At 33.5% G+C, this 72,089-nt stretch overlaps 2 protein-coding genes and 1 long non-coding RNA gene across 5 annotated transcripts; 2 read left to right on the top strand and 1 right to left on the bottom strand.

Annotated features, from left to right (window-relative positions):
• The first annotated feature begins 36,166 nt into the window (after window positions 1-36,166).
• Window positions 36,167-51,286, top strand: LOC139854745 (uncharacterized). Its single transcript, XM_071844031.1, has 6 exons — window positions 36,167-36,347; window positions 46,444-47,000; window positions 47,096-48,267; window positions 50,807-50,899; window positions 50,973-51,115; window positions 51,192-51,286. The coding sequence occupies exons 1-6, from the start codon at window positions 36,167-36,169 to the stop codon at window positions 51,284-51,286; spliced, it is 2,241 nt and encodes a 746-aa protein (XP_071700132.1).
• A 6,734-nt stretch (window positions 51,287-58,020) lies between these two features.
• On the bottom strand, window positions 58,021-59,907 carry LOC139853130 (uncharacterized). 3 transcript variants are annotated; one of them, XR_011761292.1, is made up of 3 exons: window positions 59,646-59,907; window positions 58,797-59,578; window positions 58,021-58,671 (listed from the first exon to the last, which is right to left on the bottom strand). It is a non-coding gene; the product is annotated as an uncharacterized lncRNA (long non-coding RNA). The 3 variants fall into 3 exon arrangements; XR_011761291.1 differs by having other exon boundaries at window positions 58,022-58,671; window positions 58,797-59,568; XR_011761293.1 differs by having other exon boundaries at window positions 58,027-58,671; window positions 58,797-59,133; window positions 59,381-59,907.
• Window positions 59,908-60,129: 222 nt separating this feature from the next.
• Window positions 60,130-62,665, top strand: LOC139853348 (cytochrome b-c1 complex subunit 9, mitochondrial-like). Its single transcript, XM_071842730.1, has 3 exons — window positions 60,130-60,380; window positions 61,961-62,008; window positions 62,412-62,665. The coding sequence occupies exons 1-3, from the start codon at window positions 60,264-60,266 to the stop codon at window positions 62,457-62,459; spliced, it is 213 nt and encodes a 70-aa protein (XP_071698831.1). The 5' UTR covers window positions 60,130-60,263; the 3' UTR covers window positions 62,460-62,665.
• The last annotated feature ends 9,424 nt before the right edge of the window (window positions 62,666-72,089 follow it).

The raw sequence follows: 72,089 nt of genomic DNA, 5'->3' as shown, positions 1-72,089 counted from the left end.
TTGAATATTCTTCTATCACATTTTAATATCAAAAGTTTATGGAGTTGATAGTTTGAGCAGAGTGTATATAATACTATTAAATTTTACAAGGAAATACTATTAAATACGATACAATTTTACACAAGATATTTATTTATTTAGAGAATGGATATACTTAAACCTTGCTACAACACTTATAGGCAGTGTACCTAATCGTACAGTAGTGTAGTTTTTAGTAAGTCCGGTTCGTTCCACAGGGAAAATCTTTAAACAAAGCTTAACGCTATATTAGTTTACTTTTATAAAAATACAAATATATATATAAGTAATATTATTATTATAAAGGGGGGTTTTTACCGTTTAATGACCGGTTTGTCGATTTTAAAACTTTAGTCGCAGTTAAAACCAAATGTAAAATAATAAATAAATACAAGACTTAATTTAAAGCGTAAAGTAAATAACGATAATGAAATTGCGAATAATAAAAGTGCGATAAAATAAACTTGCGATAATTAAAAAGCACGATAATTAAAAGTGCAATTAAATACAATAACAATAAAAATGCGATAATTAGAAGTGCAATTAAATATAAAATAAAGGAAATTAAATATGAAATAAAAGAATTATGCTTATTTAAACTTCCGTAATCATGATGTTTGACGTGTTGATTTTAGTTTTATGCCCATGGGTTAATTGTCCTTTGTCCTGGATTATTTAATATGTCCGTCTGGTTTTTGTCCATAACAGTCCATCAGTCATAAATATAAAGTGCGAGTGTCCTCGTCAAATTATCCTTATACCCGAAGTTAAATATTCCAACTAATTGGGAATTCGAATTGTAACAAGGTTTTAATACTTTGTTTAATGAATACACCAGGTTATCGACTGCGTGTAAACCAAGGTTTTACTACTTTGTTAACAATTACACCAATTACCCTTGAATGTAATTCACCCCTGTTTCAACAATTCTAGTGGCTATTAATCCATTCCCGTGTCCGGTTAAATGAACGATTATTCGTACATATAAATACCCCGCCCATCGTGTCCGATTGAGTGTATATGGTTATTTATAGGGACGTCCAATTGTAAATCTTTATATTAAAATTAACAAACTATCATTTAGTTAAACAAATATAAAGCCCATTAATAGCCCATAGTCTAATTTCCACAAGTGTCGTTCTTTTGTCCAAACCCCAATTATGGTACAAAGCCCAATTACCCAGTTTTAGTAATTAGCCCAACATCATGATTACTTCGGATTAAATAAGCATAATAATAACTTAGCTACGAGATATTAAATTAAAAAGTTTGAACATAACTTACAATGATTAAAAATAGCGTAGCGTTACACGGACAGAATTTCGACTTACACCCTTACAACATTCGCTAACATACCATTATTATTAGGATTTAAAATTAAAATTAAAATTAAAATATAATATAAATATAAATATTTACGTATAGATATAGAGAGGATGGATATATGATATATTTTTACGATCAGAATGCGCGAGCTTTATAGGCAGTTTCTAAATTTGGGGCTCCGCGACTCGCGTAATTTTTGCACTGCAAACTCCGCAACTCGCGGAGTTTGCTTTTACAGCTCACACAAGTTTGGAGCCTTTCTTGCCGACGGTTTATAATATATTATATAATATATAAATAATTATAAGAATTATTTAAATATTATATTATATTTATGTGCATAGTTGACTTGTAATTTTTAGTCCGTTACGTCGAGCGTTGAGAGTTGACTCTGGTCCCGGTTCCGGATTTTCGAACGTCCTTGCGTACAATTTAATATCTTGTACTTTGCGTTTTGAATCTTGTACTCTTGTAATTTCGAGACGTTTCTTATCAATAATTGGAACCTCTTTGATTGTATTTTGTACTTTTGAGCTTTTTGGTCGTTTGCGTCTTCAATTCGTCGAATCTGTCTTTTGTCTTCACCTTTTATTATTTAAACGAATATCACTTTTAAATAGAACAATTGCAACTAAAAGCTTGTCTTTCTTGAGGAATAATGCTATGAAATATATGTTCGTTTTTAGCATTATCAAATATTCCCACACTTGAGCGTTGTTTGTCCTCAAGCAATATCGTCTTGAAATACTAGAATCACTTCTTTATTCTTCACACTTTGTACATCAGTGATTTCTATACGGCGGTATAAACAATGGTAGTAACGATATGGTTTACAGTCCCACATGACTATAAAAATTTAGATCCATTAAGGAAATTGGATCTTTATGAAAACATTTGATCTTTTGAAAATTAAATCTAGCTTTTACCCTAGATAAATTTTCCGGAATAACCCTTCACCGGTGTTTGCAAAATATTTTTGTGGGTTTGGTGGGTTTCAGATTTGAAAATTTTAGCTCAAAACTTATGGTTTTGTGTCACCCACTTGCTAACCTTGTATTTGGAAAGCAACACGTCCAGTTTACTTGTCCCGTATATTACCTTTCGGTAAACTACCGTCCGGTTGTAAAGGAAAGCGTTGAACAAGTCAACTGTTAAGGCAATGTCCCCTGACATGCTTTTAATTATGGTCTATAACGTGTCAGACGCAATTACTATCCTTGGTAGGAGCAATAGTAAAGCTCACCTTTATAATTTGTAGGTTTGGCACAAGGTCCTGTCTTTGACCACTATGCAACCACCGTTCTTGCGGTTGACACCCGATTTGGTTCAGGTGACCTAATGAATTTCAGGTGAATTCCTAGGATTTTACGTTCAATGGTAATGAACGCATTGAAAATGGGTTTTCAGAAAATAAATCGGTTTATAATTTGATCAAAATATTTTCTCGTTCAAGCTCGAGTTTAGATATCATTGAATTCCATGAGTTTGAATTCTCAATCTTTAAGGTCAATCTCTAGGATTGAGTAATATCAGGCTTAAAAGCTGATTTTTGATCTTTTAAGGAGATTATCCTTTCTGGGGATCTGATTCATTAGTCTTATCCAGCTAATTTGCATGGTGCCCCCCATTTTACGAGATAAATCCTTCTCATGGTTAGGATAAATCTGACCACTTGGCGACCCTGTTTAATGCCGAGGTCCGTGGATTTCCTGCTGATTTTAGTGATGACTTTTCTAGGTTTTTCGTCAACCTACAGCTGGTCTGGACGACAACTTCATGATCTAAATCAAGAAGCGCGTTTCTTTTTCGGAAGACTTTACTTCCTTTTAATGATGGAATTGATTCATCGTGTAGATCCATCTTTCTTACAGTAAATCAGGTAAAAAAATTTTAGTTTAGTCCAAAGCAAAAGTATTTTCAGTTATTTGTACAAAAATATGTGACATATGTTTTGAATAACTTGGAGAATTTTCCCACACTTGGCTTTTATTTTCCTTTTTATTGTCCTCTATTCCATTTTAAATGAATTTTAACATTTTGGGTTGTTTCTCAATTTATGTCCTTTCCGAGGTAACAATAATTTCGGTGTTAAAACCTAGTTTTATCGTTCATAAATATGTATAAACATGATTTTGATTTCATTTAGTTGAAAATTTTGAAAAATTTTACTAGAATTGGGTAGTTAGTATATAAGACTAGGGCTGTTTTTTATTATCAGAGAGCACTAGATTCTAATACAACTACTACGTTACTAGTATTTTTAATGGTAACCAAGTGTTTAAGATAAAAATTTTAAAATCCGAAAGAATTTAACCCCTTCCCATACTTAAGATCTTGCAATGCCCTCATTTGCAAGAAATCAGTAACAATTTAAATTATTGAGGGTGATTTGTGTGAAAATGATTAAATTTTACCAAAGTTTCCAAACATATTTGTGTTTGCTTGCTGATTGATAAATGGTGCATATCATTTGTTCATTCCGTCTTGTTGTTATTTCACATATATTTTGCATCTTGTCGTCAAAATTAGTTGCTTTTGTTGAACTTAATGCCAGTCTTTGAAAATGCGTTGTTTTACCCTGTTGTGTACATAAGATAAACTGCAAACATATATACATATTTTTGAAGTTCGGTATATTACCCCACATTCAAAAATTATTAAGATCTAAGAATAAAAGTTAGAAATTATAAAAACTATTACAATATTAAATAAGTATTAAACGTATCAACATTACAAATTACAAAATAAATAAAACTAAGTAGACTAGGGATGATACTGATACCAATAGGGGTTCCATGCATAACCATATGTGCTATAAAATGCTTCGGCAGGGTTATACGTAGGATACGGTGGTTGCATCTCTATAGACCAGGGAGGGAATATGGGCTTTGGAGTAGGAATATAGTTTCTACCTATATGTTGGCAATAAGCTATGATTTGGTTTTGATGAACTTGCCAATCTTCAAATGCTCTCTGTCTAGCATTTTCGTACTCCTGTGAAGCTATAAACCTTTGCATTTCTTGCATTTCATTTCCCCCTCCTACATTACCTTGCTGTTGGTTTCTCTCAACCTGTGGATGTCTACCATGGTATTGTACTGCGGCGTTATTTCGCCTCTTCAAAACTTTCGCACCATGGTATACATTTAAACCTATTGTATCGCGGGGTTCTGGTTCCTCGACTAACAATCCCCCCGACTTATATCCACACCGAGATATTCAGCAATCAAAGTAATAGATATACCACCTCCTATTATGCTATGCTGTCTCATCCCCCTAACCATAGCTGATAAATAATAACCCACACAATAAGGTATACTTACAGCGCTTTGTGGGTCTCGAATACTGTGATGACCCAGAAATTTCGACTAAATTTAAACTTAATCTTTGTATGATTAACATTTCCGACACGATAAGCAAAGTCTGTAAAACTGAATCTCAAAATTTTTGAATTACTTTTATATATTTAAATACCCTTCGGTTGTTTTCGACGATTCGCGAACAATTATATGTAAATAGATACATATATACTATAACATGAAAAGGTAACAATGTATTAATTGTTTGATACCGTACATTAAACTTATTGGTTTAAATATCTATTCGAATGTATATGATAAGTTGAAATATTTATTATTAAAATTTATTTATAAATAACTTCCAATGTGTATTTAAAAACTGATTTATGTATATTAAAAAGATATATACATATATATAATAAACGATAGTAACATTCGTTTATTGATTCAATTGATATTTAGTTAAGTTAACTAAGGCGTTTAAGATGAACCAGTTAAACACTAATTTGTTACAGTGTTTTCAAATTGCCACATTACTCAAAATGCTACAGTGTTTTCGAAAATCACTATTTGCTACAGTGAAATTGACTTTGCTACAGTGAATTGCTACAGTAAAATTTGACTTTGCTACAGTAACTTTGCTACAGTAAAACACTATTATAAAAATGTGTTTTAACAAATAGCGAGACGATGATTTATAGAAGTAAATGACCAAAACACTCGAAAGTTTAAGATACACTTTGAGTGATATAATTAAGGGATAATTTAAGGCTATATTTTGACAAAGGTACGTGTCACGAAATGTAAAATGCAAGTTTTCTAAGCGTACGAAAATGCGTTCGAGAAACCGGAACCGGGACATAAGTCGAGTGATGACGTACGACTTATCGGACCAAAAATATCTAGTCTACTATGCACAAGAATAAAATATAATATATAAATAATTATATTAATTATTTATATATTTATATTTATTTTATATTATGTCGACAAGCTAGGAGCCAAAACAATGTGAGCTGTCCCTGGTCCTCATGCGAGTCGCATGGCCAGAAGGCCATTTCCATGCGAGTCGCATGACTCCAGATTCCAGGCCAGGTACTATAAATTCAGGTGTTTTGCTCGAATGAAAAATCAAATATATATTACTCCGTATAATATTTATTATTATTATTATTATTATTATTATTATTATTATTATTATTATTATTATTATTATTATTATTATTATTATTATTATTATTATTATTATTATTATTATTATTATTATTATTAAGATTATTATTAATCTTATTAATCTTATTATTAGTATTATTATTTTTGCGATACAAAAATAATAATGTACATCAAATATTACGACGGAGTGCTGTCCAAGTAATTTTCAAAATGAGTTTTCGAGCAAGCTAGAGCTAAGGAAATTATGGGTTATTGCCAAGGAGGTTATGGGTAATGTTCGGGGGTATTTTTTTCTGAATCAAACCTCGTGTTTATCATCTCCGATGCGTCTACGTGCTTTCCTGCAATATTGTATATCAATATTAAACAGTGAGTTCATTTGATTCCCTTTTACTCTTTATATTTTTGGGACTGAGAATACATGCGCTATTTTTACAACTGCTTTATTAAATGCTTTTGAAATATATTTTTAACTGAGAATACATGCAAATGCTTTATTAACCGATATACAATATTTATATGCGTGAGTTTCATTGATCCCTTTTTAATTGCTTTTGCAATATATTTTTGGGCTGAGAATACATGCACTTTATTTTAAACGCAATGGATACAAGTACATACTAAATTCTACACTGAGTTTGAACCGAAAATCCCTTAACTTTGGTAACTAGTAACTGCCAGTTATAAGAACTGGTGGGCGCGAGTAGTAGTATATGGATCCATAGGGCTTGACATCCCCGCTCGAGCTAGAGCGCTAGCCTTTTAACGGACGTATGCTATTTGAGAAGCGTACACGTTGGTTTGCGTGTATTATTAAGATGATTATACAGAGGGTACAAATTATATAAACGTTAAAGTTTAGTTACCAGGGTGCTCAATTTTGTAGAACCGATTGATAAACGTTTCGGATGAAACAACTGAAATCTTGTGGTCCACCTTTTATTTAAAACATAATGATAAACGTTTTGAATGAAACAACTGAACTTTTGTAATCCACATTGATATACGGATTATGTGTAATATTAAAACTATGAACTCACCAACCTTTGTGTTGACACTTGAAGCATGTTTATTCTCAGGTTTCTAGAAGTCTTCCGCTGTTTGCTCATACGTGATACAAGTTATGTGCTTGGAGTCATACATGCTATATACAAGAAACTTGCATTCATCAAACCATTACCATGTATCTTATTTTGACTGTATTGTCAACAGATGTATTATTGTAAACCATTTAAATGGTGATTGTCTATACGTAGGAATCATCAGATGTAAAAAAAACCTGGAATTTATATATTCATTTATGAAATACCTTTTCAAACGAATGCAATGTTACAAAATGTATCACATAGAGGTCAAATACCTCGCAATGAAATCAATGAATGACGTGTTCGTCCATATGGATTTGGAGCGATCGTCACGAATACACATATGGTAAAACAAATCCTGTTCATTTACCTTTTCCTTGTTCTTACCTCTTTGTGTAATCGAATTAGCTAAAAACCTGTGAATTACTCTTAATTCAGCTCTATCTATATCCAAATAAGAGTAATTTCCCCCTTTGAATCGGTGATGGCTTGTCATTTGACTCCATACACCATGTGTATCAAAATTTTCATCTATTTTTCTACCATTTAGTATCAACCCTCTACAATCGACAGATGCTAACTCCTCAGGCGTATATATACGTAAAGCCTGAGCCATGTCTAGTAAAGACATGTGGCGCATCGAACCTCCTAACAAAAATCTAATAAAAGATCGATCGGTTAAACTAGCTACCCGATCATTTAATTCTATACTACACAACAATTCTTCACACCATACTTTATATACAGGTCTACGCATGGTGAATAAACGTACCCAGTCGTTAAAAGTAGAATTACCATACCTCTGTGCAAGTAATTCCCTAATTGGCCCGACCAATTCTACAGCTTCTAATGGTCCCCATTCTATGACCCTAGGTACCTCAACAACTTTAGAATGAAGAGTATGCAAACCCCTTTGGTATTTTGGATAATCTATCCAAAGTCTGTCAAATCTCAGGTTCGGGTGCAAATCTTCCAAGTGCATATCAGAAAATGTCATGACTGGATGCGGTATATCTTGCTTGTAGTTGTTATCCACATCCTGTTGTTCCGCATTCTCAGCATGAGCATTGCGAGCTTGGGATGAAGATTCACCCCTTTCAGTCTGCAAAACACATCAAACACAATTTTTGTGCATCCAAATATGCATTAGTGTCAGCAAAATCATCAATCAAAATAATTACAATGACATGATCAATTTATATTAAACTTAAGCTCATTTTCATATTTTCATCAAATCTACACTTTTTCAAATAAGCATATACGAAAATGTTCGCCAAGTTCATAAGCATTCAACTCAAATAACATGTCAAAATAATCATCACTAGCAATTAAACAAGTTTCAAATGGCATTATCTCTCAAAAATCAAGTTCATGAATTTTTAGACTTGAAAAAGTCCACTTTAATTCTCAAAATCATGTTTAGGCTCAAAGTTTGGATCATTTAACTACCTAAACAAGTTACACTACTTAATTTAGCAACAATTCATGACAAAAATCGGCCATAACCTGTTTATATCAAAAAGCCCCAAATTTGCTCAAGAACACAAACCCTAGATTACTCAAAATTTGAAGTTTAAGGCTTCTAATCATGTTAAATAGCATCAATCTAGGTTATACAAGCATAATACATAAACAATTTAAGCATAATTACACTAAAAAGCATCAAAATCAAATTGGGGAAAAAATTGCTCAAGAACACTAATTTTTGGATTAAATGGTGTTTAGGTGTAGAAATTTACCGTTTTTCTTGAGTAATTCCTTGATAGCATCCTTCTCAACATGATTTTAGTAAAAGATTTGATGATTAACGGTTAAAAATTGTGATTTTGGGGGTGTTTTTGCGGGTTTATTTTCGCAGTGTTTTCTTTGTGTTGGGTTGGGGACTGATCAGTTCGTCCCTTATATTTTTTTTCTGGATTTTAGGAACTCCGCGAGTCGCGGAATTTAAACCTTCAAACTCCGCGAGTCGCGGAGTTTTTTTTTTTTTTTTTTATATCTTATACTAATTAAAACAATTAAGTAATTAATTTTAAAATTTTGTTTCACTTGTTATTTAGGATGAGGTCGTTCCGGATCGATGTCCTAGTCCGTCCTTTGACAAAATTTTAAAATTTGTCTTTTTGTAGCGATTGTTTTAAAAGCTAAGATTTTTGGGTTTTTTTTAATGTTTTTGGCATGCTTTAATTCAATAAGATTAAAAATAATGATAATAAAAGTTCTCGTCCCTCCCTCGGGTAAATCAATTTCGGTTTAAAGACCTAGTCTTCAACTTACGATGAATTTTAAAAATCATATTTTTAACTTAATGAGATAAAGTAAATTTTTGTTTTTAAATTCACACAATTTAAATATAAAATTCAAAATTAATATTAAAAATTCACACCAAACTTAAAATTTGTAATGCATAAAATTAAAAATTCATATTTTAAAAATTAAAAATTCACACCAAACTTAATTTAAAAATTCATATTATAAATTCACACCAAACTTATATTAATTTTTTAAATATTTACAATTTTAAATATATTGTTTTTACAAAGTTTACAATATTAATTTAAGATTTATATATTAATTTTAAAAACATGGTAAAAATAAAATTAAAAATCTTTTTGGCTTTTTATCCCACTTTAATCAATCAAATATTATCAAAAATATGCGCCCCTCTTTTCGGTAAAGTAATTTCGGTTCCAAGACCTAATTTAACTCATGACGAATTTTTGAAATATTTTGGGTTGATTGATTAAAGATATTTATACCTTAAGAATAAACGTTAAATTTCGCAGTGATGTAATAAATTTTTGTATGATATCAATAATTTCGGTCGCCAAACCTAATTTTATTTAATACCAATTTAATACTTTATAGCGAACAAATTAGCGTTTATTATCAAAAGGTTAAAAATAAAAATAAATAAAAAATAAAAACTGTACAGACTTACCTGTGAGATAGTATTCTTAGTTATATGATCTATCCCATTTATAAGATAGTCGGTTTAATTGGTTTTCCATAGCTACATAGGCGTAACCTCGAGCATTCAGTGTTTTTTCTTCTAAACATATGAACGGTCCGTCTCTGCATAAAGTAACAAATTTGGTGTTTGAATAGGTTTGATTATTTGAACATTTACCTCCATGTGACCATTTTCCGCATTTGTGACATCGTTCTAGGTGTCGTGCTCTTCTTTTCGCTGCGGATTTTGATTTTCCTTTACCAAATTGTAACTTATTATCTTCGCATCTGGATTCTTTTCTAACTCCGTCCAATCTTTCTCTGATTACTGATACTATTTCACTTGGGAGTGTGTCATTATTACGTTTAGTGATCAAAGCGTGTAGCATTAGACCATGGTTTATTTCACAGGCAGTCTTCATTTCCTAAAAAAAAAATAAAAATTCAGAATGGGGGGAGAAGACTAGTTCTTTAGGGTCTGCTAGGGAAAGACCATTCGGGTTTCATTTTCGAGAACTACACGAAAACATACAATCTAACTCTAACAGAAATACATATTATCCTTTAAAGACTTGATTCTCCCCACACTTAGTTAGCTGTGGTGTCGAAATTGTGATTAACTTCGTTATCGACTTCCATCGAACTATCTATATAATGTTTAACTCTGTGACCATTAACTTTAAATTCAATCCTATTTGAATTTATTAATTCTATCGTTCCGTATGGGAAAACTCTTTTGACTATGAATGGTCCAGACCATCTTGATTTCAATTTTCCAGGAAATAGCTTGAATCGTGAATTGAAAAGAAGAACTCTGTCTCCTTCTTTAAATTCTTTTGAACTTCTGATTCTTTTATCATGCCATTTCTTCGTTCTTTGTTTATAGATTAACGAATTTTCGTATGCTTCATGTCTTAATTCTTCTAATTCGTTTAGTTGACTTAATCGTAGACGTCCGGTTTCATGTAAATCAAGATTACATGTCTTCAAAGCCCAAAATGCTTTGTGTTCAATTTCTACTGGAAGATGACATGCTTTTCCATAAACAAGTCTAAAAGGTGTGGTTCCAATTGGAGTTTTGTAGGCTGTTCTAAAAGCCCAGAGTGCATCCTCCAATTTAATGGACCATTCCTTCGGATTTGATCCTACGGTTTTCTCTAGAATAAGTTTTAAAGCTCGGTTGGTATTTTCAACTTGTCCACTTGTTTGTGGATGATATGCGGTGGAGATTTTATGAGTTACTCCATATCTTTTAAGAACTTTCTCAAGTTGATTATTACAGAAATGAGTACCCCGATCACTTATTAAAGCTTTTGGTGTTCCAAACCTTGCAAAAAGACGTTTTAAAAAGTTGACTACAACTCGTGCATCGTTAGTTGGGAGAGCTTGTGCTTCCGCCCATTTAGATACATAATCAATGGCTACGAGTATATATAGATTATTATGAGATTTTGGAAATGGACCCATAAAGTCAATACCCCAAATGTCAAATACTTCACATACTTGGATGATATTTTGTGGCATTTCATCACGTTGACTTATTTTTCCGGCCCTTTGACAAGCATCACAGGATTTGCAAAGAAGGTGTGCGTCTTTGTAAATTGTAGGCCAATAGAATCCGGCATCATAAACTTTTCTTGGTGTTAGTTGAGGCCCATAATGCCCTCCTGTTGGTCCTGTGTGACAATGGTTTAAAATTTTACTGGCTTCATCTCCGAATACACATCGGCGTATTATTCCATCTGGACAACTTTTAAACAGATGTGGATCTTCCCAAAAATAGTGTTTTATATCACTGAAGAATTTCTTTCGTTTTTGGTACGATAATCCTTTTTCAAGGAATCCACATACTAAATAGTTTGCATAGTCTGCAAACCACGGGATTTCATTATAATCTATCTTTAATAGATATTCATCAGGAAAGTTGTCTTGTATGGACGATTCATTTAGAACTTCTAATTCGGGATTTTCAAGACGAGAAAGATGATCAGCGGCGAGATTTTCTGCTCCTTTTTTATCTCGGATTTCAATATCAAACTCTTGTAAGAGTAAGATCCAATGGATTAATCTTGGTTTAGCATCTTGTTTTAAAAATAGGTATCTAAGAGCAGAATGGTCGGTATAGACCACCGTTTTTGCTAGAACGAGATATGATCGAAATTTGTCAAAAGCAAAGACAATAGCAAGGAGTTCTTTTTCAGTAGTTGTATAGTTCGTTTGTGCTCCTTGTAACGTCTTACTAGCATAATATATAGGTTGAAATCGTTTTTCAATCCTTTGTCCTAAAACGGCTCCCATTGCAAAATCACTTGCATCGCACATTAGTTCAAATGGTAGATTCCAATTTGGTGTTATCATGATCGGCGCATTAGTGAGTTTCTCTTTAAGAATATTAAAAGATCTGATACACTCATATGAAAAGATGAATGGAGCATCCTTTTCTAGGAGTTTATTCATAGGAGTGGCAATTTTAGAAAAATCTTTTATGAAACGTCGGTAAAAACCGGCATGCCCTAAAAAACTCCTAACTCCTCTAACATTGGTGGGATGTGGAAGTTTAGCAATTACATCTACTTTAGCTCTATCCACTTCAATTCCTTCTTTTGAAATTTATGTCCAAGAACGATGCCCTCTTTAACCATAAAATGGCATTTCTCCCAATTAAGTACGGAGTACTAGATTTGATTGTTCGCATCTAATAAGCATTCGTTCCAGATTAACTAGACATGATTCAAATGTATCACCGAAGACTGAAAAGTCATCCATGAAAACTTCCATGCATTCTTCTATCATGTCATAAAAAATCGCCATCATACACCTTTGAAAGGTTGCAGGGGCGTTGTAAAGTCCAAATGGCATGCGTTTGTAAGTAAAAGTACCATAAGGGCACGTGAATGTGGTTTTTTCTTGGTCCTCGGGTGCTATTGGAATTTGAAAATATCCGGAAAATCCATCTAGAAAACAATAGTAACTATTTCCGGCTAATCTTTCCAACATTTGATCTATAAAAGGTAAGGGAAAGTGATCTTTTCTGGTGGCGTCATTTAATTTTCTATAATCAATACATACACGCCATCCTGTTACAGTCCTAGTAGGAATAAGCTCATTTTTCTCATTTGTAATGACAGTCATGCCACCCTTCTTAGGAACGCATTGAACTGGGCTTACCCATGGACTATCAGAAATTGGATAAATTAAACCTGCGTCTAGTAGTTTAATAATCCCTTTCTTAACTACATCTTGCATATTAGGATTTAGTCTTCGTTGGCGTTGCACATACGTTTTATGACCTTCTTCCATAAGGATTTTATGTGTGCAATACGAAGGACTTATTCCTTTAATATCATGAATCTTCCATGCAATGGCTGGTTTATGAGCTTTCAACACAGAAATGAGTTGTGATTTCTCATTTTCAGTAAGAGAAGACGATATTATTACAGGTAATTCAGATTCACCATGTAAATAAGCGTATTCCAAATGGTTTGGAAGTGGCTTTAACTCTAATTTCGGTGGTTCTTCTATCGATGATTTATATCGATATCTGTCTTATTCTTTTAGCATTTGGATTTCTTCTATTGTTGGTTCATATCCATTAGCTATAAGTGTAGCTAACATTTCAGCTTCATCAATTGGTTCATTACCTTCTCCTAAAGAACATTCTCCTGTTCCTTGTAATTCTGGAAATTCTTCTAATAATTCTGCATGTGCATCTATAGTTTGAATATAATAACATGTATCATCTGTAGATTGCGGTTGTTGCATTGCTCTATCAACTGAAAAGGTAACACTCTCGTCCTCTATACTTAGGGTCAATTTCTTACCGAACACGTCTATCATTGCTTTAGCCGTGTTTAAGAATGGTCTTCCTAATATGAGAGGAACTTGAGAATCTTCTTCCATGTCCAGAACAACAAAATCTACTGGAAATACTAAAGTACCAACTTTAACGAGCATGTTTTCCATTATCCCTCTAGGATATTTTATTGATCTATCGGCTAGTTGTATGCTTATTCTGGTTGGTTTCAATTCTCCAAGGTCTAGTTTAGCGTATAGTGAATATGGCATTAGATTTATACTAGCACCTAAGTTTGCCAATGCTTCTATTGAACTAAGACTACCCAGAAAACATGGAATTGTGAAACTTCCTGGATCAGATAATTTTTCTGGTATCTTATTCAACAGCACTGCTGAACAATTAGCATTCATGGTAACAGCCGAGAGTTCTTCCATTTTCTTTCTATTTGAGATTAGATCTTTCAAGAATTTAGCATATCTAGGCATTCCTGAAATCACATCAATGAAAGGAAGATTTACATTTATCTGTTTAAACATATCCAAGAATTTGGATTGCTCGGCTTCAAGTTTCTCTTTCTTCATTTTACTCGGGTAAGGAAGTGGTGGTTGGTATGGTTTAACATAAGGTTTAGCCTTAACTGTGTTATCTTCATTAACCTTTTCAACTACCGGTTCTTTTTCCTTATCTTGATCAGGTTGTGGTTCTTGTGGAGTAGGAATAGCTTCATCAGAAGTTACAGGTATTTCAGGTGGTGTAAGTGTTGTACCACTTCTTGTGGTAATGGCTTTAGCTGTTTCATTCCGGGGGTTAGTATTTGTATCACTAGGTAGACTTCCCGGTTTTCTTTCACCTATTAACCTTGCTAGGTTACTTACTTCTTGTTCCAGATTTTGAATAGAAGCTTGTTGATTTCTAAATGCTTGAGCATTTTGTTCATTAGTTTGTTTCTGAGATGTGAAAAACTGCGTTTGAGTTTCAACTAGCTTCGTCATCATATCTTCTAAATTCGGCTTTTTATCATCGGTTTGTTGTGGTGGTTTGTTTTGAAAATTAGGTCTTTGCTGATTGTAAGTATTATTGGATAATTGTTGATTGCTAGGACCTTGTTGGTTGTTGTATGGAATATTTCGGTTATAATTCTGGTTTTGATTGTAAATCGGTCTTGGCGGTTGATAATTATTCTGATAATTATTTCCAGGCCTTTGGTTTATGTATGAAATATTCTCTCTTTTTTCCATTGTTAATTCAATACTGAGACAATCTTTTGTCAAATGTGGTCCTCCACACTGCTCACAACTAATTCGTATTGAGTGAATATCTTTAGTCATCTTTTCCATTCGTCTCTCGACAGCATCTATCTTTGCGGAAATGGAATCTAAGTCATGGCTAGAATCGGCTCTAACTGCTTTAGATGATCTAACGATATCTTTTTCTTGGTGCCACTCATGTGAGTGGGAAGCAGTGTTATCAATAATTTTGTAAGCATCAGTTTCGGTTTTCTTCATAATAGAACCACCAGCTGCTATATCTATGTCTTTCCTTGTAGTGATGTCGCATCCTTGGTAAAATATTTGTACTATTTGACAGGTGTCTAAACCATGTTGCGGACATCCTCTTAATAACTTTCCAAATCTTGTCCACGCCTCATATAGAGTTTCATTCGGCTTCTGTGTAAACGTAACAATTTCTCCTTGAAGTCTTACGGCTTTAGATGCAGGAAAGAATTGTTTAAGAAATTTTTCAACTAAAACGTCCCATGTATCAATCGCCCCTTCAGGTAACGATTCCAACCAATCTTTGGCTTCTCCCTTTAAAGTCCAGGGAAATAACATGAGATATATCTGTTCATCCTCTACTTCTCGGATTTTAAATAGTGTGCAGATCCTATTAAAGGTACGTAGATGTTCATTTGGATCTTCCTTCGGCGCACCACTAAATTGGCATTGATTAGTCACCATGTGTAGAATTTGTCCTTTGATTTCATAATCTGGCGCATTAATGTCTGGATGAGTAATTGCGTGACCTTGGCCAGTGCGTTTAGCTCTCATTCGGTCTTCCATACTTAATGGTTCTGTTACTTCCATAATTGAATTTGTTGAATCGGAATCACTAGAGGATTCTGATTTAATGGTTCGTTCCTCAACAATCTCTGTTTGAATGATTGGTGGTTCCGGAGGAAAATTTAGTGGTTCAGGATCTATGAATCGTCCGTGAATATTCTCCTGATTCTCAATTGTGAGGTCGGGTTCAAAAAATGGATTATCGGAAATTTGAACTGGAGTACTTGGTCGACTGGATGACGATTCTAAAGAAAAATCAACGGCGGTAATATTTGCTAAATGTCTTGATCTAGTTACAGGTGGTGAACGTACAAAAGGTGATGAACGTCTTGCTCGGTGCATTCACTGAATATCCTATTAGTTTTTAAAAGTAAAGAAAAATTATAATAAGTTATCCAATCAATAGACTTTTCTGATTTTGCCCACGTTTCGAATAGCCAAAAAATGCAGCAGAGGGGCAGGATTCGTTTGGTCTCAATATAATTGAGGACTGTTTGGCTCCAATAACCCGGTCCACGTACAAATCCAACTATTACTACGAACCAAAAAATTTTGATGTCTATCAATTTAACCACTTAAAATAAATTTTCGTAATTTTAAGAAATTTAGATAAGAAGTAGAATAAAAATCTATGTCCTAAAAACTAGAATAGCGAGAAATAAGAGAGAAAAAGAGCGTGTCGAAAGAGGTCGAAAAAGAAAAATGAGTGAAAAATAAAAGGTGACGGAAAAATAAAAGAAACTTATAAAACTTAAAAACACTTGACTAACCTAATCTTATTACTACAACTAACTTAAAATTATAATCGCAAATTGAGATTACTAATTGGAATGATAATTGATACATAGGTAAAAGTCGTCTAAAAATATTAAAGCTTACAGGAAAAACTAAATCCCAAATGGAAATAACTTAAAAAGAAACTAAAACTTAAAAAGGCGTCGCAAAATTCTAAAGTACCTAAATTTTAATCTAAAGAAAAAGCACTTAAGGAATTCTACGGCAAAGCCTAAAAATCTAGAAGTAAAAATAACTATGGTAAAAACTAAGTTTAAAACTAAATATGAGCTAAAAATACAAATATTACGCTAAAACGATTAAAAAGGGGCAAAATATAAAAATATACAAAAAGTTGTAAAAAGTACAATTTTTATAAAAATATTATTTTTATATTATTTATTTTATAATACTATTACTTTTATATTTTATTTAAACTAATTTAACTAAATATATAAATTAAATAAAAAGAAACTTAAAATAAAACTAATTATAATAATAATAAGTAATTAGGGTTAATTATAATAATAATTAATAATTACTCCGTAATTAAATGCAGATTAGGGTTTCTGTCGGTGTCAGGGTAGCTCCGCGAGTTGCGGTAGTCGAAGCTGCAAACTCCGCGAGTCGCGGGGTTCCAGAATTCAACTCAGGTACAGTTTTTAATTCGACGTTTTTTTTTAATAAAAACAAAATACTTAAATAAAACTTATATAAAAATAAAGAAACTTTATAAAACTTAAATATTTAACAAAATCTTAAAAATACTTATATTTTTGTTTTTCTTTTTATATTTTCGAATATTTAAAACGTATTTTTATAAAAACGAATTTTAATAAAAGTAAATTAAAAATCTTTTTTTTTAATTAGCGTTGCGCTTCCGGCTTTTAAGCTAAATTGTCCCCGGCAGCGGCGCCAAAAATACTTGATAGTTTGAGCAGAGTGTATATAATACTATTAAATTTTACAAGGAAATACTATTAAATACGATACAATTTTACACAAGATATTTATTTATTTAGAGAATGGATATACTTAAACCTTGCTACAACACTTATAGGCAGTGTACCTAATCGTACAGTAGTGTAGTTTTTAGTAAGTCCGGTTCGTTCTACAGGGAAAATCTTTAAACAAAGCTTAACGCTATATTAGTTTACTTTTATAAGAATACAAATATGTATATAAGTAATATTATTATTATAAAGGGGGGTTTTTACCGTTTAATGACCGGTTTGTCGATTTTAAAACTTTAGTCGCAGTTAAAACCAAATGTAAAATAATAAATAAATACAAGACTTAATTTAAAGCGTAAAGTAAATAACGATAATGAAATTGCGAATAATAAAATTGCGATAAAATAAACTTGCGATAATTAAAAAGTACGATAATTAAAAGTGCAATTAAATACAATAACAATAAAAATGCGATAATTACAAGTGCAATTAAATATAAAATAAAGGAAATTAAATATGAAATAAAAGAATTATGCTTATTTAAACTTCCGTAATCATGATGTTTGACGTGTTGATTTTAGTTTTATGCCCATGGGTTAATTGTCCTTTGTCCTGGATTATTTAATATGTCCGTCTGGTTTTTGTCCATAACAGTCCATCAGTCATAAATATAAAGTGCGAGTGTCCTCGTCAAATTATCCTTATACCCGAAGTTAAATATTCCAACTAATTGGGGATTCGAATTGTAACAAGGTTTTAATACTTTGTTTAATGAATACACCAGGTTATCGACTGCGTGTAAACCAAGGTTTTACTACTTTGTTAACAATTACACCAATTACCCTTGAATGTAATTCACCCCTGTTTCAACAATTCTAGTGGCTATTAATCCATTCCCGTGTCCGGTTAAATGAACGATTATTCGTACATATAAATACCCCGCCCATCGTGTCCGATTGAGTGTATATGGTTATTTATAGGGACGTCCAATTGTAAATCTTTATATTAAAATTAACAAACTATCATTTAGTTAAACAAATATAAAGCCCATTAATAGCCCGTAGTCTAATTTCCACAAGTGTCGTTCTTTTGTCCAAACCCCAATTATGGTACAAAGCCCAATTACTCAGTTTTAGTAATTAGCCCAACATCATGATTACTTCGGATTAAATAAGCATAATAATAAATTAGCTACGAGACATTAAATTAAAAAGTTTGAACATAACTTACAATGATTAAAAATAGCGTAGCGTTACACGGACAGAATTTCGACTTACACCCTTACAACATTCGCTAACATACCCTTATTATTAGGATTTAAAATTAAAATTAAAATTAAAATATAATATAAATATAAATATTTACGTATAGATATAGAGAGGATGGATATATGATATATTTTTACGATCAGAATGCGCGAGCTTTATAGGCAGTTTCTAAATTTGGGGCTCCGCGACTCGCGTAATTTTTGCACTGCAAACTCCGCAACTCGCGGAGTTTGCTTTTACAGCTCACACAAGTTTGGAGCCTTTCTTGCCGACGGTTTATAATATATTATATAATATATAAATAATTATAAGAATTATTTAAATATTATATTATATTTATGTGCATAGTTGACTTGTAATTTTTAGTCCGTTACGTCGAGCGTTGAGAGTTGACTCTGGTCCCGGTTCCCGATTTTTGAACGTCCTTGCGTACAATTTAATATCTTGTACTTTGCGTTTTGAATCTTGTACTCTTGTAATTTCGAGATGTTTCTTATCAATAATTGGAACCTCTTTGATTGTATTTTGTACTTTTGAGCTTTTTGGTCGTTTGCGTCTTCAATTCGTCGAATCTGTCTTTTGTCTTCACCTTTTATTATTTAAACGAATATCACTTTTAAATAGAACAATTGCAACTAAAAGCTTGTCTTTCTTGAGGAATAATGCTATGAAATATATGTTCGTTTTTAGCATTATCAGGAGTATATTAATTAAATGTAAGGATTAACCATCCGGCATATTTTGTAATGCGTCATCAATGTATATCAATTTTCACTTTTTTATTTGGATATTTTACTTATTTTAAACGTACTTGCCAAATGAATTTATATCATGATTCAATTTATATATTTCAAATTATGTTTTATTAATCCGCGAATCCACAGGTATCAAACTAGTTTTACATATTATTCTAAAACAATCACATATTATTCTAATCACATAAGGAAGAGAGAGATGTGTGAGAGAGAAAATAGAGAGAGAGGGGTTCGCTAGGGCTGGCACCGGAGGAGATCGGGAACAAAACAACGCGTACTATCGGAATCAAAACAAGCGGTCAAGCGGAAACCATCTCACGTCGTACATGTTTTTCAACTTCCCGGAGGATTGGAAGGTGGTTGATTTGTGGAAGCTCTTCAAACCATATGGTGCTGTTAGGGATGTCTATGTTGCAAGTAAACGACTTAGGAATGGGTGCAGATTCGCCTTCGTAAGGTTTGCTGAGGTCAAGAATGATATCTTGATGCTAAAATCCCTGGAAAACATCAAGATTGGGGGTGAACTAATCAAAATATTTAAGGCTACTGCTCGAAACCCCAAGCGTGAAGATAACCCAAACTTCACAAAGTTTGGACAACCGAACATGGAGCCTGCTTTTGGTGAGCAACAAAATAACAAATTCCAGGGTGATAGGCGGTACTGTGATGTGGTGAGAGTCAATCCTGTAGATCTTAGACACAGACTCAATTCCAAGAGAAAAGTTCCAGAGGGTGTTTGTAGTGACCCGAACTTTTCCATGTTTATATATATTAATTGAGATTGATATTTACATGGTTAAATGTTTCCAACATGTTAAGCAATCAAACTTGTTAAGACTTGATTAATTGAAATAGGTTTCATATAGACAATTGACCACCCAAGTTGACCGGTGATTCACGAACGTTAAAACTTGTAAAAACTATATGATGACATATATATGGTTATATATATAGTTAACATGATATTATGATAAGTAAACATATCATTAATTATATTAACAATGAACTACATATGTAAAAACAAGACTACTAACTTAATGATTTTGAAACGAGACATATATGTAACGATTATCGTTGTAACGACATTTAATGTATATATATCATATTAAGAGATATTCGTACATCATAATATCATGATAATATAATAATTTAAAATCTCTTTTGATATTATAAACATTGGGTTAACAACATTTAACAAGATCGTTAACCTAAAGGTTTCAAAACAACACTTACATGTAACGACTAACGGTGACTTAACGACTCAGTTAAAATGTATATACATGTAGTGTTTTAATATGTATTTATACACTTTTGAAAGACTTCAATACACTTATCAAAATACTTCTACTTAACAAAAATGCTTACAATTACATCCTCGTTCAGTTTCATCAACAATTCTACTCGTATGCACCCGTATTCGTACTCGTACAATACACAGCTTTTAGATGTATGTACTATTGGTATATACACTCCAATGATCAGCTCTTAGCAGCCCATGTGAGTCACCTAACACATGTGGGAACCATCATTTGGCAACTAGCATGAAATATCTCATAAAATTACAAAAATATGAGTAATCATTCATGACTTATTTACATGAAAACAAAATAACATATCCTTTATATCTAATCCATACACCAACGACCAAAAACACCTACAAACACTTTCATTCTTCAATTTTCTTCATCTAATTGATCTCTCTCAAGTTCTATCTTCAAGTTCTAAGTGTTCTTCATAAATTCCAAAAGTTCTAGTTTCATAAAATCAAGAATACTTTCAAGTTTGCTAGCTCACTTCCAATCTTGTAAGGTGATCATCCAACCTCAAGAAATCTTTGTTTCTTACAGTAGGTTATCATTCTAATACAAGGTAATAATCATATTAAAACTTTGGTTCAATTTCTATAACTATAACAATCTTATTTTAAGTGATGATCTTACTTGAACTTGTTTTCGTGTCATGATTCTGCTTCAAGAACTTTGAGCCATCCAAGGATCCATTGAAGATAGATCCATTTTTCTCTTTTCCAGTAGGTTTATCCAAGGAACTTAAGGTAGTAATGATGTTCATAACATCATTCGATTCATACATATAAAGCTATCTTATTCGAAGATTTAAACTTGTAATCACTAGAACATAGTTTAGTAAATTCTAAACTTGTTCGCAAACAAAAGTTAATCCTTCTAACTTGACTTTTAAAATCAACTAAACACATGTTCTATATCTATATGATATGCTAACTTAATGATTTAAAACCAGAAAACACGAAAAACACCGTAAAACCGAATTTACGCCGTCGTAGTAACACCGCGGGCTGTTTTGGGTTAGTTAATTAAAAACTATGATAAACTTTGATTTAAAAGTTGTTATTCTGAGAAAATGATTTTTATTATGAACATGAAACTATATCCAAAAATTATGGTTAAACTCAAAGTGGAAGTATGTTTTCTAAAATGGTCATCTAGACGTCGTTCTTTCGACTGAAATGACTACCTTTACAAAAACGACTTGTAACTTATTTTTCCGACTATAAACCTATACTTTTTCTATTTAGATTCATAAAATAGAGTTAAATATGAAACCATAGCAATTTGATTCACTCAAAACGGATTTAAAATGAAGAAGTTATGGGTAAAACAAGATTGGATAATTTTTCTCATTTTAGCTACGTGAAAATTGGTAACAAATCTATTCCAACCATAACTTAATCAACTTGTATTGTATATTATGTAATCTTGAGATACCATAGACACGTATACAATGTTTCGACCTATCATGTCGACACATCTATATATATTTCGGAACAACCATAGACACTCTATATGTGAATGTTGGAGTTAGCTATACAGGGTTGAGGTTGATTCCAAAATATATATAGTTTGAGTTGTGATCAATACTGAGATACGTATACACTGGGTCGTGGATTGATTCAAGATAATATTTATCGATTTATTTATGTACATCTAACTGTGGACAACTAGTTGTAGGTTACTAACGAGGACAGCTGACTTAATAAACTTAAAACATCAAAATATATTAAAAGTGTTGTAAATATATTTTGAACATACTTTGATATATATGTATATATTGTTATAGGTTCGTGAATCAACCAGTGGCCAAATCTTACTTCCCGACGAAGTAAAAATCTGTGAAAGTGAGTTATAGTCCCACTTTTAAAATCTAATATTTTTGGGATGAGAATACATGCAGGTTTTATAAATGATTTACAAAATAGACACAAGTACGTGAAACTACATTCTATGGTTGAATTATCGAAATCGAATATGCCCCTTTTTATTAAGTCTGGTAATCTAAGAATTAGGGAACAGACACCCTAATTGACGCGAATCCTAAAGATAGATCTATTGGGCCTAACAAACCCCATCCAAAGTACCGGATGCTTTAGTACTTCGAAATTTATATCATATCCGAAGGGTGTCCCGGAATGATGGGGATATTCTTATATATGCATCTTGTTAATGTCGGTTACCAGGTGTTCACCATATGAATGATTTTTATCTCTATGTATGGGATGTGTATTGAAATATGAAATCTTGTGGTCTATTATTATGATTTGATATATATAGGTTAAACCTATAACTCACCAACATTTTTGTTGACGTTTTAAGCGTGTTTATTCTCAGGTGATTATTAAGAGCTTCCGCTGTCGCATACTTAAATAAGGACGAGATTTGGAGTCCATGCTTGTATGATATTGTGTAAAAACTGCATTCAAGAAACTTATTTTGTTGTAACATATTTGTATTGTAAACCATTATGTAATGGTCGTGTGTAAACAGGATATTTTAGATTATCATTATTTGATAATCTACGTAAAGCTTTTTAAAACCTTTATCTATGAAATAAAGGTTATGGTTTGTTTTAAAAATGAATGCAGTCTTTGAAAAACGTCTCATATAGAGGTCAAAACCTCGCAACGAAATCAATTAATATGGAACGTTTTTAATCAATAAGAACGGGACATTTCAGTTGGTATCCGAGCGTTGGTCTTAGAGAACCAGAATTTTGCATTAGTGTGTCTTATCGAGTTTGTTAGGATGCATTAGTGAGTCTGGACTTCGACCGTGTTTACTTGAAAAATGATTGCTTAACAAATTTTGTTGGAAACTATATATTTTTTAACATGTGAATATTATGTGATATATTAATCTCTTAACGCGTTTGATATTATGTGATAGATGTCTACCTCTAGAACAAGTCCCATTGACTCACCTAATAATAATGAAGAGTCAAATGTAAATTGGAATTATTCGTGGACTGATTCACAAGTTCCCGAAGAGGAACCGGAAGAAGAGTCGGAACCGGAAGAAGAATCGGAACCGGAAGAAGAATCGGAACCGGATGAAGAAATAGAACCGGTGGGGGAAATAATAAAACGGTTAAGTAAAAGAAAATCCTCAACCAACCGACCAAGGTTAATTATGGTCAATGGTGTTTCCGCCAAGGAAGCAAAATATTGGGAGGATTACCAATTCTCCGATGAATCGGATTCCGACGAGAATTCCGATGATGTTATAGAAATTACCCCAACTGAATTTAAAAAGGCAAAAGAAAATAATAAGGGAAAAGGCATAAAAATAGAGAAATCTAATTCCAACCCCGATGAACTTTATATGTATCGTCAACCCCCGAAGTCCTTAAGTTGTAACAATGACCCGGGAACCTCTAAACCACCAGGTTTTTCTAAACCAATGTGGATCACGACGGCTCGTATTAGGGGAACATCATATATCCCTAGAAACTTGGCAAAACGAACCAAAACCGAAGAAGAAGAAACAAGCGAGTCGGAATAAGATAGTTGTATTCGTGTGGTGTAATATATGTAATATAGTGTGCTTATGCTTTATGATATATGTAAAAATTGCTTGTATTAATAAGTATTTTGTTTTATGAATCTAACTCTTGTCTATTTTACAGTATAAAAACACAAAATGGATAGACAACCCAATATTTTAAGAGACCTACCCGAAGACATGATTGATGAAATCTTGTCTAGAGTCGGTCAGAATTCTTCGGCACAACTATTTAAGGCGAGATCAGTTTGTAAGACATTCGAAGAACGTTCCAAGAATGCCTTGGTTTATAAAAGGCTTTCGTTCGGAAGATGGGGGATATCACATTGGGAAATCCATAAGTTACGATGTGTTTACTTTGACGCATATATTGCGGGGAACCCAAATGCTATTTTACGCAATGGGTTAAGAAATTATTTTGACTCAATATATCCGAATATTGGATTTCGTGATTTAGAAAAAGCGGCTAACATGCAACATAAAGAAGCATGTTATGCTTACGGATTAGTAATGTTCGCTTCTCACCAAAGTGAGAACAAGAACATCGGGCTACAACTATTAAACAAAACGTTCCCACAAGTGACGGAGTCGGTAATTGGGGTAAGAAATGAGGTTTTTAGATTGTTACGGGATTGTTGGACATTACGTAACCCTCGTCCATTTGACGACGTTACAACACGCTGTCTTATCAACGGCCATAACGGTTATGTTCCACAAGACCAAGGATGGGAAGTAGTCCTAGTAAAACCAGAATGCATGACTTGTTTCTGGACGTATGAATTACGTGTCTTTATTGCCTTTGCTGAACGACTTGTGTACTAGCTAGAATTATCTTCACAACCATCTTGTATCAAATTTATTGTGTGCTATATTTCATGCTATATGTAAAATAAGCGGTATTGTAAGTTTGTAAAATATTGTGTAAAAGTTTGAACGCGAAATATTATTATAATCAGTTTTTCATATAGAATTGTAGTAGTTGAATTGTATATTAGCTACTAAGTATGAACTTAACGGGTAGGTACTACCCGAATTTAAACTTATAAAACGCTAATATGAAGAAAAAGCTTTTATAAATGAGTTCATATTATGCTACGAAATACTATTAACTACTCTTAATATTCTGTATGATTAACTTGTTCCATTTAACTATTTTGAAGGAAATGGCACCGACTACTCGACACACCGTGAATATGAATGAAGAGGAATTCCGTACTTTTCTAGTTTCAAACATAGCCGCAGTACAGGCTGCGCTACATACCAACAATAACCTTGGATCTAGCAGTACAGGAAATCGTGTAGGATGCACCTACAAAGAATTCACTGCCTGCAAACCTTTGGAATTTGATGGAACCGAAGGACCGATCGGATTGAAACGGTGGACCGAGAAGGTTGAATCGGTGTTTACCATAAGTAAGTGTACTGAAGAGGACAAAGTAAAGTACGCTACGCATACCTTCACAGGTTCTGCGTTAACATGGTGGAATACCTATCTAGAGTAAGTGGGACAAGACGATGCGTACGCACTACCGTGGTCAGCATTCAAGCACTTGATGAACGAGAAGTACCGTCCCAGAACCGAGGTCAATAAGCTCAAGACAGAACTTAGAGGGTTACGAACCCAAGGATTTGATATTACCACGTATGAAAGACGATTCACAGAATTGTGCCTATTGTGTCCGGGAGCATTCGAAGATGAGGAAGAGAAGATCGACGCGTTTGTGAAAGGATTACCGGAAAGAATCCAAGAAGATATAAGTTCACACGAGCCCGCCTCCATACAACAGGCATGTAGAATGGCTCACAAACTCGTGAACCAGATTGAAGAAAGAATTAAAGAACAGACTGCTGAAGAGGCCAATGTGAAGCAAGTCAAAAGAAAGTGGGAGGAAAACGGTGATAAGAATCACCAATACAACAACAACAGCAATTACAACAATAATCGCAACAATTATCCCAACAATCGCAACATCAATCGCAACTACAACAAACGGCCCAACAACAACAACAACAACAACAGCAACTACAACAATCATCCCAACAACAATAATAACCGCAACAACAACAACAATCAGAAGCAGCTATGCCAAAGGTGTGAAAAGAATCACTCGGGGTTCTGCACCAAATTTTGCAACAAGTGTAAAAGAAATGGTCATAGCGCGGCGAAGTGTGAGGTCTACGGACCAGGGGTTAATAGAACGAAAGGAACAAATGGTGTCGGAACGAGTAATGGCGGAGCAAGTAGTGTCGGAGCAAGTTATGCCAATGTAGTTTGTTATAAATGTGGAAAACCGGGCCACATTATTAGAAATTGCCCGAACCAGGAGAACGCGAATGGACAAGGCCGTGGAAGAGTTTTCAATATTAATGCGGCAGAGGCACAGGAAGACCCGGATCTTGTTACGGGTACGTTTCTTGTTGACAATAAATCTGCTTACGTTTTATTTGATTCGGGTGCGGATAGAAGCTATATGAGTAGAGATTTTTGTGCTAAATTAAGTTGTCCATTGACGCCTTTGGATAGTAAATTTTTACTCGAATTAGCAAATGGTAAATTAATTTCAGCAGATAATATATGTCGGAATCGAGAAATTAAACTGGTTAGCGAAACATTTAAGATTGACTTGATACCAGTAGAGTTAGGGAGTTTTGATGTGATAATCGGTATGGACTGGTTGAAAGAAGTGAAAGCAGAGATCGTTTGTTACAAAAATGCAATTCGCATTATACGAGAAAAAGGAAAACCCTTAATGGTGTACGGAGAAAAGGGCAACACGAAGCTACATCTTATTAGTAATTTGAAGGCACAAAAACTAATAAGAAAAGGTTGCTATGCTGTTCTAGCACACGTCGAGAAAGTACAAACTGAAGAAAAGAGCATCAATGATGTTCCCGTCGCAAAAGAATTTCCCGATGTATTTCCGAAAGAATTACCGGGACTACCTCCACATCGATCTGTTGAATTTCAAATAGATCTTGTACCAGGAGCTGCACCTATAGCTCGTGCTCCTTATAGACTCGCACCCAGCGAGATGAAAGAACTGCAAAGCCAACTGCAAGAACTATTAGAACGTGGTTTCATTCGACCAAGCACATCACCATGGGGAGCTCCTGTTTTGTTTGTCAAGAAGAAAGATGGTACATTCAGGTTGTGTATCGACTACCGAGAGTTGAACAAACTTACCATCAAGAACCGCTACCCACTACCGAGAATCGACGACTTATTTGATCAACTACAAGGCTCGTCTGTTTATTCAAAGATTGACTTACGTTCCGGGTATCATCAAATGCGGGTGAAAGAAGATGATATTCCAAAGACTGCTTTCAGAACACGTTACGGTCATTACGAGTTTATGGTCATGCCGTTTGGTTTAACTAATGCACCAGCTGTGTTCATGGACCTTATGAACCGAGTGTGTGGACCATACCTTGACAAGTTTGTCATTGTTTTCATTGATGACATACTTATTTACTCAAAGAATGACCAAGAACACGGTGAACATTTGAGAAAGGTGTTAGAAGTATTGAGGAAGGAAGAATTGTACGCTAAGTTTTCAAAGTGTGCATTTTGGTTGGAAGAAGTTCAATTCCTCGGTCACATAGTGAACAAAGAAGGTATTAAGGTGGATCCGGCAAAGATAGAAACTGTTGAAAAGTGGGAAACCCCGAAAACTCCGAAACACATACGCCAGTTTTTAGGACTAGCTGGTTACTACAGAAGGTTCATCCAAGACTTTTCCAGAATAGCAAAACCCTTGACTGCATTAACGCATAAAGGGAAGAAATTTGAATGGAATGATGAACAAGAGAAAGCGTTTCAGTTATTGAAGAAAAAGCTAACTACGGCACCTATATTGTCATTGCCTGAAGGGAATGATGATTTTGTGATTTATTGTGATGCATCAAAGCAAGGTCTCGGTTGTGTATTAATGCAACGAACGAAGGTGATTGCTTATGCGTCTAGACAATTGAAGATTCACGAACAAAATTATACGACGCATGATTTGGAATTAGGCGCGGTTGTTTTTGCATTAAAGACTTGGAGGCACTACTTATATGGGGTCAAAAGTATTATATATACCGACCACAAAAGTCTTCAACACATATTTAATCAGAAACAACTGAATATGAGGCAGCGTAGGTGGATTGAATTATTGAATGATTACGACTTTGAGATTCGTTACCACCCGGGGAAGGCAAATGTGGTAGCCGATGCCTTGAGCAGGAAGGACAGAGAACCCATTCGAGTAAAATCTATGAATATAATGATTCATAATAACATTACTACTCAAATAAAGGAGGCGCAACAAGGAGTTTTAAAAGAGGGAAATTTAAAGGATGAAATACCCAAAGGATCGGAGAAGCATCTTAATATTCGGGAAGACGGAACCCGGTATAGGGCTGAAAGGATTTGGGTACCAAAATTTGGAGATATGAGAGAAATGGTACTTAGAGAAGCTCATAAAACTAGATACTCAATACATCCTGGAACGGGGAAGATGTACAAGGATCTCAAGAAACATTTTTGGTGGCCGGGTATGAAAGCCGATGTTGCTAAATACGTAGGAGAATGTTTGACGTGTTCTAAGGTTAAAGCTGAGCATCAGAAACCATCAGGTCTACTTCAACAACCCGAAATCCCGGAATGGAAATGGGAAAACATTACCATGGATTTCATCACTAAATTGCCAAGGACTGCAAGTGATTTTGATACTATTTGGGTAATAGTTGACCGTCTCACCAAATCAGCACACTTCTTGCCAATAAGAGAAGATGACAAGATGGAGAAGTTAGCACGACTGTATTTGAAGGAAGTCATCTCCAGACATGGAATACCAATCTCTATTATCTCTGATAGGGATGGCAGATTTATTTCAAGATTCTGGCAGACATTACAGCAAGCATTAGGAACTCGTCTAGACATGAGTACTGCCTATCATCCACAAACTGATGGGCAGAGCGAAAGGACGATACAAACGCTTGAAGACATGCTACGAGCATGTGTTATTGATTTCGGAAACAGTTGGGATCGACATCTACCGTTAGCAGAATTTTCCTACAACAACAGCTACCATTCAAGCATTGAGATGGCGCCGTTTGAAGCACTTTATGGTAGAAAGTGCAGGTCTCTGATTTGTTGGAGTGAAGTGGGGGATAGACAGATTACGGGTCCGGAGATTATACAAGAAACTACCGAGAAGATCATCCAAATTCAACAACGGTTGAAAACCGCCCAAAGTCGACAAAAGAGCTACGCTGACATTAAAAGAAAAGATATAGAATTTGAAATTGGAGAGATGGTCATGCTTAAAGTTGCACCTTGGAAAGGCGTTGTTCGATTTGGTAAACGAGGGAAATTAAATCCAAGGTATATTGGACCATTCAAGATTATTGATCGTATCGGACCAGTAGCTTACCGACTAGAGTTACCTCAACAACTCGCAGCTGTACATAACACTTTCCACGTCTCGAATTTAAAGAAATGTTTTGCTAAAGAAGATCTCACTATTCCGTTAGATGAAATCCAAATCAACGAAAAACTTCAATTCATCGAAGAACCCGTCGAAATAATGGATCGTGAGGTTAAAAGACTTAAGCAAAACAAGATACCAATTGTTAAGGTTCGATGGAATGCTCGTAGAGGACCCGAGTTCACCTGGGAGCGTGAAGATCAGATGAAGAAGAAATACCCGCATCTATTTCCAGAAGATTCGTCAACACCTTCAACAGCTTAAAATTTCGGGACGAAATTTATTTAACGGGTAGGTACTGTAGTGACCCGAACTTTTCCATGTTTATATATATTAATTGAGATTGATATTTACATGGTTAAATGTTTCCAACATGTTAAGCAATCAAACTTGTTAAGACTTGATTAATTGAAATAGGTTTCATATAGACAATTGACCACCCAAGTTGACCGGTGATTCACGAACGTTAAAACTTGTAAAAAGTATATGATGACATATATATGGTTATATATATAGTTAACATGATATTATGATAAGTAAACATATCATTAATTATATTAACAATGAACTACATATGTAAAAACAAGACTACTAACTTAATGATTTTGAAACGAGACATATATGTAACGATTATCGTTGTAACGACATTTAATGTATATATATCATATTAAGAGATATTCGTACATCATAATATCATGATAATATAATAATTTAAAATCTCTTTTGATATTATAAACATTGGGTTAACAACATTTAACAAGATCGTTAACCTAAAGGTTTCAAAACAACACTTACATGTAACGACTAACGGTGACTTAACGACTCAGTTAAAATGTATATACATGTAGTGTTTTAATATGTATTTATACACTTTTGAAAGACTTCAATACACTTATCAAAATACTTCTACTTAACAAAAATGCTTACAATTACATCCTCGTTCAGTTTCATCAACAATTCTACTCGTATGCACCCGTATTCGTACTCGTACAATACACAGCTTTTAGATGTATGTACTATTGGTATATACACTCCAATGATCAGCTCTTAGCAGCCCATGTGAGTCACCTAACACATGTGGGAACCATCATTTGGCAACTAGCATGAAATATCTCATAAAATTACAAAAATATGAGTAATCATTCATGACTTATTTACATGAAAACAAAATAACATATCCTTTATATCTAATCCATACACCAACGACCAAAAACACCTACAAACACTTTCATTCTTCAATTTTCTTCATCTAATTGATCTCTCTCAAGTTCTATCTTCAAGTTCTAAGTGTTCTTCATAAATTCCAAAAGTTCTAGTTTCATAAAATCAAGAATACTTTCAAGTTTGCTAGCTCACTTCCAATCTTGTAAGGTGATCATCCAACCTCAAGAAATCTTTGTTTCTTACAGTAGGTTATCATTCTAATACAAGGTAATAATCATATTAAAACTTTGGTTCAATTTCTATAACTATAACAATCTTATTTTAAGTGATGATCTTACTTGAACTTGTTTTCGTGTCATGATTCTGCTTCAAGAACTTCGAGCCATCCAAGGATCCATTGAAGATAGATCCATTTTTCTCTTTTCCAGTAGGTTTATCCAAGGAACTTAAGGTAGTAATGATGTTCATAACATCATTCGATTCATACATATAAAGCTATCTTATTCGAAGATTTAAACTTGTAATCACTAGAACATAGTTTAGTAAATTCTAAACTTGTTCGCAAACAAAAGTTAATCCTTCTAACTTTACTTTTAAAATCAACTAAACACATGTTCTATATCTATATGATATGCTAACTTAATGATTTAAAACCAGGAAACACAAAAAACACCGTAAAACCGAATTTACGCCGTCGTAGTAACACCGCGGGCTGTTTTGGGTTAGTTAATTAAAAACTATGATAAACTTTGATTTAAAAGTTGTTATTCTGAGAAAATGATTTTTATTATGAACATGAAACTATATCCAAAAATTATGGTTAAACTCAAAGTGGAAGTATGTTTTCTAAAATGGTCATCTAGACGTCGTTCTTTCGACTGAAATGACTACCTTTACAAAAACGACTTGTAACTTATTTTTCCGACTATAAACCTATACTTTTTCTATTTAGATTCATAAAATAGAGTTCAATATGAAACCATAGCAATTTGATTCACTCAAAACGGATTTAAAATGAAGAAGTTATGGGTAAAACAAGATTGGATAATTTTTCTCATTTTAGCTACGTGAAAATTGGTAACAAATCTATTCCAACCATAACTTAATCAACTTGTATTGTATATTATGTAATCTTGAGATACCATAGACACGTATACAATGTTTCGACCTATCATGTCGACACATCTATATATATTTCGGAACAACCATAGACACTCTATATGTGAATGTTGGAGTTAGCTATACAGGGTTGAGGTTGATTCCAAAATATATATAGTTTGAGTTGTGATCAATACTGAGATACGTATACACTGGGTCGTGGATTGATTCAAGATAATATTTATCGATTTATTTATGTACATCTAACTGTGGACAACTAGTTGTAGGTTACTAACGAGGACAGCTGACTTAATAAACTTAAAACATCAAAATATATTAAAAGTGTTGTAAATATATTTTGAACATACTTTGATATATATGTATATATTGTTATAGGTTCGTGAATCAACCAGTGGCTAAATCTTACTTCCCGACGAAGTAAAAATCTGTGAAAGTGAGTTATAGTCCCACTTTTAAAATCTAATATTTTTGGGATGAGAATACATGCAGGTTTTATAAATGATTTACAAAATAGACACAAGTACGTGAAACTACATTCTATGGTTGAATTATCGAAATCGAATATGCCCCTTTTTATTAAGTCTGGTAATCTAAGAATTAGGGAACAGACACCCTAATTGACGCGAATCCTAAAGATAGATCTATTGGGCCTAACAAACCCCATCCAAAGTACCGGATGCTTTAGTACTTCGAAATTTATATCATATCCGAAGGGTGTCCCGGAATGATGGGGATATTCTTATATATGCATCTTGTTAATGTCGGTTACCAGGTGTTCACCATATGAATGATTTTTATCTCTATGTATGGGATGTGTATTGAAATATGAAATCTTGTGGTCTATTATTATGATTTGATATATATAGGTTAAACCTATAACTCACCAACATTTTTGTTGACGTTTTAAGCGTGTTTATTCTCAGGTGATTATTAAGAGCTTCCGCTGTCGCATACTTAAATAAGGACGAGATTTGGAGTCCATGCTTGTATGATATTGTGTAAAAACTGCATTCAAGAAACTTATTTTGTTGTAACATATTTGTATTGTAAACCATTATGTAATGGTCGTGTGTAAACAGGATATTTTAGATTATCATTATTTGATAATCTACGTAAAGCTTTTTAAAACCTTTATCTATGAAATAAAGGTTATGGTTTGTTTTAAAAATGAATGCAGTCTTTGAAAAACGTCTCATATAGAGGTCAAAACCTCGCAACGAAATCAATTAATATGGAACGTTTTTAATCAATAAGAACGGGACATTTTAGTGTTAACAAAGATGATGCGGCAAAGCCAAAGGAAAAGCTCATTGTGGTGGATGATGGTGATACTAACTAGAATCTACTAGTAAATGCAGTTATGTGTGAGGCGAAGAGTCAAACAATCATCCAAAATTTAAGCAACATTGTTACAGAAGAAGGGTTTAGTGATATCCAAATCAAATTGCTTGGGGGTCTCAGCATCATGCTCATCTTTAACTCGAATGAAGCAGCAAACAGGTTGGTCAAGGAGTTAGATCATCCATTGAGAAAGTGGGTCGAAAAGATTTGTCCTTGGGATGTCTCAGCGTGGCCAGAGGGTCGATTGGTTTGGCTTAAAATCACAGACGTTCCAGTTCATTGTTGGAACGAAAAAACTTTCATGTCCATAGCGGATTGGTGGGGGGTTTCGTACGAGTTTGATAACTGCTCGTTACAAGGGAATCAAGTGTTGAATCATGGCAGGGTTTTTGTGAAACTTACTAACCCTGATAAGGTGAATGACAATCTGAAACTTGTGCACAAAGGATGTTATTACTTCATCAATGTCATGGAAGAGGAACCTAAAACTTGATCAAACTTTCATGTCCATAGTGAATGCAATGGAGGCTCAGTTTCACAGTCAGATTGGAGCACTGACTTTATTGACTCAGATGATGTCTCCAACAGCGACGGATATTATGATCCTTCAGAGGAGGACGAAGGTTACGAAACTGATAACTTCTCAACTGACGGATATAATTCTGAAGATAGTTTTGATCACAATGGCCAGCCAAATATCCCCGATGACGGAAATCATTTTTCCGGCATTGGTGAGAAGGGTCCAACCGAAAAAAATCCATCTGTGGAAGACCAGGAGTCAGACAACATTGGGACTGAAAAACCTTTTGAAGAAAATGAAGAGTTTGTCACTGAAACGGTTGATGACAACATTGGGAAGTGTAATTTTTTCACGAATAATGAGGAGACACCAATTATGGCTTCGGCGCATGAGGGAAAAGAAACCCTAGATAACTGTGAAGATAACGTCGGTAAATCTAATTGTAGGGAGAAGGTTAACTACCCAATTGATGGCAACGTGGCTGACTCCCATCTTGGGCCAGATGGTGAGTTTGGATCTGGTAGTGGGCCTGGACCTCAGAATAAAATTCCCAAACCAGACTCGAGTAGTGGGCCGAAAAAAATTGGCAAAACTAATTTACCTTGTAGGCCTGGTGTTAATCATAACAGGCCTGTATCTCACTCAAATATTAATGGGGATCCTCCCCATTCTTCTAAGCCTGCTTCGCATTCCAGACAATCAAAAGGGTCTAACATCAATAGGAATAATCGAGGTAAATCTCATTCTTCCAGGCGGAGCTCTAAATCGGGTGACGTGTCCTTCTGCAACAACTGCTATTGGAAGACTTTAATGAGTTGGAGTCATCTAGAATTCGAAAAGCAAAGTGTATGGCTAAAATTGGGGTTAATCACCCTAATCAATTAAACCTGAGGTGTAAAGGGTGTGGCAAGAAATCGGTGCCCAAGATGTCAAAATCCGCTCGTATATCTTCTGATGATAAGGAGAGATCCATTAATCAATCATTGAATAGCGCGGAGTTGAGAGATTTTGGGGAACAAATCGGGTTGAGGTGGCCAAACCTCAACCCTCAGTAAGTTTCTCCCCCTGTTTTCGTTTTTTCGTTCTGTTCTTGTTTAATTATGAAGATTCTGTCTTTAAATGTAAGGGGTTTTGGTGTCGAAGGAAAGTTTGGGTGGGTTAAAAACATTTGTTTTTCGGAGAGACCTTGTATTGTTGCGTTGCAAGAAACTAAGTGCAAATCTGTAGATGATAGGTGGGTTCATTCTCTGTGGGGAAATAGTGAGGTTGGCTTCATCCAAAAAGAAGCTATTGGGAATTCGGGTGGTATGTTGTTACTTTGGGATACAAACAGTTTCGTGGCAAATAGTATGGTGGGGAATGATTATTTCCTAGCTATTCGTGGGAATTGGTTTGGCTCGGGACATGATTATATTATAGTTAATGTGTATGGCCCTCACAATGATGCGTGGAAAAAATGTTCTGGGAGTCCTTGGAAGGTATTTTATGTAAGATTGACTCGGCTTGGGTGCTTTGTGGGGATTTTAACGAGGTACGAGAAGAATCGGAAAGGTTGAATTGTGTCTTTCATTGTTGTCGGGCTAAACGTTTTAATGAATTCATCATAAGGAACAACCTTGTTGAGATTGATATATGTGGGAGAAAATTTACCCGTATTAGTGATGATGGAAAAAAATTTAGCAAGTTAGATAGGTTCCTTGTGTTGGATAATTTTCTCAACTTGTGGGATGACCTTTCGGTTATTGATTTAGAAAGGAAGGATTCGGATCATTGCCCCCTTGTCCTTCGAGATAAAATCATTGATTATGGGCCTAAATCGTTCAAAGTCTTCAACGAATGGTTTTCAAAAAAATGGGTTGATGTCATTGTCCGTGAGGCTTGGGGGAAGGCGGTTTTTGGTTCGAGGAAAGATTGTATTTTTAGAGATAGACTCAAAAACGTAAAGCTTGCTTTAAAAGATTAGAGTAAGAATGAGTGTGGCAACATTGATAAGGATATCTCCAAGTTAAAGGTGGAGGCATCTGAATGGGGAAAAAAGGCAGAATCGGGTTTGTTAAATGAGGTCGAAAGAGTGACTTGGTTAAATGTTAGGAAGGAGTGGCTTGATAAAGAGAGGTGTAAAACTAATATGTTGAAGTAAAAAGCTAGAGTTCGGTGGGTATTGGATGGCGACGAAAACTCGAAATACTTTCACAATTCTATCCGAAGGAAGTATAGTAAATGTAATTTTCGTGGGCTTAGCATAAATGGTAAGTGGACTGATGCATCTGGTGAAGTAAAAATGGCTGTTCGTGACCACTTTAAAGCCAGATTCTGCCTTCCTTCTGACCCACGACCTTCTCTGTTGGGCTTGGAAGCTGCAAATGGGCCTGACTTGGGTTGTTTATCGTCGACAGAAGCTGTTGCACTTGAATTACCTGTTACAGAAACTGAAATTTGGGAAGCTGTCAAAAACTGTGCGGGTACAAAGGCCCCCGGGCCGGACGGATTCAATTTAAGCTTCAATAAAAAATTCTGGAACGACATCAAACATGATCTTTGTAACGTCCTCCCAATAGGGTCTGGAAGGAACGTCACTAATATCAAAACATACCAACATATTATAATAAACGAGAACAATACTAAATGATGAATTTAACTTTAATGAGTACGCAGCGGAAAATGAAATGTCGTTACAATGACAGGAATAACAATATCATAAATGTTCACATGCAGAAGTAATAAATGCGATGTCTCTTGATCCTATGTCCAAGTAGCATCACATAAGCGGTAAGTATAAGAGCTTGAATCAAACAGCACCTGAGACAAAGCATGCTAAAGTGTCAACCAAAAAGGTTGAGTGAAGTTCATAGGTTTAACAAAAAGTTTGTCGTTGTTTTAGACCACAAGATTTAGTTTGTAAAGTTGATCTCCCGCGGGATCAAAAAGTTATGCCAATGCGTGATATTTAGACTAAACGTTCAAGTTTTGCCCCATGACAAGTTGTGTCTGTCCTTGTCGGTTTAATTTCATTATTAAGTAATACAATGACTTGGTCAAATGTATCGGGGACGTTACTCCCGATAGGCCTACCCCCAATAATTAAGCATGCCGCAGCAATTAAAAATATCACTGAAGGGACTTAGTCGGACATAGCCGGGTATAACATAGTTTAACAGTTTGGTACTTATGTCTAAAGTGTAAAAAGTAAAAACAGCATGTGTCTCACCCCAAGTAAAAGTAAGTAAGTTTGCTAGCAATAAAGAGGGGCTATGAATTCACCTTAGTAAGTAGAGAGAGAGTTATTCCTCGGAATAAAGAGTTGAACGAGTGAGTAGGAAAGTCAACCTATTGACATTTAAGAGTAGTTAAGTGTTTTGCCCATGTTTAAGTTTAAGTATGTGTTTGTTTTACTAAGTTTCTATTCCTAGTAAGTTACTATTTTTATAAAATTTTCATTTTTAGAAAGTTTCTTATTTTACTAAGTTTCTATGACTAGAGAGTTTCTACTTTTATCAGTGTTTTCCATTTTAGGATACTTGCCGTATTAGATAAGCTTCAAATCACCCCTTTCCCTTCGAATGGCTAATTTAGATCTAGGGGCTTGAGCCATAGGACCCTTTAAATCGGAAATTCAAACCCTCTGCCTAGAATCTCATAGAAACCATTCGTCAAGAAAGTTCGAAGATCTATACATCTCTAATACATATCCCAAAATGTTTTTATGTTACAATATAAGTAGTAGGTTATAGGTGCTAGTAATAGTAATAGTGTATACATGTTATTTATTTTATTTTTAATTGCATATAATTTATAACATTATTTACATGTTTCGGTAAAAATAATAACCAAAGTAAAAAGTAAAAAGTAAAAAAATAAAAAGTAAGAAAAGAATACTTACTAGTAGTAATTCTTCAAAGAGAGAATGAGAGAAATTTTGGTGTGAGTTTGAATGAGAAATGAGGGGTATTTATACTTGAAAAAATTAGGTAAAAAGAATAAAATAATTAAAAGAAAAAGAAATATTTTAATTCTTAATGGGATTTTAAAATTTAAAAGTATTAAATGTTAGGTCATGGGATAATGCATAAAATAAAATAATAAAAGTAGTTTTTCCATTACAATTTTTAATTAAAAAGTAATTTATTTATTTATTTATTTATTTATTTATTTATTTTTCATTTATTTTAAGGATTTTTTTTATATATAAATAAACAAATTGATTTAATGCTTTTCCAAGAATATTTTTCAATAATATTTTATTTTATTTTTTTTATTTAATTAATAAATACAAATTTTGCATAAAAATAATAAATAATTAGGTATTTTGTATTTTTAATAATAATTATGATTTTAATTATTAAACTATAGTTTTAGTAAGTTTGTAAATATTATTACATTTATATATAATTAGATTTATTATATAGTTAAATATATAATACATTAACTAAATATTAAAAGTGATACAAAGTTTATATACTTAGTTAAATTATGTCAAATTATATAAATTAATAATATATTATTTATTTAAGCGTACATTGTTGACTAAAAATTACTATTCGGTCAATATTTAATTGTATATAACAACCCTTAATACATATAGTCAGACATATAACCCTAGGGTTAATTCAGTAAATTTAGAAGTCGAAAAGTGAGGGTTGTTACAGTACCTCCCCGTTAATAAAAACTTCGTCCCGAAGTTTTAGGTAGACTTCTCGGATGCATCAGCGGTTGAGAAGAGATGGGGATATTTCTGTTTCATTTGGTCTTCACGTTCCCAGGTGTACTCGGGGCCACGTCGTGAATTCCAACGGATCTTAACAATAGGTATGGTGCATTGTTTTAAGCGTTTAGCAGATCGGTCCATGACTTCTACGGGTTCCTCTATGAAGTGCATTTTATCATCAATGCGAATGTCATCCAAAGGAATAACGAGAGTGTCATCAGCGAGACACTTTTTAAGATTCGAGACATGAAATATGTTGTGTACGCTGCTAAGTTCAGCAGGTAATTCTAATCGATAAGCCACGGGTCCGATCCTTTCAGTAATCTTGAAGGGTCCAACAAAACGCGAACTTAGTTTGCTTCGTTTACCAAAACGAACGACGCCTTTCCAAGGGGATACTTTCAACATGACTTTGTCACCAACTTGGAATTCCAAATCTTTCCGACCTTTATTAGCATAGCTCTTCTGTCGGCTGCGGGCAGTTTCTATTCATTTCTTAATCTGAACTATCTTTTCGGTTGTCTCGTGTATGATTTCAGGACCATTTAACTGTCTGTCCTCTAATTCATCCCAGCACAGTGGGGATCTACATTTTCGTCCGTATAAGGCCTCAAAAGGTGCAGCCTTAATACTTGAGGGGTAACTATTATTGTAAGAGAATTCAACCAAAGGCAAATGTCTATCCCAGCCTTTGCCGAAGTCGATAACACAAGCGCGAAGCATATCTTCCAATGTTTGAATGGTTCATTCACTTTGACCATCGGTTTGCGGATGATAAGCAGTACTCATGTCGAGTTGAGTTCCAAGAGCAGTTTGTAAGGATTTCCAGAATCTGGAAGTGAATCTACTATCGCGATCGGATATGATTGATATAGGAACACCATGACGAGAGACAATTTCTTTGATATACAGTTGTGACAATCTCTCCATCTTGTCGATCTCCTTGATCGGTAAGAAATGAGCAGATTTAGTAAGACGATCTACTATGACCCATATAGTATCATTGCCACTAGAAGTCTTGGGCAATTTAGTAATAAAGTCCATAGCGATACATTCCCACTTCCACTGCGGAATATCGGGTTGTGTCAACAGACCAGAAGGCTTTTGATGTTCAGCCTTGACTTTCAAACAAGTGAGACACTTACTAACATAAGTAGCAATATCGGCTTTCATATTAGGCCACCAGTAGAACTCCTTCACATCGTGGTACATCTTACTGGAACCCGGATGAATAGAATACCTAGTCTTATGCGCTTCATCCAAGACTAGTTCACGGAGATTACCGAAGCGAGGAACCCAAATTCTATTGCCAAAGTACCGTGTACCATTAGCTTTCACTTAGAGTTGGTTCTCGAAACCGATAGGTCCTTCACCTTCGATAAGTGTTGGTTTAATAGCTTCCAGTTGAGCTTCGCAGATTCGTGATATAAGATTTGATTTGATTTTCAGGTTTAAGGCACGAACACGTTTAACATCGTCTTTTCGACTAAGGGCATCAGTAACTACGTTTGCCTTGCCAGGATGATATTCCATCTTACAGTCATAATCGTTCAATAACTCCAGCCATCGGCTTTGCCTCATATTCAGCTGTTTTTGATCAAAGATGTGTCGAAGACTTTTATGGTCAGTGTACACCGTAAACTGGGTACCATATAGATAATGTCTCCATATCTTTAATGCAAATACCACGGCACCTAACTCAAGGTGGTGTGTGGTATAGTTCTCCTCGTGTTTCTTCAACTGTCTAGATGCGTAGGCAATAACCTTTTCACGTTGCATTAAAACACAACCAAAGCCTTGCTTTGAGGCATCGCAGTAAACAACAAAATCGTCAGTACCTTCAGGTAAAGATAGAATTGGGGCTGTGGTCAACTTCTCTTTCAGAATCTTGAAAGCTGATTCCTGTTCTTCGGACCACTCAAACTTCTTCCCTTTTTGAGTTAGCTTCGTAAGAGGTTTGGAAAGAAGGGAAAAATCCTTTATGAATCTCCGATAATAACCGACAAGTCCCAAAAATTAACGAATATGCTTCGCAGTCTTTGGTATCTCCCAGTTCTGGATAACGGTAATCTTAGCTGGATCGACATGTATTCCATTACTATCAACAACGTGTCCGAGGAATTGTACGGTTTTGAGCCAAAACTCGCACTTAGAAAACTTAGCGTAGAGTTGTTCCTTTCGTAAGAGTTCAAGAATCACGCGCAGATGTTGCTCATGTTCCTTCTCACTCTTGGAGTAGATCAAAATGTCATCAATGAAAACAATGACGAATTTATCAAGATGAGGTTTGCAGACACGGTTCATGAGATCCATGAAAACGGCAGGAGCATTGGACAAACCAAAAGGCATGACACAGAATTCATAATGCCCATAACGAGTGCGAAAAGCAGTATTAGGAATATCAGATTCCTTGACTCTAAGTTGGTGATATCCGGACCTCAAATCAATCTTTGAATAAACACTTGACCCTTGAAGTTGGTCGAATAGATCATCAATACGTGGCAACGGATAACGGTTCTTGATAGTAAGCTTGTTAAGTTCACGGTAATCAATGCACATCCTTACCGTACCATCCTTCTTTTTAACAAATAGAATAGGAGCTCCCCATGGGGACGAGATTGGATGAATGAAACCTTTATCCAATAGTTCTTGGAGCTGGTTGGAAAGTTCCTTCATTTCGGAAGGTGCTAAACGGTATGGTGCTTTAGCAATAGGAGCAGCACCGGGAGCTAAATCAATTTGAAATTCAACTTGTCGAGGAGGTGGAAGACCAGGAAGATCTTCGGGAAACACATCGGGATAGTCTCTAACCACTGGTACATCTTCAATACGCTTCTCTTCCGATTCGATCAGCTTAACGTGGGCTAGAATGGCTGGATAACCTTTCATAAGGTATTTGCGGGTTTTGATATAGGAGATGATATTGAGATTGGAACCACTCTTTTCACCTTGGATGATGAGAGTATCTCCATTCCCCAATGGAACATTAACAGTTTTATCGTAACACATGATAGCAGCATGTAATGGACGTAACCAATCCATACCAACTACGACGTCAAAACTTCCGAGTTTGACCGGCAAAAGGTCTATCTTAAATTCTTTATCGGCTAAGATTAGGTTGCAGTTTTTATAGATTTTATCGACTTGCATGACCTTTCCATTGGCTACTTCTACTAATCTTTTAGTTTCTAAGGGTTGAGGCTTTTCAGCAAATAGGGTACAAAAATCACTAGACACGTAACTTCTGTCGGCACCAGTATCGAATAAAATAGTTGCATAGAAATTATTGACAAGATACGTACCCGTGATAACTTCATCTTCATCTCGGGCTTCAGCAGCAGTAATAACAAATGCATGACCCTTCGCAGCAGTAGCATTAGCTCCAGTAGCGGGATTATCTTTCTTTTTAGGACAATTCGGACTAATGTGTCCCTTCTCTCCATAAGTATAGCATGTAGGAGGAGCTTTGGCTGGAATAATAGCCTTATCCTTCGGAGGAGTCTTACACATCTTAGCAACGTGTCCCACTTTCTTACACAATGCACAAACCGCAGTACACTTCCCCGGGTGATGCCTCTCACAACGAATACAGAAAGGATAAGTACCCTTATAATTTAACCTTGTACCATCCGCAGGCTTCTTATTATCATTCTGAGCCGAACCTTGAGATGGCTCAAACTTCCTCTTACCATCATTACCCTTGGTTTCAACTTGCTTATTGGTCGACGCCCTTCTTCTCTTGGCCAACATGAGATTTTGTGCCATGAGAATCACAGCATCTAAAGTAACCTTCTCAGCAGCAATAACATTCCCTTGAACATCCTCGAAAAGACCTTCAATATACCGCTCAATTCTTCTAGCTTCAGTAGGAAACATTTCAGGACATAGAGTAGAAAGCTCCAGATAATGATTGGTATAGTTCTCAATGTCAGTACCCTTGACCTTGAGTTCCCAGAACTCAGCTTCAAGTTTCTGAACTTGACTTTGAGGATAGAATTTGTTGACCATCATGCTTTTGAGTTCATCCCATGGAATTGCATTAGCATTATCAATTCCTACGGACTTGGCATGAGCAGTCCACCAAGTTAAAGCATTGCCACCCAATGAGCTAGTGGCATACTTTACTCGATCGTTATCACCACAGTTGCAAATACGGAAAATAGATTCCATCTTCTCAAACCAACGGACTAGTTCGACAGCTTCTTCAGTCCCCTTAAATGCAGGAGGATGACAGTTTGAAAAATCCTTGTAGGAACAAGGTTTTGGTTATGGATTAGCATGGTTAGCTTGGGCGTTGCCTTGGGCGGCAGCGAGTAACTGTTGGAATTGCTCAGTAGTTAACACAACATTGTTAACGGTAGGTGCAGCTGAACGAACGATGATGTCACTACATAAAAGTGAACATAAGTCGGATAAGTTAACAAATTTGAGTAATTACAAGTAGGAATAAGATAAAGTATTAATATCACATGATATAAATAAAACACTTTATTTTATTAAGGAACTAGGCATTAAATAAGCCTTTTAATATATGATTCGGAAATAGAAATAGTTTTAAGGCATAGCCTTTACATAGATGGAAAATAGAAAGATAACTAAAGAATATTAAGATTCATATTCCTTCTTCTCGTCCTCAACCTTCTTCATAAACTTCTCAACTTTCTCATTCTTCGCCTTTTGTTTCTCATGCAGGAACTCGAGATTATCATAAAGGTTAGAAACTTCATTGTTGATTACATGGTACTTGTGGTCCCTTATAGAAAGTTTATTATTCACGCGGTTTTCCTCCATCTTCAATCTAAGGTCAACATCTTCTCTTAGGTAGGAGAGAGATTGCTTCCCCCTTCGGGTATTTCTATCACCTTCATACTTCACCAACTTTATCTCTTTCTTTAGTTCAGCATTTTCCTCCATGAGCTTCTTGATTGCTAGGTCTTTTTCCTTCATTTGAAAATCGATCCTTGCAATATGGCGAATTAGGTCATCGGTAGTTTTTCGCAGATTCATGAGCTCGTACTTGGCATCAACTTCATCATAGAAAGGAGATCGGGATCTTTTCTTTGACGGCCCAGTTTCTTCAAGACATTTCCTCTTGTCTTTATTCCTCGGGGTTGGATAGTATTCAGGAGACCTATGTAACTTTAGAGTAGTATTTGGGCTATAATTTGGTGAGGGAGGACCACCAAAGCCATAAGGTGGACTTTGGACTGGTCTTTCTGTGGAAGACCTTTCAGTATCTTTTTCGGTTGGCTTGAAAAGATTCATTTTGGTCGTTTGATGATAATTAGACATCCTAACATTAGGAAGGATATTTTGATTAGAATCTTTAAGTCAAGTTTATTAAAGCATAATCGTTAAGATTATGGAGCAATCCTAAGCGCTTTAATTCTAAGGCAGGAAAAGTTATAGTTTCCTAGATTGCTAAGGCACCTTAGCTAACAAGTAAGACACACATAAAAATGCAATCCTGGTTCTCTATAATAGCCTAGTTATGCCCTGATACCAATCTGTAACGTCCTCCCAATAGGGTCTGGAAGGAACGTCACTAATATCAAAAAATACCAACATATTATAATAAACGAGAACAATACTAAATGATGAATTTAACTTTAATGAGTACGCAGCGGAAAATGAAATGTCGTTACAATGACAGGAATAACAATATCGTAAATGTTCACATGCAGAAGTAATAAATGCGATGTCTCTTGATCCTATGTCCAAGTAGCATCACATAAGCGGTAAGTATAAGAGCTTGAATCAAACAACACCTGAGACAAAACATGCTAAAGTGTCAACCAAAAAGGTTGAGTGAAGTTCATAGGTTTAACAAAAAGTTTGTCGTTGTTTTAGACAACAAGATTTAGTTTGTAAAGTTGATCTCCCGCAGGATCAAAAAGTTATGCCAATGCGTGATATTTAGACTAAACGTTCAAGTTTTGCCCCATGACAAGTTGTGTCTGTCCTTGTCGGTTTAATTTCATTATTAAGTAATACAATGACTTGGTCAAATATATCGGGGACGTTACTCCCGATAGGCCTACCCCCAATAATTAAGCATGCCGCAGCAATTAAAAATATCACTGTAGGGACTTAGTCGGACATAGCCGGGTATAACATAGTTTAACAGTTTGGTACTTGTGTCTAAAGTGTAAAAAGTAAAAACAGCATGTGTCTCACCCCAAGTAAAAGTAAGTAAGTTTGCTAGCAATAAAGAGGGGCTATGAATTCACCTTAGTAAGTAGAGAGAGAGTTATTCCTCGGAATAAAGAGTTGAACGAGTGAGCAGGAAAGTCAACCTATTGACATTTAAGAGTAGTTAAGTATTTTGCCCATGTTTAAGTTTAAGTATGTGTTTGTTTTACTAAGTTTCTATTCCTAGTAAGTTACTATTTTTATAAAATTTTCATTTTTAGAAAGTTTCTTATTTTACTAAGTTTCTATGACTAGAGAGTTTCTACTTTTATCAGTGTTTTTCATTTTAGGATACTTGCCGTATTAGATAAGCTTCCAATCACCCCTTTCCCTTCGAATGGCTAATTTAGATCTAGGGGCTTGAGCCATAGGACCCTTTAAATCGGAAATCCAAACCCTCTGCCTAGAATCTCATAGAAACCATTCATCAAGAAAGTTCGAAGATCTATACATCTCTAATACATATCCCAAAATGTGTTTATGTTACAATATAAGTAGTAGGTTATAGGTGCTAGTAATAGTAATAGTGTATACATGTTATTTATTTTATTTTTAATTGCATATAATTTATAACATTATTTACATGTTTCGGTAAAAATAATAACCGAAGTAAAAAGTAAAAAGTAAAAAGTAAAAAGTAAAAAAAATAAAAAGTAAGAAAAGAATACTTACTAGTAGTAATTCTTCAAAGAGAGAATGAGAGAAATTTTGGTGTGAGTTTGAATGAGAAATGAGGGGTATTTATACTTGAAAAAATTAGGTAAAAAGAATAAAATAATTAAAAGAAAAAGAAATATTTTAATTCTTAATGAGATTTTAAAATTTAAAAGTATTAAATGTTAGGTCATGGGATAATGCACAAAATAAAATAATAAAAGTAGTTTTTCCATTACAATTTTTAATTAAAAATAATTTATTTATTTATTTATTTATTTATTTTTTTTCATTTATTTTAAGGATTTTTTTTATATAAATAAACAAATTGATTTAATGCTTTTCCAAGAATATTTGTCAATAATATTTTATTTTATTTTATTTTATTTAATTAATAAATACAAATTTTGCATAAAAATAATAAATAATTCGGTATTTTGTATTTTTAATAATAATTATGATTTTAATTATTAAACTATAGTTTTAGTAAGTTTGTAAATATTATTACATTTATATATAATTAGATTTATTATATAGTTAAATATATAATACATTAACTAAATAATAAAAGTGATACAAAGTTTATATACTTAGTTAAATTATGTCAAATTATATAAATTAATAATATATTATTTATTTAAGCGTACATTATTGACTAAAAATTACTATTCGGTCAATATTTAATTGTATATAACAACCCTTAATACATATAGTCAGACATATAACCCTAGGGTTAATTCAGTAAATTTAGAAGTCGAAAAGTGAGGGTTGTTACAATCTTATTGCGGCAATACAATTTTTTTGGGATAAAGGAGAGATTTCACGGGGGTGTAATGAATCCTTTATCACCCTCGTTCCTAAAAAATCCAACCCTGTTTCCTTGAATGATTACCGGCCTATCAGTTTAATAGGTAGCTATTATAAGATCATCGCGAAGATTCTTTCCAACCGGCTCAAGAAAGTGATTCCAAACTTAATAGGTTGCGAGCAAAGTGGTTTTATTAAAGGTAGAAATATCCTTGACGGGGCTCTAATTGCGAACGAGACACTTGATTACCTAAAGAAAAAACATGATAAGAGCTTGATTTTTAAAGTCGACTTCGAGAAGGCGTTCGATTGTTTGAGTTGGGATTTTTTAATGGAGGTGATGGAACACATGGGGTTTGGGGAGAAGTGGAGGAGGTGGATTTTATCATGTCTCAAATCAGCGTCTATTTCAATCCTTGTTAACGGGTCTCCTACGGATGAGTTCATGCTTGGAAGGGGGGTGAGACAAGGTGATCCGCTCTCGCCTTTTCTTTTCATCATTACGGCGGAAGGTCTTAATTTATTAACTAAAAAGGCGGTCCAAAATGGTTTGTTTTCGGGGGTTGAAGTTGGCTGTGATAATGTTCTCATCTCGCATCTCCAATACGCGGATGACACCATTTTCTTCGGGTCATGGAGTGAGGGCAACATGCTCAATCTTATGAAAATCCTCAAATGTTTCGAGTTAACTTCCGGTCTAAAAGTTAATTACCACAAAAGCATTGTCTACGGTGTGGGTGTTGGTAAGAGTGAGATCGTAGAGATGGCTAGAAAGTTTGGGTGTAATTCGGGTGCATTTCCATTTATCTACCTTGGTCTTCCCGTTGGGGCAAATATGAAAAAATCGTCTAGTTGGGATCCGGTGGTGGAAAAAATTTCAAAAAACTTGCGGAATGGAAAGCGCGTGCGATATCGAGTGGTGGACGCGTGACCCTTGTCAAATCGGTTCTAAATAGTATCCCGTTGTATTATTTCTCCCTCTTCCGTGCTCCGCCGTGTGTACTCAAAAAACTCAAGAGTGTAAGACGTTCCTTTTTTTGGGGTGGGTTGGGTTCGGGGGCAAAAATTCCTTGGGTAAAATGGGATGAGATTCTTCTTCCTTATGATTTGGGCGGGTTAAATTTGGGGACTTTAAATTGTAAAAACTTTGCTTTGATTGGCAAGTGGTCGTGGAGGTTTCATACCGAAGCTAACTCCTTGTGGGTCAAAGTTATCAAAAGCATTTACGGCTCTTCGGGTGGTCTTACTTCGTGCACTAATAATCATATTGTTTCTTATTCTTCGGCTTGGTACAATATTATTAAAACATGTTGCTTTATTGACTCAATTGGCGTCCCTTTTGTGAGCTCTTTTTTCAAAGAAGTTGGTAATGGTGCGACAACATCCTTTTGGAATGACAAATGGTTGGGCGACTTTTCTCTTCGTGATAGATTCAAGAGGCTGGTCAGGTTTGAATCTAACCTTGATGTTTCGGTCTGTGACCGAACATCTTGTATGGGTTCTAATCGGGTCGGTTGTTGGGGCTGGTCGAGAGTACCCTTCGGGTGTGCCCTTGGTGAACTTGATGAGCTAAACCACCTTCTTAGTTCTCATGTTTCCAAGGGTGATGGTCCTGATGCTTGGCGTTGGGGTGGCAGTACTAGTGGGCGGTTCACAACAAATATTCTTTCCGAGTTGATTACCACGAAACTTTTACATTCAGATACCAATGTGTTTGAAACTTTGCGCAACAATCTGGTTCCAAAGAAAGTCGAGGTGTTTGTGTGGCGTGCGAGGAAAAGGCAGTTACCGGTCCTAACGGAGTTGGATAAAAGGGGTATCGATCTCCACTCAACTCGTTGCCCCTTATGCGATGATAGTGTGGAGTCGGTAGAACATTCACTTATTTTATGTAAACTTGCCTTTGACATTTGGTCTAAGGTCCTTGTCTGGTGGGGCATGGGCGGTTCTCCAAATCTTAGCTTGGGTGAAATGTTTCAAGGTAAAGCAAGCTTATGTATGTCGGAAGATGGTACGAGAATTTGGTAAGCGGTCGAGTGGATATGCGATTATCACATTTGGAAAAAACCGTAATCAAAAGGTTTTTAATAATAAATGTTGGAGTCCACCGGTTGCATTATGTGAGATTCAAGTCAAGAGTTTCGAATGGATTGCGAAGAGGTACAAATCAAAGAAAATCGATTGGCACACATGGCTTCATAACCCTCAAGTTCTTGTATCATAGGAAACTTGTACACTTAATGTCTAGGTTGCTTCCTTAGCACCTTAGTATCTTGTTTTTTGTACTTTATTTCCTTCATGTTGTGTTTGGTTTCGCCTTTTGGCAATCGTTGTATCCTGTTTTGATTGTTATAATATAATGATGCCTTTCAAAAAAAAAATTATTCTAATCACATATTATTCTAAAGACTAAAGTAATCGATGACTTATTCGGGGTGAAACCCAAAATCTAAGAAATCAACAACAATATTTATCCGTATAATCTTTTAAAATAATTATTATTGTTCATAGATTGTAAAAAATAAAATAAATATGATCATGTACTTATAAATAAAATACATCTCAAAGTTTAAGTGGTAAAAAGGACTAAGTTTTTGGTTTAGTCAATTTGTACAGTTTTGCACCGAAAATCCGGTGTTCAGATTTAGACAGATTCTAGACATAGTGTTTTACGACCCATGTAGCACACAAAGCATAAGGTTTTATATGTCGACATACAAATGTAATTTGCTTCTTAACATCCAAATATTAACATATCAAAAATACAAGTCTCAAAATAACACACATATCATGTTATGCCATTTTATGTGTACTTGGGACAGATTCGGTCCCATTCAGGTGATCGTTTTCGAATGCATATATCTCAACATCTAGGAACATTTAGGATGCAATATCTAAACGAAAACTCAAGTACTAATCATACACTTTTCATATTCCAAAAGCATGTGTTCCAGAAATCAAAGCATTTAATCATACAAGTCTGTATAAAGTTACAAATAACAAACGTTGTCACGAATAATCAATTGAGCATAAAACGAGTTTTAAGAATCTCATTCATGTGATATCTTAGTCTAAATTGTGTGAATTTTCATAATCTATTAGATGGTAATCAATACATGTTCCACATTATAACATAATTTCCCGAGATTTCAGATTCATGCAATAAACAAGTCGAAAATTCAACTAGTCATAACGGTAGCATAACATAACGAAAATTCACTATTCTTGAGCCTAAAATTAGTAGTTTTTCAAGAGCTTTTCAAATATGCAATAATATTTACAATTCATAAGTCCAAGTTTCTGTTAGGTCAAGTTTAAAATTCAGGATTTAACATAAACATAGTAATTGGGCAATCTAACGAATGTAATCAAACATAAACACATAGACTTGAGCAATAGACACTAAATACATATGTAATCATCAAAAATATGAACTTTAAGAATTAGGGTTACATGTTTTATACCTCAAACAATCAAATTGCTTATACCAATGTGTAGAGGAAGATGCAAGGAGCAAGTTTGATCAAAGAAGCACAAGCTAAAAATGAAAGATTGATGGTGATTTAGGGGTGAAGGTGGTCGACGATTTGGAGGAGGAGGAGGAAGAGAGTTGCTGCATTTTTTGTTGTAATTAGGTTATGTGATGGTGTTTAACTTGTAGTGGGGTTTTAATTAGGATAAGTTAGAGCCTAATAAACATCAATGGACAACTAGTAACACCATGAGCCCAAAATAAAAACCAAGGGAAACCCCCTTATGGGGCCATCGGCCGTGGGTACCCCCATGGGTGTCCATGGGCTCGTTTTGCTTGATCGGGTGATCGTGTGGTTCGTTTCTAGTTGCCGTTAATCGAAACCGACTTCCCGGAATGTTAACCGGACGTTTAAACACATCCACAAAGTTTAATTTATTAAAAATATTAATAAATTAATTATATTTTTCTAAGTTAATAATTATTAAAAAATAAATAATTATCAATAATTACTCTCAGTGTATCGCTAATCCGAAAAACAACTTTTGCCGTTATCAAAATCGTGTCGTTTTCTTCGGGTTTCAATACCAAAAAAAATTATTCAATTAATATCTAATCATATTAGTTATAGTAACCCTCCCAGGATTAAGTATGTATTTTTAAGCTAAACACATAAAATTCAGGTAGTCACCGTTAAGATTAACTAACAGAAAGTTAAATAGAAGTAATGGAAAAAGGGTTGTTACATTTGTATTATATAACAGATTTCGTAAACTGGCATTCCGCTTTATTAAAAAAAAAATCAGGGGTGTTATATATATTTTGGGAGGGTTTGATACAAGATACAAACCAATTGTGACATCGTTAGAATACATTAGAGAGTATTGTATGAAAATGATTGTGAATGTGAAAAAGAAGATTTTCAAGACTAATGAACTTTTAACTCCTGGTTCCATAAAAGTGTTTGAGAAGATTAAATCGGATGCTAACAAATGTAATGTTTTATGGGGAGAAAATCAAAGATAACAAGTTAGTGGATTAGGGAATAAGCAGTATGTGGTTGATATTGAGTCAAGGACATGTGCTTGTAGGAAGTGGGAAATAACTGGAATACCTTGCAAGCATGAAGTTGTAGTTATCAATAACATGGTAGAAAATGGTCTAGAAGTTGGTGAACAAGAAACGTGGGTTCATTCAGTTTATTTTTATGTACATGGATTAAAACATAGCAGTATACAGTTGAACCACTGATGGAAGAAGTTTATGGGAAAAAGATGAATATTTGTACACTCTTGTTGCACCAAAGAAGATATCCACTCCTGATCGACCAAAGAATAAGAGAAGAATGTCTTCTAATGAGAAGGATGTGGTTGGTGTAGATGGTAAACTGTCAACACAAGGTATGAGTGCAATTTATTTACTTTAACTTTCTTAATCAATAGGTAAGTGATTTATTTTGATAATTGTAAATAATAGGTAAGTTAAAGAAATGTGGTGCATGTGAAACTTATGGTCACAATAAGAATAGGTGTACTACTGGGGCATCTACAAGTGTGTTGGAAGTAAAATGAAAAAGGCAAGTGAAATTGAGAAGAAAGTTTGGACAAAGGCCCTCAAAAAAGAACACAGATCTCCAGTGAAGAAGAAAAAGGGTGATGGTAGGAAGAATAAGATTTAAATGTTTGTGCTAGTTTGTTTGTACTATGTCTGTCTTGGTTTAACTTGTTATGGTACTATGTATTGTGGTTAAAATTGTCAAGTTAGTCTTTTGGTACTATTGTCAAGTTAGTCTTTTGGTACTATATATATTTTGGTTAAACTTGTTATGGATGATGCTAGTCTATATTTGGTAACTTGTTATGCTACTGCTACTATGTCTGTATGTAATTACTTATGGTATTTAATGTCTACCTTATGCTGAAGTTGATTAAACTTGTTTCTGTGCAGCAAAATGTAGTTCAATATGGTGTTAAACTTGTTATGATGTTTAGTATGTGTTCAAGCAAATGAGTTCAATATAGTGTTAACAAAATGGGTTGTTAAACTTGTTTTTATGCAGCAAAATGTAGCATTCAAAATGGGTTACAACAACCAAAAGACCAGTCTTCATTCCAGTCACATTCAAGGAAATTTGATACATTCATAGATTACATAATTCGTAAAAATACTAAAAAGTGCATTTAACCCATTTCAATTTGTGAAATACTCTTTCCGTCCCACCAGAATTGTACACTTTGACTTTTTTCAGCCTTCCTTGTTTAACTTTGACTTTAGATATTTTTGTTGGTGTTATATAATATTTGATGAAAGTTATGTCAATGAAAACACAATTAAAACTCAATCCATTCATATAATTTTCATCAAATATTATATAACACGAACATAAATATTTATAGTCAAAGTTGACAAATAAAGACTGTCAAAAGTCAAAGTGGACATTTCTGGTGGGACGGAGGTATGTAGTGACCCGAACTTTTCCATGATGATATATTAAATGAGAATTATATTTATATGATTAAATGTTTCCAACATGTTAAGCAATCAAACTTGTTAAGGCTTGATTAATTGAAATTAGTTTTATATAGACAATTGACCACCTAAATTGACCGGTGATTCACGAACGTTAAAACTTGTAAAAATGACATGATATATATATATATATATATATATATATATATATATATATATATATATATATATACACATGATATTAGGATAAGTAAGTATCTCACAAAATATATTAACAAAGAGTTATATGCATAAAATGAGACTACTGAGTTAAAGAAACTCGAAACGATATATATAACGATTATCGTTATAACAACGTTTTAATTAAAATAAATACATATGTATTGTATTAAGATATTAATACATTATGTTAACATGATAAAATTATAATTAAATATATCATTAAGTGTATTAACAATGAACTACACGAGTAAGATGAGACTACTAACTTAAGGATTTCGAAACAATATATATATATATATGTAACAATTATCGTTGTAATATCATTTTAACATATATATATATGATATTAAGATATATTAATACAACATGTTATTATGTTAACATAACAATTTAACATCTCATTAAGTACAAAAACAATGGATTAATTACATTTAACAAGATCGTTAACTTATAGGCTTCGAAACAACACATACATGTAACGACTAACGATGACTTAACGACTCAATTAAAATGTATATACATATAGTGTATTAAGATGTATTAATATACTTTTAGAAGACTTCAAGACATATATCAAAACACTCATACTTAACAAAAATGGTTACAATTACATTTCCATTCATTTTCATCAACAATTCTACTCGTACTCATTCAGTATCCGTACTCGTATTATACACAGCTTCTAGACGTACTTACTATGGGTATATACCAATAGGAACTAGCATGGGATTCCACTCTTGATTATGTTATGCATGACCAATCAAGTTTAACTTCTTCCATGAACTAGTCAACTAACTAGAACTCCTTTTAACCCCACTCACCACTCACCACTTACCACTCATCATTCACTCCATTTCATTCCAATTTTCTTTCCAATTCTCTCTCAAAATACACACACTCTTCCATGAACATCTAAGCTACTATTTTTCCAGCAAGAAATCATCAAATACAATTTTTGGTTATTATCTATAATCATCATAAAAACAACTACTCAAGAACACTTCGAAAACCCTTTCAAGTTTACTAGTTTACTTCCAAGCTTTCTAATCCATTCCAAGTAATCATCCAAGATCAAGAAACCTTTGCTATTTACAGTAGGTTATCTCTCTAATTCAAGGTAGTACACATATTCAAACTTTGATTCAATTTCAATAACTATAACAATCTTAATTCGAGTAGAAATCTTACTTGAACTTATTTTTGTGTCATGATTCCACTTCAAGAACTTTCAAGCCATCCAAGATCCTTTGAAGCTCTAGATCATTTCTTGTCATTTCCAGTAGGTTTACCTATTATACTTGAGGTAGTGATGATGTTCATAACATCATTCAATTCATATATATATATATATATATATATATATATATATATATATATATATATATATATATATATATATATATAACTATCTTATTCGAAGAATATAACTTGTAATCACTAGAACATAGTTTAGTTAATTTTAAACTTGTTCGCAAACAAAGTTAATCATTCTAACTTAACTTTTAAAATCAACTAAACACATGTTTTATATCTATATGATATGCTAACTTAGAGGGTGTTTGAGAATACGATTTGGAGGTGATTTTTTGATTATTGTGTTTTAAAGTTGCAAATAATTAGTTTATAGTGTTTGGTAAAACAATTTTGATAATCAATTATTCACGATATTAGAACATGAAATCACATTTTTGGAAAAGTAGGCCTATACTTACTGCAGGGCAAATGTGGAATGGGATTAACTGTATGTTCGTATCAAATTACGTTAGTGCCCTTAAAGATAACATGTTCACGTAATGTTCGTCAAATTCACCTGACATTGCCTCAACTTGCTTATATTTTTTCAGCTTCCTTAGTCAATTTAACATGTTATTCTATTATTATTTATTATTGATTGATTGTATAATATAATTATAATATTATAATGTTATAATTATAATATACTCCCTATTATATCAAATTTAATCATGTAATATTATAATATACTCCCGCACTATTCCGTATAAGTGTATAAGTGTATATGCCTCTGTATCTATATGTTTTTATTCAGGTTATATATAGGTTCTGTGTATATGTTTGTATCTGTATATGTATGAATGTATGTATCTAAGTGCATGTATCTAAGTTTATATATGTATACTTGTACCTGTACCTAGGTATATATACCTATGAATGGCTCTATATGTATACGTGTTTAGGTATAGTTATTTATACATGCTTATGTGTGGGTGGGAATATGGGTTGGGTGGCTGTGTATTTTGATTGTTTGCATGTCTACTTGGATTTACATATTTTTGCGCATTATATTATCCATGCTTTTTGTCTTACTGTTGTGCATGACTGCTATATGTGTTTTCTTTTATGGATACTTTGTATGGTTGCTATTTCTGCACATAACTCTTACAGGTACGTATGCCCGCACTATTCCGTTTGGAGGAGCATTCAAGGCCGGATGTCCTTTAGGAAGCAATCTCTTGGCTCTTCGAGAAGAGGGAGGGATGATCTTATCTAGCCACAGGTTCTATACCCGCGGGTGGAGTAGAGACTTTCTTCTAATCTAGGGTTCGAGGAATGATTGTCTACACCCTACCTCCCTCATACCCTACATTCGTGGGATTGAGTATTGTTGTTGTTGTTGTTGTTGTTGTTATTGTAATCATGTAATATTATATTATATTATATTTTAATAATATATTACATATCAAGAGAATTCATATCATTTTATATTATATGTTTCAGTAGTAAAATTTATGTATTTTCGTTTTCTGTTGTATCTATTTGTATTAGTGTTAAAATTATAAGTTTAAAAGTATCTAGATTTATATATTTTCTTATTTCAAGAGAATGTCTGTTTTGGTAATTTTACATGTTAGATTATTAAATAATCTAATATTTCTAAACACTAAAAAATTGATTATCATATTTTTACGATATTAAACAGCACAATCAAATCCAAACACCATTCATCTAAATCACGTTCTGATACAGATGATTATCTGATTCTGATTATGTAAAACGCATAATCAATTTTTAAAACACTAATCCAAACACCCCCTTAATGATTTAAAACCCGGAAACACGAAGAACACCGTAAAACCGGACATACGCCGTCGTAGTAAAACCGGGGGCTGTTTTGGGTTAGATAATTAAAAGCTATGATAAACTTTGATTTAAAAGTTTTTCTTCTGGAAAAATGATATTTCTTATGAACATGAAACTATATCCAAAAATTATGGTTAAACTCAAAGTGGAAGTATATTTTTCAAAATGGTCATCAAGATGTCGTTGTTTCGACTGAAATGACTACCTCTTACAAAAATGACTTGTAACCTGTAACTCTGACTATAAACAATCATTTTTATGTTTATTTTCATAAAGTTAAGTTCGATACGAAACCATAGCAATTGAATTCACTCAAAACGGATTTTTAACGAAGAAATTATGGGTAAAACAAAATTGGATAAATTTGCTTGTTTTAGCTACGTGAAATTTTGTAACAAATCCATACTACCTATATCTTAACTAACTTTCTTGTATTATACATGTCTTGATATACCATAGACACGTATAAAATGTTTTGACATATCATATCGACGTCATCTATATATATATTATTTGAAATAACCGTAAGTCACTCTATATCGCGGTAATGCTCGAGTTAGCATATAAAGGGTCGAGGTTGATTCTAAAATAATATATATACTTTGAGTTGTGATCGAGTCTGAGACATGTATACACTAGGTCGTGGATTGATTCGAGAAAATATATTGATTTATGTATTACTAACTGTGGACTACTAATTGTGGACTACTAACGTTGGACTGCTAACTTAACAACTTAAATTGTTAAAACATAATAAAATATGATATGAATATATTTCTATCATACTTTGATATATGTATATATTTGTTATAGGTTCGTGAATCGACCAGTGGCCAAGTGTTATTTTCCGACGAAGTGAAAATCTGTGAAAGTGAGTTATAGTCCTATTTTTACTATCTAATATTTCGGGATGAGAATACATGCAGTTTTGAAATTATTTTACAAAATAGACACATGTACTTGAACTAAATTCTATGATTGATTTGTTATACCGCGTATCCCTTTTTGTTCTAGCTTGGTAACCTAAGAATTAGTGAACCAGTCCACTAATTGACGCGAATCCTAAAGATAGATCTATGGGCCTTGACAAGCCCCAGTCAGAGAATTTGAACTGCTTTAGTACTTCGAGGTTTATATGTTTGGGGATATGCTAGATGCATTTTTGTTAATGTTGGTTACCAGGTGATCATCATATGAATGGATTTTACAGCAGTGAGCAGACATGCACTTTATTATGAAAAATGAAATCTTGTGGTCTATTAATATTACAATTTGATATATAGGTTAAACCTATAACTCACCAACATTTTTTGTTGACGTTTTAAGCATGTTTATTCTCAGGTGATTGTTAAGAGCTTCCGCTGTTGCATGCTAATTAAAGACAAGAATTGGAGTCAGCATGCTTGTATGATATTGTTTAAAAACTGCATTCGAAAAATAAATTGTTGTAAAATATTATTGTAAACCATTATATAATGGTCGTGTGTAAAAGTTGTAGTTTAGATTATCATTGTTTGATAATCTACGTTATGTCTATTAAACCTTTATCGATAGAGTAAAGGTTATGGTTTGTTTTAAAAATGAATGCAGTCTTTGAAAAATGTCTCATATAGAGGTCAAAACCTCGCAACGAAACCAATTAATATGAAACGTTTATAATCTATATGAACGAGACATTTCAAGGTAGTAGTACATAACAAACACAATCCAACTAACAATCAACATAATCTTCAGATTCCACTCTCTTTTTCTGAAATTCTAAGCCTTTCATCAACTTCAAGTTTGGCATTCATAACTGCAGATATGCAATTCAATGTATTGGGAGGATCGTACCAAGCAAAGAACGAGCAAGATGACATCTGCAAAAATAAGAAACAACATTTCTTAACTACCTGGTAAGTTATGAACGAATTTGATGGATTCACATTACATTTTTTGCACAAGTATAGTAACGACGCTCAGGGTTTGCTTTGGAGTTTGAAAATCGAATTACGCATGCGCGACCACACCAGCATTCCATTTCTACGATTTAGGGGATTCAATTTTTGATTCTTAGATTTGTGGAATTTTCTAAGGTTCACGTAAGTGTAAGAGGGAAAAAAGGAGCATTTAACCCGTTTTAAAGTATGATTAAAAGTAAAAAAGGCTGGAAACCATGCAAACAGACGAAAAATACCCAACACGTTTTGATCACGTGATGACACTAAACGGCCAATTTAGACGGTAGCTTGACAGAAAGGCTAGGATTACCAAATTATGCAATTAAAATGATTCGAAAATCCAAATAAAAATTTGAGAGACTCGGATTGTAATTTAGTGTATAAACGAAAGACCAACTGAGAAAAAAGTGTGAGTTATTCTTTAAACTAGTTTAGTGACCCGTGATTTCACGGGTTTGGTTAAAAATTATTGTGATAGATTGCTACCTTGATGACTTGGTATAGAAAATTAACTGTAAAATTAATATTGTAGCACAACTAACACATACCAATCTATTAGAAATAGTCCTCAGGCTGTTTCAATTGATACTTTAGCATTCTACAAATAGTCCTCAGGCATATGAATGGGTTGAAGCATAATCAATGACTTAGAAAGTCACATATCATATTCATCCTTAAAGATATATGAAATAAATAATGTCTTAAAAAATATTGCTCCTTTCTTCAAGTAACAAATAAATTTTCAACTTTGTCTTGTTAAAAATACTAAAATGTAGCATGTATCAAAATTTGACCGTTTTCATATTCAAAAATTATTGTTTTTAATCTTAACAGCAGCCAACATCTTCTTAGATGAGTTTTCAGCAACTTTTTTCTAATCTTTATGTGAAAACACTCATGGTTATCATCCGACCTTCGTATCTGCAAGTCAAAGTAGGCTAAATTTCATAACCGATACGACATCTTAATCCTTGTAGTCTCCATTTTAATCCCTGTAGTCTTTTGTATATCATCCAATGAGACCCAACATAAGCAACTAAAGTTGCAGACCTTTTCGAATTCGATCGATATTTTTTTTGCGACAAGGTTAGGTCTGTAAACAAATAGATTTAATATCCAGAATCTTTTGGTAAAATTTCTTTCAAAGCTGCTGACCTAGTGAGCACCTCATCAAATTCATAGGTATATTAGCCCCAACTGTTCTTTTGTAGTTCCAACCATTTAAGCTGAAAAACATACATCAAATAATCAAATGAGTGAACCCTGAACAACAAATCAAGCATCAAGTATTAATAGTAAAAGAGTGGCTAAATTTATCTTTTGAGATGTATCATATTGCAATGTTGCACACCTATAGTTGAAGTTCCACACAATCCATAAAATCAGAATCAGCATCTGCTAACGACTCATCAGCATTTTAAAATCTCAATCTCACTTTAACATATAACTCTACCAGAAAATGCAATGTCAACCCTGGTTCAATTAATTTATGTCCAATACAGTGTTCATGTTACAACAAAATAGAAAAAATCATCAATAACTAATGGTACGGTATAGTAGTTAATTGGAAAGAAGCATGTATATAAAATCAAAGTACAATAAAGGTTCTACCTTTTCTTCACCACATTCAAATGAATCTCCGGACTATACCAAATAATTATGCATAAATTGTGTTCCCAAATCAGATTCTACCGCAATGAGACCAAACATAGGGTAGACAAAAAACATTAAAATAGAACAAAACTGAACAATAGCTTAAACCTTTCTATCAAAAACACAAATTCTTTCTACTTAATCAAATTAAGATTTAAAAACATAGAAAAACACAGTTCAATAAAAATGTGAAAATCACAATATGAATGTGGTTTCTTTTATTCAAAACAATAAAAAGTCAAAATCAAAATAAGTTCTTAAAGAATATGGAGTAATAATTACCTCAATTGAGTTCTTCTATTTTGCAATCAGAATTAAATTGAATTGAGTGGGTTCCAAATTCAATTAGGTATTCCATCTTTGCTAGATTTTCAAAAGAATACGTGAAGATCCATCCCCTCTAATCCTTCCAATATTTCCATGGAATTTTTCATCAGTCAAACCCATTTCACCAAGTCCATATTAGGTTTCTGTACACAACTATAAATCTGGTAGTTAGCATAAATCTAAATAAGCACCGATCTGGAGATAAAGATACAGATCTAACCGTAGCAAAAGATGAACGAAGGTTACGGAGCCTGAATCGATTGACAAATTTTACTAATTTTTGCTGGGTTTTGAATTTTGAATTCAAATTAAAAAGAACACGGGAGAAAAGGAAATTAGAGAAGTGTGACTATGATTTTAGTAGTTCTAGGTGTGATTAGACCAAATCTATTAAAATTGGATAACTGAAATTTGAAAAAATAAGTGTGAGAGAAGATTGGTTTGGGAAATTGAAAAGATAATTGCAATTACAGAAAACTGTAAGGTCATGCATGAGTAGATATAAAAGTTAAAACATTAAATTTGAAAAAGAGAATTTTTTTTATTAATATTAATATTTAAATATTACATCACCAAATTTAATATTGTAATCTTGAAAGCACATGTTACTACCCTTGAAAGCACATCATGACCTCACCCAAAACTCCCTCTTAATAGATAGAATAGATAGATAGATAGATATGCTGACCCGACTCGGTTTATCTCCCGACCCGTTTTAAAACTGCGATTCATACGGTCAAAAATCAACAGCGAAAAAGCCCTAGCACCGTTTCATCCCCGATCTCGTGCACAACAGAAAAGGCTCCGCAATTAATTAATCAATCAAATTAAACTAACGATGAGTACGGCAGCTCGAAGATCCGGTGGACTCTTTGAAGGACTATACAAAGTGCTTATGCGCCGTAACTCCGTTTACGTCACTTTCGTCATCACCGGTGCTCTCCTCGGTGAACGGGTTAGTATTCCGATTCACATATTATTTATTTAATATATTACATCTTTTGATTATAAAGCACTCGAACGGGCATTATTATATATTTATATTTATATTGATTATGATTATGCTTTCGATCAATTTATTAGGTTATTAGGTTCTTATGGTTTTGAAATCCATACAAACGATTATAGGTAATAATTTTGATTACATATACATCGATTTTATATATTTCTTCTTTTATAAATTAGATTTGTATTTATTAATCTATTAATTGGAGTCGATCATACTTTTTTTTCTGTATGAAAAGCTGATTTTTATTAATCACCAATGGAGTCAACCTCCAAACTTTACAATTTCAATGGAGATCATACTTGATTTTATTATTGTTGATCTGAATTTATTGTGCATTAGTGTTTGTTATTTGTATGTCATTAGTATATATTTCGTACTATAATCGCTGCTATAGATTTTATAACAAACAGATTTGAAATCGTTTCGTGAGTTAGGTCGAGGAAATTTTCAGTTTTAAGCTTAGACTTGTATTGTTATATCAATAATTATTACGATGGAAGAACGTTTTGGTGAAGAAGGCTGGGGTGTGATTTGAATTGATCGGTTCCTTATGAGCCCTTTGAAACTGGTCATTGTTAGTTATGGTGATGGTTTATAGCTGTTTTGGAGTTATTGAGTTAGTTGGTTATTATAAAGATGTTATAGGTTGTATGATTGTGTCAATGGTCATTTAAGGTAGTTTGCCTAGTTGGTCGGGTTTATGCATGACACACAGTTTGATGATTTTAGGATATTATTCTATCCAATTAATATATCTGATATGAAATGGTAGGCTTCTTGTATGTCTTAGGTAATGAAGAGACATTAACTTCTATATTTGTAGTTTGAGCGGTTACAAGTAACGGTTATAGTAATATAGAGAAGGTGTATGAAGTGAAGATAACTAGGATCTAGATTTAGTTATAAATCTAAAAACATTTGTCTATATCTTGGGCATGTTTGGCAACAAGCTTTTTGGAGCTTTTAGCATCTGACTTTTATGAAAAAGCTCCTATCAAGTAAAATTTCTTGTTTGGTTACAAGAGCTTAAAGCTTTTTGAGGGAGTGACAAAGCCAAAAGCTAATTGAACTAGCGTCTAAGAAAAAGCTTCTAGCTTTTTGTCATTTTACTCTTTATTTTAACAGTTTCGACTACTTTGTTAAGCACCTCAATACATATAAAAAGCTAACAGGTACCAGCTACTAGCTACCAGCTAGTTTTGCCAAACATACCCTTTGTTGGGAGAAACTAAAAGCAAAACCCTAAGCTCTTTTTCATATGAGAAAGTGGAATAATGGTTTATCAGTTTATCGAACAAGGTATCTCAGAAGAGATATAGATATGCAAATGGGTCAATGCCTCAATGGAATAATCATGTGTATTCCCTTTCTCTGTGGTCGTAAGGGTTTATTCTTCAATGGCAATTTAAAGGAATAGATGCATTTGTGTGACTTGTTTTACCATTTATAAGTTGAGGTTCTTTATATATGAGAATGGAAGGTCTAGTGCAATCAACTGATGTACTTGTGATGTTTATGTGTTTCAGGCAGTTGACTATGGAGTTCATAAACTTTGGGAGAATAACAATATTGGGGTACGTTAACCTTTTGTTTTGTATGATGCATGTTATGATATCATTATCTTTTCAATCTATACTAAAGCAGATTACTCTTCCTACAAAACCCACAGATATACGTACGCATTACTTCAAAAGGATATGTGAAATAATTTGAGGCGTTACAATTTTTCGGAATTGGTGTGACCCGTAGCATATAAGCCAGTTTTATTGTTCATAACTGGCGTGAAGTATTATCGTATAAACAAAAATCACTTAAGAATGACTCCTGTTGTCGTTGGCACAAAGTAGTGTAGTTGATTTAGACAATTATAGGAAGGAAAGTGTGTACATTCTTGCTTTAGTTTAGTTGTGTCATCTTTTCAAATTCTATACTTGTATGATTGACCTATATATTTATAACTTTGATGTCTTTACGCAGAAACGGTACGAGGATATTTCTGTGTTGGGACAGAGACCAACCGAATGAGGTGGGCATGTCTTCATAACCATATGTGATTGTTTTCTCACCCTTGTGGGATGTTTAAGAGGACAGATTTGAGATTTATATGCATCTTGTCTTGATAATAATAATAATAAGCCTTGATGTATTTTTTTGTGGGTCAAACTGGATGTGGCATTCTCAGGACTAGATCCCTTTAACTTTTCAAAGAAGCTATCTCGTTATTTTTTGAATTTTGATTTGCTTACTTTATGAAATTATTCAAGCAGTTGCAATTTTCAAATGATCTTTGTGAAAAATTGTATGCCCCATGATTTTATGGATGTGGATTAAATATTTAATTGAGTGTTACTTTTGCTAAATCCTACGGAAGTTGCACAATTGTGCCACAGAAAGTTGCAGTTTTTTTTTTTTTTTTTTTTTTTTTTTTTGGACAGTACCAGCATCACCCATAAGGGATTTAACCACTTTCACGGTCATATGCCACCCACACACGCGTTAGAAGGAAACCCAAATTGCAACAACTCTGACAGTACGGTTGAAGGTTAGGAAAACCCTCTTCGAGAAGTTAATTGCTGGCAGTACCAATTAGATCCCGACCTTTAGAATCGAACTTGCGCCTACTCGTTTGAGGACAAATAGGTCGCCCTCTCGTATTGCCGGAGTGGTAGAAAGATGCAGGTTTTACCCCAACTAGTTTATATTGATGACAAAACCAATGCTTAAAACATGGTTTAACTGTTTTTATGGTAGAAACATAAATCCTGTTACCACTATCTAATAACATGCCTACACAAAAAAAGAAAAAATTTACTCATGCATGGTACATACTCTACTTTCACTCGTTGAACAAACTGTTCATGTTCTTCTTTCACCAACATAAACGTTCTTATCTGGAAAACGGGACAATAAGTACAAGGAGACCCAGTATGTGTTAGTATTACGCATATTCATTTAATATAATTATGTTTTTGAAGTATGGATTGTGTGCCTGTTGAAGTAATTGGTAACACACTATCTCGTATAATTGCTTCAACATGTAAAATATGGAGACAAGCTTGTTATAACATCTTCATATGCTTTCGTTTAATTCTGGTAATTGGCCAGTTTTTTGTGATCTTACAATGAGTAGGTGGAAATTTATTTCTGATTTCAGTTTACGGTTAATGTTTCTCGCTGCTACATATTTATCCGTCGGTAGTGAGCTAATGTTGGAGATTTTAGGACCAGGTATCGTCGGCGGTTTATTTCTTCCTGTTCTCGGTGCTTTTCCTGATGCTCTGCTCATTCTCGGTACTAATTCACAATCTATACATACAAATACTATATATGTATATCCGTATAGGTACTCAATACGTGAGTTGATATGTACAGTATTACAACTTGATATTTTTTTCGATAAAAATTGGAGTTAGGAATTGAGTTGACGGTAAGTAACGTTTCAGTTTAAGTCACGGCTGCCTCAACGAACACATTAAATTATCGGATATGTTCCTTTTGAACTACGTTATCATGTTGTATCTTTGTTCGGATTGTTCATCTTTTGATGAATTATCCTCTGTTTTATAGTATTCGTTATTTTAGCCAAAAAAAAAAAAAAAAAAACTAGTGGCAATATATATCTCACAAACTTTATTTCAAATTAATGGTGTACAAGGTCTCAATATTTTGATGGATGATGATGATGATGAGTTTTCAGCTTCTGCTGTTATTGCTTATGTTGTTATGATGCTTGTATTATAAAGTTAGAACAACGCCAAATTTAAATATTCTTGATAACTATGGGCGACAGAGATTACAAGTACTGGCTTTGGCTCATAATTCAATCAACCAGGTTGAATTATGTTACCATTTCATCGTTAGAACATCGTTAGTCTTTGTAATGACAGTTCAGTTTTTTTTAATAATTTATCATCTGGAGTGGTTCGAGAGTTGATTAACAATAACCAGAGCTGTTTAAGAGTTAATTTACCAATAAGCACTCGCTAATAAATGTTTTCTTTTTTTAAAATGATTTTGGGTTTAGCAAGTTTATCTTGTTTCTCTTGTGAGACACTAAGGTGTGTTTCATCTCCGTAAAATTGAATGTAGTATTCAGTGCATTAACAAATGACATCCAAACGACAAATGATTAGGAATGACAATGAGCGGAAAAAGCCAGTCGTGATCCATAGGTATTCTTGTTAGTTATGGGCGGGTAAATTTAAAAAAGTTCACCTGCGAATACGGGTCAGTAAAATTGTGTATACTTTGATGAGTCGCCGGCAGGAATATTGGAGAACTCGGATCTCAGGGAGATCTCGTATGGACATTTTTTGGGAGATCTCGGCCTCTCGGGAAAATTTCGGGGAGATCTCGGACGTTGACTTACATTGACTTTTTTTTAATGTAAGTATATAAAAATAAATAAATAAATGTATATTTATATACATTTTTAAGAGATTTTACAAGAAAATTTGAGAAATGAGCGAGAAAATTCGAGAAATCGTGGCTTTGAGCAAGTTTGACCTCATCGACCGAGAAATCTCGGGAGATGGACATCTCGTCTCGGCTGTCTTCCAAAAACGAGATCTTGGGGAGAAATAAGAGATTTACCACACTGCCGGCAAGTCGTGGTATAATATACCATTTGCGGGTAAAATATGATTCGATAACACGTGATATCCGTTTAAGCAACCCATAGGTATACCCCCCCCCCCCAATACATATATATATATATATACATATATATATATACATATATATATATATATATATATATATATATATATATATATATACATACATATATATGTATGTATATATACATACATATATATGGGCAGGATCAATGAGGAAGTAACCAATCGGGGGGAAGCGGAGGAAGCAAATATTTTTTTTTTTTTTTTTTTTTGCTTTTTTTGAATTTTTTTTTCCCGGCATCAAGATCACACGAAAATATGAACATTTAGAAGAGACACTTCGTGATGAATGTTATTATTTAGGCGGGAAAACGATCGACAAAAATAACATTCAAGATAATATTGTTCGTGAAGAATATGAACGTTTTTTTTTCATGTTTTGTGAAGTAAAATTTAGCCCGATTTAGAATTTAGGGTTTAGTGTTTTGGGTTTATTCCATAAACTCAAAACATCAAACCCTAAATCCTAAACTCTAAACCGTTCGTGTTAAAAACTCAATCTAAATCCTAAATCTAAACCCTAAATCTAAACCCTAAACCCTAAATTTCTAAACCCTAATATCTAAACCCTAATATCTAAACCCTAATATCTAAACCCCAATAGCTAAAACCTCAAAATACGCTCGAAAAATACGATAATTGTTATATATTACTTCTTCGAGCGTTTTCCCGCCAAAATAAAAACATTTATCACAAAGTGTAACGACCCGAAAATTTCCGACCAAATTTAAACCCTAATCTCTATATGTTTCCGACACGATAAGCAAAAACCCTAATGTTGAGTCTAGAAAGTTTGAAATCTATAATCAGATAACCCTTTGACTATTCCTGACGATTCACGAACCTTGGAATGATTACATAATTGTAGATATAAATAGTTATATAAATAATTATAAATAGTAGTTTAAATATATTAATAAACTATTATGTGATTTAGATATTATTAAGATGTTTATTATTTTTATTTCTATTTTTACAATTACCATAACCAATAAGATAATTATTAATAATACAAAGATTATTATAAAAATAACACAATTCAATATTATTATCACTAGTAATATCATTTTTAAGATTTTATTATCAATATTATTATATTGGTTATTATTAGTATTATTATTATTATTATTATTAATATAATTATATTTACTAATATTTATAAAATTATTATTATTACTATCAATATTAATATTAATAATAATAAAGTTTTATTACTAATAGTATTAATAAAATCATACTAATTAATCATAAAATTTGATATTTAAATTCATAAGATATATGAACTCAGATTTATAAAAATATGTAAAATACAATTATATAATTATATATATACAGTTTATTTTATATAATAACTAATCAATACATATATGAATATATATAGATAAATACGTTTTTTTTAAAACAAAAGAATCTGAATTAGGCATAGATCATTATCAACTGTATATGATTGGCAAATTACTATTTTTGATTGTGGAAATTAGTTCAATATAGTCCAATATCTGTCATTATCATTTTAATATTTTCTCTTGTGTTCCTGTGAATCACGTTCTCCATAAAATTCAAGTAATTCGGTATTAGACAATTCACTTAACTTTACTTCATTAAATATCAGTTACAAAGAAACCCACTTTTGTATATAAAAAAAAACCGAAATTCTCTGATTGTTAAAGATTCACTCGATTTTCATTATCATATATCAAGTACCAGTTATTGCTCACTTCAGCAATTATCTGATGAATTAAAGGATAAGTAAAAACAGAAAACTCAGTTATAAGGCTTATATATCTGTTCGTGCTTCATAATTCCAAACACCCGATTTTTTTTCAGTCAAATCCAAAAAGTGTTAATACAGTTTAATTAGGAATCAGGTGTTCGAACTATCTGCAAAAGATTAACTTTCAATTATTTTTATTTAATTCGAATTTTCGATTTAAAGATTTTAATTAAAAAAACTCAACATCGATGTTCATCATAAAAATTGAATATCAAATGGATGTTTTAGATCAAATTAAGGATACAGAAAGTTTCTTGAGGTGTTTTGGAACGTACTTCGTCTTGTAAGTTTTATCTGAAACTGATCCAAATTCGAAAATGGAATTGGGGTGTTCTTCGTGTTATTTTACAGCTTTTATTTTTATTTTCTCTGTTTTAATTGATTTCAAACAACAAGAAGTCGAATCTATTTTAGTTTAGGCTTTTAAAGACGACATTTAAGTTGTTTCTATGGATAGTTTATGATTTAGGATCTGTGATTTTCGTGAGGAAGATGATGAGAAGGAGGGAACCAGAATAATAAGTTTAAATATTTAAGGTTTGAGGTATGGATAGATAAAACGGGACAGAGGAACGGTTAAGGTGTTGTGGTGTGAGCAAAGGGTCTCGGGTTCGAGTCCCTCTTGATGCATTTCTTTTTAGGGTATATCTTTACTTCCCATTTCTATTATATTATTATTATTATTATTATTATTATTATTATTATTATTATTATTATTATTAAAAGTTATCATTAAAATTAAAACTATTATTAGGATGGTTATTATTTCTATCAATATTAAAATTTATTATGGGTATTGATCTTTTATTATTATTAGTACTAAAATTATTATGTATTATCATAACCATTATTATTATTATCATTATTATTATTTTCATTAATAAGATTTTATATAATTCTATTTACATTATCATAATATTATCAAAGTTCTTATTTTCGTCATCACTACTAAGATTATTATTATTAATTTACTAAATAAATATTATATAGATAAGAAAAATATATTTATTACATATAATATAATTATAGTGATGTTAATTATTTATCAAAAGTATATAAAATATGTATGGATAATTAAGTTATTAATAAAACATATAAATTACTAAGATAACAATTAATAAATAAATTATTTGGTTACGATATAGATGTTAATAAATATATAATTGATATAGGTTCGTGAATCCGAAGCCAATCCTATACTTGATCAATGATGTTATATGTATTTTTACTACAAAATACATTAGGTGAGTATATAGTCCCTTTTAAACTTTAAATATTTTGGGATGAGAATACATGCGCTGTTTTTATAAATGATTTACGTTATGGACACAAGTGATCAAAATAAATTCTACGTTGAGTTGTACCACTGGCATACTTCCCTGTAGCTTGGTAACTAATATTTACAGCGGTATTGTAAACGCGAATCCTGTTGATAGATCTATCGGGCCTGACAACCCCAACCGGACTGGACGACCAGTATTCAACGGTTGCACAGTACTTCGTTTCGTGACTACACTTGGTACAGTGTAGTAAGATTTCATAATAAAGGGAATATGCGACGTGATTAAATGTTAAGTATGGTTACCAAGTGCTCAACCACTTAGAATATTTTTATTAAATGATTATATACGAAATCTTGTGGTCCATTGTTATAACGCTGCTAGCATCAAACCTATATATCTCACCAACTTTATGTTGACGTTTTAAAGCATGTTATTCTCAGGTACGAATTAAGACTTCCGCTATGCTTTAGCTCGTATTAAGGATACTATATGGGACCAAATTAAGCTATGATACAAGAACGTTGCATTCGATTCATTGAAGATTATTAAAGACTATCATTAAGTAAAAGACAGATTAGGTCATTTGGATATTGTGAAATGATAGACGATCATATCAATTTTTGATGTAAAGATAGATTGCCTTTTAAGAATAAATGCAACGTTTGTAAAATGTATCATATAGAGGTCAAGTACCTCGCTATGTTAACAACTATTATAATTCGTTTATAATCAATATGGACGTTGTCCGGATGGATTAGTTCGGGTTATCACAGTTGGTATCAGAGCGTTGGTCCTAGCGAACCAGGTCTTGCATTAGTATGTCTAACTGATAGTTGTCAGGATGCATTAGCGAGTCTGGACTTCGACCTTAGCTGCATATTATAAGTATTGTATATCATTCCTAGCGGAAAAATTTCCTGCTAATCATTCCTAAGTCTAGACATGCCTTACTGCCTTTATTGCATAGATAGTGTATAGACAAATTTATATCTTAGCGTATCTATTACGATAGACTTTGCTTAATATCTTCCGTAAATTTCTCCGTAATTTAAGGGATCCTGGTACTATATATATCTATGCATATTATGCATTGAGAATACCATCCAACTATTATTTGCTGTCACTAAGCTTTTCATACCAAAAATATTTTCTGTGATCGCGTACGATGGCCTCTACGAATCGACCAAGTTCTTCTGACTCCGAAGATAGCGTGACGGGAGCGCACCAACCGATCAACTACCGTGATTTCTTTAGAAAGTGGGGATGGGTTCGCGAAATACTTACCCTATGGAGAAATGAAGAAGGTACTCCATATCACGAGCCGAACTTACCACCTAACGTCGGAGTGCTCGACCCGCTCACCGGCGAACCTGTTCGCAACACCGTTTATACCCTTTTTGCAAGAATTTTTCGTCTTGAGGCTACCATTAACGGAACTAGAGAAGATATCCGACCTTTACCTCACACTGATAACCAACCAGGGTTAGTAGAAGAAGTTAAAGAACTCCGAGCTCGAGTGTTAACTTTAGAGGGCACGGTACACAATTTGCAAGCACCAGCAGTATCACCAACACCAGTAACATCACCAGCTTCAGCACCAACGGTACCAGTACCACCAATAACCCAAGTTTCAACAATCCATGCCTCACCATCTCATTCTGCACCTCGAGTATAATCATCGTTCTACGAATCGTTCTACGAATCGTTCTACATCGATTATCTTCGCTCGACATGGCGATTATGTAATTTCTAAAGTTTTAGAGATTATGTAATCTAGTATTAACGGTAAATCAAATGAGTTTAATATCTTATTGACTCATTAAATCTATAATTACATCTGAAGAAAATATATATGCAAGTATATTTTCATAAAGATTGTAATAAAAAATCCTTTCGTACAAACTATTAATGATGAAAAATATTTTAACGGGTAGGTAGTACTCGAGGAATATTTAGATTTCACATTAATAAGTTACACTGTACATTCTTCGAATCTGATTCAACGGTCATTTGCTATCCTACTTACAATTGCCGATATACGTATCCGTTCACCCCAGATTAACCATTTCTATTTAAATTTCATATTTGGTTTTTTTTTTTTTACCTATCCGAATCCAACAAGTGGCATAATGAAGAAAACATTGGACAAAATAAAATTTGTTAGAAACAAACGAATTAACTAATTGAAATTTTGTTAAGAATCTACGCTAACTGTTCCAGCTAACTGTTCCTAGCTAACTGATTACATTTTATTTATCGCAATTTAATTATCGCAATTTTATTTATCGTCATTTAATTTCTGTTATTTACTTTACGCATTTAATTTATCGTCATCTAATTTCTGTTATTTATTTTACGCCCTTTAAATATCGGGACACGTATACAAGGTTTTGACATATCATATCGACGCATCTGTATATATTATTTGGAATAACCATAGACACTCTATATGCAGTAATGCGGGAGTTAGCTATACAGGGTTGAGGTTGATTCTCAAATAATATATATACTTTGAGTTGTGATCGACACTGAGACCGGTACACGGGTCACGATACGTATTAATTAATTCGAATATTATATATTAATTTATATATGAATATATTGGACGATTGGACAATTGGATTATTGGACTGCTAACTTTGGACAATTAAAATGAATTAAAATATGGATTATAACATATGAAACTAAACAATTCTTCAAGTTTGCCACTTGATTTCATCTTAAATCTCATTTGTACCTCGACAATTACAAATCCGTGTTCAAACCTATCATGATTCTTGAAAACACCGCGATCGAAAAGTTGAACCAGCCGCACTTCGTCTACGGAAGAAAGATTTATGCATACAGTTATGCACCTGAAAATTTTCGAAACCAAATTTTAGTTAAAACGTATCCGCGACGAATTCCTTATCATTTATTAGCAAAAACAACCTCACAATTCCATTTCAAGAAGCTAATTTTGTCACAGCTTCACTTCGACTTCTCAGTAGTATTACTCTTATTATAATCTCAATATATACGAATCCTTTCGCTGTCGTTACTGGAGAACCTTTTATATTCCACCATGCTACCATCAGCGTTTAATCATCTAAAAACACAATTCTCTTGAAACCACCTCGGTTTGAAAACCAATGACCCAGATTCGTTAACTTTGAAAATGCTGACGAAGCAGCATGTTGAAGATGGACTTAATGGCCAAAAGTTGATGATAAAGAAGGAGGTGTTAGGAACACTCGATAGAAAATTTGGTATCGAAAATCGGATTGAGTTAACCATGAAGGAAACCAAGGACAAATACAAGGACCAAACTCTGTATTTAAAGAATTCTGATGATTTTGTTTCTGATGAAATCTTTAGTGAACACCTTGCTTCTGAATCTAAACCCTTACGGGTAAATTTTCATCATCATCCTTTGATATTAGAAATTCCAAGATATTATCGTATCTTTCATATTTTCACAACTATCCCTATCTGAGATCATCTGTCTCTCCGTAATATCTGCGTTACAACATAAAAGAAACTGTGTTAGTTTCTAAGTTCTAAAACCTTCGAGTTTAAAATATGAATATTCTGAAGCAGTGTTGGGAACTGATGCATGAATTAGTATAATATAATGAAACTTGATCAACTTCATTATATTACAGTAAGTCATGTTGAGTTTCTAATGGAATGTGATGATTCACAGTACCATCATCATGTGCCATGTTACACGGCTCTTACATTCTATCCAATTCCGAAATGTATTAAGAACAAATCATCTTAATAGATCTACCTTCCTAGATATTCTGGTAATTTGACAGATCAGAATCGTGTCATTACCATTTCCTTCTAAGAACATTAGCTATGTTCATTCTGAATTACATACCTACGAATTCCGGACCATAATAAAAGATGCTTAGTTGAAAAGGAGGTGGATTTA

This window comes from Rutidosis leptorrhynchoides, chromosome 6 (assembly GCF_046630445.1).
Source record: "Rutidosis leptorrhynchoides isolate AG116_Rl617_1_P2 chromosome 6, CSIRO_AGI_Rlap_v1, whole genome shotgun sequence".
Lineage (NCBI taxonomy): Eukaryota > Viridiplantae > Streptophyta > Magnoliopsida > Asterales > Asteraceae > Rutidosis > Rutidosis leptorrhynchoides.
This window is presented reverse-complemented; position numbering and strand designations above follow the sequence as displayed.

Excerpts from the sequence above, each read along its gene's own strand:
- LOC139853348 (XM_071842730.1), top strand. The coding sequence starts at position 60,264 with ATGAGTACGGCAGCTCGAAGATCCGGTGGACTCTTTGAAGGACTATAC. Across the intron at positions 60,381-61,960 it reads GTGCTCTCCTCGGTGAACGG|GCAGTTGACTATGGAGTTCA; the intron begins GTTAGTATTCCG and ends TATGTGTTTCAG. Across the intron at positions 62,009-62,411 it reads GGGAGAATAACAATATTGGG|AAACGGTACGAGGATATTTC; the intron begins GTACGTTAACCT and ends GTCTTTACGCAG.
- LOC139854745 (XM_071844031.1), top strand. The coding sequence starts at position 36,167 with ATGGCTGTTCGTGACCACTTTAAAGCCAGATTCTGCCTTCCTTCTGAC. Across the intron at positions 36,348-46,443 it reads AGCTGTCAAAAACTGTGCGG|GTAGAAATATCCTTGACGGG; the intron begins GTACAAAGGCCC and ends GTTTTATTAAAG. Across the intron at positions 47,001-47,095 it reads GTGTTGGTAAGAGTGAGATC|TTGGGATCCGGTGGTGGAAA; the intron begins GTAGAGATGGCT and ends AAAATCGTCTAG.